The sequence below is a fragment of the Myotis myotis genome, unplaced genomic scaffold (genome assembly GCF_014108235.1).
Source record: "Myotis myotis isolate mMyoMyo1 unplaced genomic scaffold, mMyoMyo1.p scaffold_m19_p_4, whole genome shotgun sequence".
NCBI lineage: Eukaryota > Metazoa > Chordata > Mammalia > Chiroptera > Vespertilionidae > Myotis > Myotis myotis.
The window spans coordinates 77,005,567-77,073,812 of record NW_023416346.1 but is presented as its reverse complement, the minus strand read 5'-3'; the positions used below and the strand labels follow the sequence as shown (position 1 = coordinate 77,073,812).

Sequence of the window (68,246 nt, the reverse complement as noted above, 5' to 3'; positions counted from 1 at the left end):
AGTTGATCTCTTACCCCCCCCCCGCCCCTTCTGCCCCCTACCCTCCCCGCCTTACCGCTGCAGTTTGACAGTCTGTTTGAGGCAGCTCTGCCTCTGTATCTATTTTTGTTCATAAGTTTATAATGGTCGTTATTATCCATGAATGAGTGAGATCATGTGGTATTTTCCTTCATTGACTGGCTTATTTCACCTAGCATAATGCTCTCCAGTTCCATCCATGTTGTTGCAAATGGTAAGAGTTCCCTCTTTTTTACAGCAGCATAGTATTCCATCGTGTAGATGTACCACAGTTTCTAATCCATTCATCTACTGATGGGCACCTAGGCTGTTTCCAGATCTTAGCTATGGTGAATTGTGCTGCTATGAACATACGGAGCATATATCCTTTCTGATTGGTTGTTTCTGGTTTCTTGGGATATATTCCTAGAAGTGGGATCACTGGGTCAATGGGAGTTCCATTTTAACTTTTTGAGGAAGCTCCATACTGTCTTCCATAGTGGGTGCATCCAGTCTGCATTCCCACCAGCAGTGCAAGAGTGTTCCTTTTTCTCCACATCCACTCCAGCACTTGTCCTTTGTGGATATTTGTTGATGATAGCCAGTCTGACAGGTGTGAGATGGTACCCTCATTGTTGTTTGATTTGCATTTCTCGGATGATTAGTGACTTTGAGCATGTTTTCATATGTCTCTTGCTTTCTGAATGTCCTCTTTTGAAAGGTGTCTATTTAGGTCCTTTGCCATTTTTTGATTGGATTGTTTATCTTCCTTTTGTTAAGTTGTATGAGTTCCCTATAAATTTTGGAGATTAGGCCCTTATCAGATATGACATTGGCAAATATGTTTTTCCCACACAGTGGGCTTTCTTGTTGTTTTGTTGATGGTTTCTTTTGCTGTGCAGAAGCTTTTTATTTTTATGTAGTCCCATTTGTTCATTTTCTCTTTAGTTTCAAGTGCCGTAGGAGCTGTATCAGTGAAGAAATTGCTTCGACATATGTCTGAGATTTATTGCCTTCGGGTTCTTCTAGAATTTTTATGGTTTCCCGCCATACATTTAAGTCCTTTATCAATTTTGAGTTTATTTTTGTGTATGGTGTAAGTTGGTGCTCTAGTTTCATTTTCTTGCATATATCTGTCCAATTTTCCCAGCACCATTTATTGAAGAGACTGTCTTAACTCCATTGTATGTTCTTGCCTCCTTTGTCAAATATTAATTGAGCATATTGGTTCAGGCTAATTTCTGGGCTCTCTATTCTATTCCATTGATCTAAATATCTGTTTTTGTGCCAGTACCAGGCAGTTTTGAGAACAGTGGCTTTGTAATACAGCTTGATATCTGGTATTGAGATCCCACGTATTTTGTTATTTCTCAGGATTGCTGCAGCTATTCAGGGTCTTTTTTTTATTCCAGATGAATTTTTGGAGAGTTCGTTTTAGATCTATGAAGTATGCCGTTGGTATTTAATGGGAAGTGCGTTGAATTTATAGATTGCTTTGGTAGTATGGACATTTTAATGATGTTGATTCTACCAATCCATGAGCACAGTATGTTCTTCCATCTGTCTATGTCTTCCTCTATCTCTTTTTTCAACGTCCTGTAGTTTTATGAGTAGAGGTCTTTTCCCTCTTTAGTTAAGTTTATTCCTAGGTAGCTTAATTTTTTTGGTGCGATGGTAAATGGGAATGTTTTTTTAGTCTCTCTTTCTGCAAGTTCACTATTGGTGTATAGAAATGCCTCAGATTTCTTGGGGTTAATTTTGTATCCACCCACATTGCCAAATTCGTGTAATAAGTCTAGTAGTTTTTTGATGGTTTCTCTAGGGTTTTATATGTATAATATATCATTTCATCTGCAAATAAGGACAGTTTTACTTTCTCTTTTCCAATTTTGGTGCCTTTTATTTCTTCTTCTTGTCTAATTGCAATGGCTAATACTTCCAGTACTATGTTGAACAGAAGTGGTGAGAGTGGGCATCCCTGTCTTGTTCCTGTTCTTAGGGAAATGATGTTAGTTTTTGTCCATTGAGTATGATGTTGGCTGTGGACCTGTCATATATGGCTTTTATTATGTTGAGGTATGATCCTTCTACTCCCACCTTGCTGAGAATTTTTATCAGAAATGGGTGTTGGATTTTGTCAAATGCTTTTTCTGCATCAATTGATATGAACATGTGGTTTTTTTTTCTTTCAATTTGTTTATGTGATGTATCACGTTTATTGATTTGCGGATATTGTACCATCCTTGCATTCCTGGGATAAATCCTACTTGATCATGGTGTATGATCTTTCTGATGTAGGGCAGGATCTGATTTGCTAAGATTTTGTTGAGGATTTTGGCATCTATGTTCCTGAAGGATATTGTCCTGTAATTCTCTTTCATTCTGTTGTCTTTACCTGGTTTTGGTATCAGGGTGATGCTGGCATCATAGAATGAGCTTGGAAGTGTTCCTTCCTCTTGAATTTTTTGTAGTAGTCTGAGGAGGATAGGTTTTAGTTCTTCCTTGAATGTTTGGTAAAACTCCCCTGTGAAGCCCTCTGGTCCTGGGCTTTTTGTTTGCTGGGAGCTTTTTGATGACTGCTTCAATTTCTTCCATATTTATTGGCCTGTTGAGATATTTAGATTCTTCCTGATTGAGTTTTGGAATGTTGTATTTTTCTAGGAATTTGTCCATTTCCTCCAGCTTGTCTAGTTTGTTGGAGTAGATCTGTCCAGAGTATTTTTTAACAATCATTTTTTTTCTGTGGGATCTGTTGTTATTTTGCCTCTATCATTTCTTATTTTGTTTATTTGGGTCCTCTCTCTTTGCTTCTTAGTGAGCCTGGCTAGAGGTTTGTCAATCTTGTTTATCCTTTCAAAGAACCAGCTCTTGGTTTCATTGGTTTTCTGTATTGTTTTTTTTGGTCTCTATGTCATTTATTTCTGCTCTAATCTTTTTTTTTTTTTTTTTTTTTTTTTTTTTTTTCAGTTGATCAGCAGCCTAGCCAGGTTCTCTAGTCAGGTTCTCCAGCCAGGTTCTGTCTTTATTTCCTGTTACATCTGTATTTATACCAGTTGATTTTTTTTTTAATTAAATCTTTATTGTTCAGATTATTACATTTGTTCCTCTTTCCCCCCCCCCCATAACTCCCCTCCTCCCAGTTCCCGCCCCACCCTCCGCCCTCACTCCCCACCCACTGTCCTCATCTATAGGTGCACGATTTTTGTCCAGTCTCTTCCCGCATCTCCCACACCCCTTTCCCCCCCAGGAATAGTCAGTCCATTCCCTTTCTATGTCCCTGATTCTATTATAATCAACAGTTCATTCTGTTCATCAGAATATTTATTCACTTGATTCTTAGATTCACTTGTTGATAGATGAATATTTGTTGTTCATAATTTGTATCTTTACCTTTTTCTTCCTCTTCCTCTTCTTAAAGGATACCTTTCAGCATTTCATATAATCCTGGTTTGGTGGTGATGAACTCCTTTAGCTTTTCCTTATCTGTGAAGCTCTTTATCTGACCTTCAATTCTGAATGATAGCTTTGCTGGATAAAGTAATCTTGGTTGTAGGTTCTTGGTATTCATCACTTTGAATATTTCTTGCCACTCCCTTCTGGCCTGCAAAGTTTCTGTTGAGAAATCAGCTGACAGTCGTATGGGTATTCCCTTGTAGGTAACTGAGTTTCTTTCTCTTGCTGCTTTTAAGATTCTCTCTTTATCTTTTGCTCTTGGAATTTTAATTATGATGTGTCTTGGTGTGGTCCTCTTTGGATTCCTTTTGTTTGGGGTTCTCCGCGCTTCTTGGACCTGTAAGTCCATTTCTTTGACCAGGTGGGGGAAGTTTTCTGTCATTATTTCTTCAAATAGGTTTTCAATATCTTGCTCTCTCTCATCTTCTGGCACCCCTATAATTCTGATGTTGGTACGCTTGAAGCTGTCCCAGAGGCTCCTTACACTATCCTCGCATTTTTGGATTCTTTTTTCATTTTGCTTTTCCGGTTGGGTGTTTTTTGCTTCCTCGCATTTCAAATCATTGACTTGATTCCTGCGCTCCTCTGGTCTGCTGTCGGGAGTCTGTATAATATTCGTTATTTCAGTCCGTGTATGCTTAATTTCTAGTTGGTTCCCCAATATAAGATCAAGGGTCTCATTAGTTTTCTTGTAGATCTCATTAAGTTTATCGGCGGCTTCTAAACAGTTCTTGAGAGACCTTAAAAGTGTGGTTCTGAACTCTATATCTTCCATTGAAAATTTTGTCCTGTTTCTTTGTCTCCGCATTTTGTTATGCTTCCTTGGTGCACCCCCTAGTGGTCTTTGTGCGCAGACTTATAGTTAAATCTTGATTGTTGTAGCTAATTCCAGGGAGGGTTTGACCTCCAGGCCAAGTGGCTATGAGAATCAGCTGTGTCAGCAGTGAGAGAACTTCTGTCCTCTAGGGAGGTGCAAATCTAGCCTTTGCCTGAGGCTATCCGGCAAATGCCTGTGTGCAGGGCTTGGGCGGGGCGGGTTGCACAGGATCAACAGGGTGGGCCGGAGAGACCAGTTATGGCGGCTCTCAGTCCTGTTCCCAGGGGCTCTGCCTCTCTGAGTCCCAGCACCCGCTGCAAAGCTCAGAGAGAAAGCTGCACTCGCTCTGACCGAAGCCAGACAGTCCTGCTTCTCCCGTTTGAGTCTGGGTCCCTAAAGACTCGCCAGGATCTGGAGCTCAGAGTCTGCGACTCCCTCCCGATTGAAAACACCAACCGCGCCCTCCGCCGCCAGCCCGCTCCACGCACTCCGCACCTCAGAATTTGACTTCAGCACTGCGCCTCCTCTGAGTGTCCGTATGAGTTTCTCTTTCCTCCTAGTTGTAGGACTTCCACTCAGCCAGTGTTCCTGTGGTTCTGGGTGATGTCCCTTCCGTTTTTTGCTTTCACTTTTTTTTTTTTTTACCTTTTTTTTTTTTATTGCTTAAAGTATTACAAAGGGTATTACATATGTGTCCATTTTATTCCCCCGCCCTAGACAGTCCCCTAGCCTCCCCTATCCCCCAATGTCTTATGTCCACTGGTTATGCTTCTATGCATGCATACAAGTCCTTTAGTTGATCTCTTACCCCCCTACCTCCTGCCCCGCAACCCTCCCCGGCCTTCCTGCTGCAGTTTGACAATCTGTTTGAGGCAGCTCTGCCTCTGTATCTATTATTGTTCAAAAGTTTATAATGGTCTCTATTATCCATGAATGAGTGAGATCATGTGGTATTTTTCCTTCATTGACTGGCTTATTTCACTTAGCATAATGCTCTCCAGTTCCATCCATGACGTTGCAAATGGTAAGAGTTCCTTCCTTTTTAGAGCAGCATAGTATTCCATCGTGTAGATGTACCACAGTTTTCTAATCCATTCATCTACTGATGGGCACTTAGGCTGTTTCCAGATCTTAGCTATGGTGAATTGTGCTGCTATGAACATAGGGGTGCATATATCCTTTCTGATTGGTGTTTCTGGTTTCTTGGGATATATTCCTAGAAGTGGGATCACAGGGTCAAATGGGAGTTCCATTTTCAGTTTTTTAAGGAAACTCCATACTGTCTTCCATAGTGGCTGCACCAGTCTGCATTCCCACCAGCAGTGCACAAGTGTTCCTTTTTCTCCACATCCTCACCAGCACTTGTCGTTTGTTGATTTGTTGATGATAGCCAGTCTGACAGGTGTGAGATGGTACCTCATTGTTGTTTTGATTTGCATCTCTCGGATGATTAGTGACTTTGAGCATGTTTTCATATGTCTCTTGGCTTTCTGAATGTCCTCTTTTGAAAGGTGTCTATTTAGGTCCTTTGCCCATTTTTTGATTGGATTGTTTATCTTCCTTTTGTTAAGTTGTATGAGTTCCCTATAAATTTTGGAGATTAGGCCCTTATCAGATATGACATTGGCAAATATGTTTTCCCACACAGTGGGTTTTCTCCTTGTTTTGTTGATGGTTTCTTTTGCTGTGCAGAAGCTTTTTATTTTGATGTAGTCCCATTTGTTCATTTTCTCTTTAGTTTCAAGTGCCCTAGGAGCTGTATCAGTGAAGAAATTGCTTCGGCATATGTCTGAGATTTTGTTGCCTTTGGATTCTTCTAGAATTTTTATAGTTTCCTGTCGTACATTTAAGTCCTTTATCCATTTTGAGTTTATTTTTGTGTATGGTGTAAGTTGGTGGTCTAGTTTCATTTTCTTGCATATATCTGTCCAATTTTCCCAGCACCATTTATTGAAGAGACTATCTTGGCTCCATTGTATGTTCTTGCCTCCTTTGTCAAATATTAATTGAGCATATTGGTTCGGGCCGATTTCTGGGCTCTCTATTCTATTCCATTGATCTATATGCCTATTCTTGTGCCAGTACCAGGCAGTTTTGAGAACAGTGGCTTTGTAATACATCTTGATATCTGGTATTGAGATCCCACCTACTTTGGTCTTTTTCAGGATTGCTGCAGCTATTCGAGGTCTTTTTTTATTCCAGATGAATTTTTGGAGAGTTCGTTCTAGATCTCTGAAGTATGCCGTTGGTATTTTAATGGGAAGTGCGTTGAATTTATAGATTGCTTTGGGTAGTATGGACATTTTAATGATGTTGATTCTACCAATCCATGAACACGGTATGTTCTTCCATCTGTTTATGTCTTCCTCTATATCTTTTTTCAACGTCCTGTAGTTTTCTGAGTAGAGGTCTTTTACCTCTTTAGTTAAGTTTATTCCTAGGTAGCTTAATTTTTTTGGTGCGATGGTAAACAGGATTGTTTTTATAATCTCTCTTTCTGAAAGTTCACTATTGGTGTATAGAAATGCCTCGGATTTCTTGGGGTTAATTTTGTATCCTGCTACATTGCCAAATTCATGTATTAAGTCCAGTAGCTTTTTGATGGAGTCTCTAGGGTTTTGTATGTATAATATCATGTCGTCTGCAAATAAGGACAGTTTTACTTCCTCTTTTCCAATTTGGATGCCTTTTATTTCTTCTTCTTGCCGAATTGCAATGGCTAACACTTCCAGTACTATGTTGAACAGGAGTGGTGAGAGGGGGCATCCCTGTCTTGTTCCTGTTCTTAGGGGAAATGGTGTTAGTTTTTGTCCATTGAGTATGATGTTGGCTGTGGGCCTGTCATATATGGCTTTTATTATGTTGAGGTATGATCCTTCTACTCCCACCTTGCTGAGAGCTTTTATCAAAAATGGGTGTTGAATTTTGTCAAATGCTTTTTCTGCATCAATTGATATGACCATGTGGTTTTTTTCTTTCAATTTGTTTATGTGATGTATCACGTTTATTGATTTGCGGATATTGTACCATCCTTGCATCCCTGGGATAAATCCTACTTGGTCATGGTGTATGACCTTTCTGATGTACTGCTGGATCCGATTTGCTAAGATTTTGTTGAGGATTTTGGCATCTATGTTCATGAGGGATATTGGCCTGTAATTCTCTTTCATTGTGTTGTCTTTACCTGGTTTTGGTATTAGGGTGATGCTGGCTTCATAGAGTGAGCTTGGAAGTGTTCCTTCCTCTTGAATTTTTTGTAGTAGTCTGAGGAGGATAGGTTTTAGTTCTTCCTTGAATGTTTGGTAAAACTCCCCTGTGAAGCCGTCTGGTCCTGGGCTTTTGTTTGCTGGAAGCTTTTTGATGACTGCTTCAATTTCTTCCATAGTTATTGGCCTGTTGAGATTTTTAGATTCTTCCTGATTGAGTTTTGGAATGTTGTATTTTTCTAGGAATTTGTCCATTTCCTCCAGGTTGTTTAGTTTGTTGGAGTAGAGCTGTCCATAGTATTTTTTAACAATCATTTGTATTTCTGTGGGGTCTGTTGTTATTTCGCCTCTATCGTTTCTGATTTTGTTTATTTGGGTCCTCTCTCTTTGCTTCTTGGTGAGCCTGGCTAGAGGTTTGTCAATCTTGTTTATCCTTTCAAAGAACCAGCTCTTGGTTTCATTGATTTTCTGTATTGTTTTTTTGGTCTCTATGTCATTTATTTCTGCTCTAATCTTTATTATCTCCTTCCTTCTGCTCACTCTAGGGTTTTCTTGTTGCTCTCTTTCTAATTCTTTGAGTTGTAGAGTTAGATGATTTACTACCATTTTTTCTTGTTTTTTGAGATAGGCCTGTAGAGCTATAAACTTCCCTCTCAGGACTGCTTTCATTGTGTCCCATAGGTTTTGGATTGTTGTGTTTTCATTGTCATTAGTTTCCAGGATGTTTCGAATTTCTTCTTTGATTTCATTGGTAACCCAATCAATATTTAATAGCATGCTATTCAGCTTCCAGGTGTTTGAGTATTTTGGGTTGTTTTTATTGTAGTTTATTTCTAATATTATGCCATCGTGGTCTGCGAAGACGCTTTTTATGATTTCAATTTTCTTGAATTTGGGGATACTTTGCTTGTGACCCAATATATGGTCTATTTTTGAATATGTCCTATGAGCATTTGAGTAGAATGTATATTCCCTGGCTTTCGGGTGAAGTGTTCTGAAGATGTCTATTAAGTCCATCTGATCTAGTGAGTCATTTAGGATTGCTGTATCTTTGCTGATTATTTGTCTAGAGGACTTATCCAGTGCTGTCAGTGGTGTATTAAAGTCCCCTACTATGATTGTATTGTTGTCGATGTCTCCTTTGATATCTTCCAGGAGTTTTTTTATGAATTTGGGTGCTCCTGCATTGGGTGCATATATGTTTACCAGGATTATATCTTCTTGTTGTATTGATCCCTTTAGTATTATGAAGTGGCCTTCTTTATCTCTTGTTATGGCCTTCACTTTGAGGTCTATTTTGTCCGATATAAGTATTGCTACCCCAGCTTTCTTTTCCTTTCCATTTGCCTGAAAGATATTTTTCCATCCTTTCACTTTCAGTCTGTGTGAGTCCCTTCTAATGAGGTGGGTTTCTTGTAGACAGCAGATGTATGGGTCATGTTTTTTTATCCATTCAGCCACTCGATGTCTTTTGTTTGGAGCATTTAGTCCGTTTACGTTTAAAGTTATTATTGAAAGGTAGTTGTTTGTAGGCATTTCTGTTTTTGTGTGGCTGTTTTCTTTCTGAGCTTTTTATTTCTTATTTTTATACCAGTCCCTTTAGCATTCCTTGCATTGCTGGCTTGGTGGTGATAAACTCCCTTAGCCTTTTTTTGTCTGTGAAGCTTCTTATTTCCCCTTCAAGTTTGAATGATAGCCTTGCTGGATAGAGTATTCTTGGATTCAGTCCTTTGCTTTGCTTCACTTTGTAAATTTCCGTCCATTCTTTTCTGGCCTGATGTGTTTCTGTTGAGAAATCATTTGACAATCTAATGGGAGATCCCTTGTATGTAACTTTCCGTCTCTCTCTTGCAGCCTGTAAGATTCTCTCTTTGTCCTGAACATTTGCCATGGTAATTATGATGTGTCTTGGTGTGGGTCTTTTTGGGTTCACCTTGTTTGGGACTCTCTGGGCTTGTGTGACTTTTTTCTTCCCCACCTCAGGGAAGTTTTCTGATATTATTTCTTCTAATAGGTTTTCTAATCCTTGTTCATCCTTCTGTTGTTCTGGTACCCCTATTATTCGTATGTTGTTTCGTTTCATGTTGTCCCAAAGCTCCCTTAGGCTCTCCTCCTGTCTTTTCATTTTTTTCTCCAATTGCAGTACATTTTGGGTGTGTTTTGCTTCCTTGTCTTCTAAATCACTAATTCGGTCCTCCGCTTCTCCTAGTCTACTGTTGATACTTTCAATGGAGTTTTTCATTGCAGCTATATCGCTCTTCATATCTTCTTGGGTCTTACTTAAGTTGTTGATTTTTTCATCTGTTCCTTCTAGCTTCTTCCATATGTTATCGATTTTTTCATCTGTTTCTTCTAGCTTCTTCCATATGTTATCGATTTTTTCATCTGTTTCTTCTTGCTTCTTGCTGAGGTTGTCGATTTTTTCCTCCATCCGGTTTATGCACTCTAGGACCCTTATTCTGAATTCTTTTTCTGTCATGTTGCATGCCTCTGTATTACTTAGCTGCTTTTCTGGAGAGTCCTCCTTCTCTTTCCTTTGGGGGTTTCTTTGTCTACCCATGTTTGATCTCACTGACATATCTAGACGTTGAGTCGTTCAGTGGCTGCTCCCTTGGTGGCAGTGACTCCTTGGTCTGCGGTTCCTCTTCGGGCGGTTGCGGTAGCAGCTGCTCTTCAGTTGGCAGCAACTCCTCTGGTGGGTGCTGTTCACAGCTGTGGTGGCTCTTCTGGCTGGTGGGGCGAGGTTTCACGTACAGCTGCTGTTCCTCAGCAGAGGATGTGGTGCTCAGGAGGTTGCTGTTGCTTGGATCTGCTGTGTTGATTTAAAGGCACAAAATACAACACAACAAGGCACCACGTACCAGGCACTATACACAAATATATTCACGATATTAATAACCCCAAATAAAGGTGACCACCTGAATTAAGAGAATTAGGGGATAAGGAAGAAGGAAGAGAAAAAGAGAAAAGAGAAAAAAGAAAAGAAAATTAGGGACCAAAAAAAGGAGTGCAAAAATGAAAGTGGGAAAAAGAAGGGGGGAAAGTAAAAGCGAGAAAAGAAAGGAAAAGAAAAAAAAAGAGCGAAAAGAGAGAATGAAGTGGAAGAGGGGAAGAGACTTTTTATATGAGGAGAATGCTCCTATAGAACAGCCATTAATCCCAACAAATTCCAGCAACAGCTCCCTGGATATAAATGCAAACTAGAAACAACCAATAATATAACGATGAAAATAGAATGGAGAACACTAATCCCAAAATAAAATAAAGAGAAAATAAAATGGCACTTTAAAAAAAATGGTAAAATGGTAGCAGTAATAATACTGGTTAAAAATAAGAAGGTAGTAATTAAAAGGGTAAAATCAGGTGATGGAAAAAAGAAGAAAAAGAAAAAAAAAAGAAGAAGAGGAAAAGAAGAAAAAAAAAAGAAAAAAAAAGAAAAAAAAATTGGTTTCTTAGTTAAAAGGTGAAAAAAGAAAAAAAAAAATATTGCAGTAGTGAAGGTCCTTCGGTTCTTCTATTCTTCAGTGTGGCTCGCCTTAGACCTGCCCGGTATTCAGGAGAGTGTTGAGTTTCCCTGTGATACACTGTTCCTCTGTGTTGTAAACCACAGTCCTTATTTTAAAGCAAGCCGCATTTGTTTCCCAGACTGCCTTATTTTGTGTTTAGCAAAGAGTCAGTTTGTGGGTCAGCCTCTGGGTGGCATTGTTCTGGGGTTGGCCTCTGAGGCTACAGGGCCTCTCTGTCCAGTGGAAGTTCACTGCCCAGAGCTGGCTGCATAAGAGTTACCAGTGCTGTGTTGTTGCTGGGATTGAAAATCCCTCTATAGGCCAGACCCTGTTAACTCCCAGGGACTGATCAGGTTATTTTAATCCTTGATCTCCTACAGGGTGGAATCTGGGTGTGGCTGTGCTCCTTGCCTGGGGGCTGGGGGGAGGAGTCTCACTCTCCGGAGAGAATGGCTGCCTCAGACGTGGGCTCAGGGGTGTCTCAGCACTCAATTTGCTGCCACCTCTCCCGGCCCCCCTTCTCTCCTCAGTCTCTCCCCAGATTCCACTCCTCCGCACACTCTCCCTCTCTTCAGCACAGGTGAGTGTCTGTATCCGAAATGTCCCATGAACAGGGTTCAGTGAAAACAAACAAACAAACGCCGGCCGTGGAAACGGGGAAGGCTTGGTTTCTGTAAGCTTCTTCTCTTACCGGGACTGCATGGTCTGATCAGCTCTTCAGGCTGCCCCCTTTAGGCTCAGTCCTCTGTGATCACAGACCGAGCTCTCAATTCCCCCGGCAGCGCCAGGAATCCCGCGGTTCTCCTTTCCCCCGTCAGGGGCTGTGCCTGTCCCAAGGGACGCGGCTGTCTGCCACGCGGTCTCCCTCCGACTCTCTGGGCTCAGAGGTCTGGCAAACTTTCCTGCCCAAATCCCTGTTTTTTTTTACCTTTCCAGGGGAGTTCTGCTCTTCCCGGCTGTAAACTGTCTCGCCAGCTGAGGAATTTCGCCAATTCGGGGTGGATGTTACTAGTTTCAGCTGCTCACTCCATTTGCTCAGGGACACGACCTGGGACGCGTCTGCCTATACCGCCGCCATCTTCCATCTCCTCTGCTCTAATCTTTATTATCTCCTTCTTTCTGCTCACTCTGGGGTTTTCTTGTTGCTCTCTTTCTAATTCTTTGAGTTGTAGAGTTAGATGATTTACTACCATTTTTTCTTGGTTTTTTGAGATAGGCATGTAGAGCTATAAACTTCCCTCTCAGGACTGCTTTCATTGGGTCCCATAGGTTTTGGATTGTTGTGTTTTCATTGTCATTAGTTTCCAGGATGTTTTTAATTTCTTCTTTGATCTCATTGGTAACCCAATCAACATTTAATAACATAGATAGGAGGAGAACCAAGATGGCGGCATAGGTTAACGCTGGAGCTTGCTGCTTTGAACAACTACTTCAAAAGTGAAACTAAAAGACGGAAGGGACATCACCCAGAACCACAGGACCGCTGGCTGAGTGGAAGTCCTACAACTAGGAGGAAAGAGAAACGCATACGGACACTCAGCGGAGGCGTAGTGCTGAAGTCAAATTCTGAGGTGCGGAGTGCGCGAGCGGGCTGGCGGCGGAGGGAGCGGTTGGCGTTTTCAATCGGGAGGGAGTCGCAGACTCTGAGCTCCAGATCCGGGCGAGTCTTTAGCGACCCAGACTCAAACGGGAGAAGCGGGACTGTCTGGCTTTGGTCAGAGCGAGTGCAGCTTTCTCTCCGAGCTTTGCAGTGGGTGCTGGGACTCAGAGAGGCAGAGCCCCTGGGGACAGGACTGAGAGCCGCCATAACTGCTCTCTCCAGCCCACTCTGTTGATCCTGTGCGACCCGCCCCGCCCAAGACCTGCACACAGGCATTTGCCGGATAGCCTCAGGCAAAGGCTAGATTAGCAACTCCCTAGAGGACAGAAGTTCTCTCACTGCTGACACAGCTGATTCTCATAGCCACCTGGCCTGGAGGTCAAACCCTCCCTGGTATTAGCTACAACAATCAAGGTTTAATTATAAGACTGCGAACAAAGACCACTAGGGGGTGCACCAAGGAAGCATAAAAAATGCGGAGACAAAGAAACAGGACAAAATTGTCAATGGAAGATATAGAGTTCAGAACCACACTTTTAAGGTCTCTCAAGAACTGTTTAGAAGCCGCCGATAAACTTAATGAGATCTACAAGAAAACTAATGAGACCCTCGATGCTATATTGGGGAACCAACTAGAAATTAAGCATACACGGACTGAAATAAAGAATATTATACAGACTCCCGACAGCAGACCAGAGGAGCGGAAGAATCAAGTCAATGATTTGAAATGCGAGGAAGCAAAAAACACCCAACCAGAAAAGCAAAATGAAAAAAGAATCCAAAAATGCGAGGATAGTGTAAGGAGCCTCTGGGACAGCTTCAAGCGTACCAACATCAGAATTATAGGGGTGCCAGAAGATGAGAGAGAGCAAGATATTGAAAACCTATTTGAAGAAATAATGACAGAAAACTTCCCCCACCTGGTGAAAGAAATGGACTTACAGGTCCAAGAAGCGTGGAGAACCCCAAACAAAAGGAATCCAAAGAGGACCACACCAAGACACATCATAATTAAAATGCCAAGAGCAAAAGATAAAGAGAGAATCTTAAAAGCAGCAAGAGAAAGAAACTCAGTTACCTACAAGGGAATACCCATACGACTGTCAGCTGATTTCTCAACAGAAACTTTGCAGGCCAGAAGGGAGTGGCAAGAAATATTCAAAGTGATGAATACCAAGAACCTACAACCAAGATTACTTTATCCAGCAAAGCTATCATTCAGAATTGAAGGTCAGATAAAGAGCTTCACAGATAAGGAAAAGCTAAAGGAGTTCATCACCACCAAACCAGGATTATATGAAATGCTGAAAGGTATCCTTTAAGAAGAGGAAGAGGAAGAAAAAGGTAAAGATACAAATTATGAACAACAAATATGCATCTATCAACAAGTGAATCTAAGAATCAAGTGAATAAATAATCTGATGAGCAGAATGAACTGTTGATTATAATAGAATCAGGGACAAGGAAAGGGAATGGACTGACTATTCTTGGGGGGGAAAGGGGTGTGGGAGATGCGGGAAGAGACTGGAAAAAAATCGTGCACCTATGGATGAGGACAGTGGGTGGGGAGTGAGGGCGGAGGGTGGGGCGGGAACTGGGAGGAGGGGAGTTATGGGGGGGAAAAAGAGGAACAAATGTAATAATCTGAACAATAAAGATTTAATTTAAAAAAAAAGAAAAAAAAATAACATGCTATTCAGCTTCCAAATGTTTGAGTATTTTGTGTTGTTTTTATTGTAGTTTATTTCTTATATTATGCTATCGCGGTCTGAGATGATGCTTGGTATGATTTCAATCTTCTTTAATTTGGGGAGACTTTGTTTGTGACCCAATATGTGGTCTATTTTTGAAGATGGCCCATGAGCACTTGTGAACAATGTATATTCCATGGCTTTGGGGTGAAATGTTCTGAAGATGTCAATTAAGTCATCTGATTTAGTGAGTCATTTAGAATTGCTGTTTCTTTGCTGAGTGTTTGTCTAGACTCTAGAGGATTTATCCAGTGATGTCAGTGGTATATTAAAGTCTCCTACTATAATTGTATTGTTGTCGATCTCTCCTTTGATATCTTCCAGGAGTTTTTTATGTATTTGGGTGCTCCTGCATTGGGTACATATATGTTTACCAGGGTTATATCTTCTTGTTGTATTGATCCATTTAGTATTATGAAGTGGCCTTCCTTATCTCTTTTTATGGCCTTCATTTTGAGGTCTATTTTGTCCAGTATAAGTATTGCTACCCCAGCTTTCTTTTCCTTTCCATTTGCCTGAAAGTTATTTTTCCATCCCTTCACTTTCAGTCTCGTGAGTCCCTTCTAATGAGGTGGGTCTCTTGTAGACAGCAAATGTATGGGTCATGTTGTTTTATCCATCCAGCCACTCGATGTCTTTTGGTTGGAGCATTTAGCCCGTTTACATTTAAAGTTATTATTGAAAGGTACTTGTTTGTAGCCATTTCTTCTTTTGTGTGTGGCTGTTTTCTTTCTGAGCTTTTTAGTTCTTCTTTGTACACCAGTCCCTTTAGCATTTCTTGCATTGCTGGCTTGGTGGTGATAAACTCCCTTATCCTTTTTTTGTCTGTGAAGCTTCTTATTTCCCCCTTCAATTTTGAATGATAGCCTTGCTGGATAGAGTATTCTTGGATTCAGTTCTTTGCTTTGCATCACTTTGTAAATTTTTGTCCATTCTTTTCTGGCCTGATGTGTTTCTGTTGAAAATCATTTGACAATCTAATGGGAGATCCCTTGTATGTAACTTTCCGTCTCTCTCTTGCAGCCTGTAAGATTCTCTCTTGGTCTTGAACATTTGCCATGGTAATTATGATGTGTCTTGGTGTGGGTCTTTTTGGGTTCACTTTGTTTGGGACTCTCTGGGCTTGTGTGATTTTTTTCTTCCCCACCTCACGGAAGTTTTCTGATATTATTTCTTCGAATACGTTTTCTAATCCTTGTTCCTGTTTCTGTTGTTCTGGCACCCCTATTATTCGTATGTTGTTTCATTTCATGTTGTCCCAAAGCTCCCTTAGGTTCTCCTCCTGTCTTTTAATTTTTTTTCTCCAATTGCAGTACAGGTTGGGTGTGTTTTGCTTCCTTGTCTTCTAATTCACTAATTCGGTCCTCTGCTTCTCCTAGTCTACTGTTGATACTTTCAATGGTGTTTTTTATTGCAGCTATATCGCTCTTCATTTCTTCTTGGGTCTTACTTAAGTAGTTGATTTTTTCATCTGTTTCTTCTTGCTTCTTGTATATGTTGTTGATTTTTTCCTCCATCCGGTTTATGCACTCCAGGACCCTTATTCTGAATTCTTTTTCTGTCCTGTTGCATGCCTCTGTATCACTTAGCTGCTTTTTGGGCGAGTCCTCCTTTTCTTTCCTTTGGGGGTTTCTTTGTCTACCCAGGTTTGATCTCAATGACATATCTAGACATTGAGTCATTCATTGGCTGCTCCCTGGGTGGCTGTGGCTCCTTGGGCTGTGTTTGCACCTCGGGCAGTTGTGGTAGCAGGTGCTCCTCAGTTGGCAGCAGTTCCTCTGATGGGTGCTGTTCACAGGTTTGGTGGCTCTTCTGGCTGGTGGGGGAAGGCTTCACGTACAGCTGCTGATTCTCAGAGGGTGTGGTGATCAGGAGGCTGCTGTTGCTTGGATCTGCTGCATTGATTTAAGGGCACATAATACAACACAACAAGGCACAATGTACCTGGCACTGAACACAAATATATTCAAGATATTAATAACCCCAAATAAAGTTGACTGCCTGAATTAAGAGTATTAGGGGATAAGGAAGAAAGAAGAGAAAAAGATAAAAGAGAAAAAATAAAAAAAAAGAAGAAAGAAAAAAAAAGGAGTGTAAAAATGAAATTGGGAAAAAGGAGGGGAAAGAATAGAAAAAAGAAAGAGCGAAAAGAGAGAATGAAGTAGAAGAGGGGATGAGACTATTTATATGAGGAGAAAACTCCAATAGAACCGCCACTAATCCCAACAAATTCCAGCAACAGATCCCTGGAGATGAATGCAACTACAAACAACCAATAATATCAAGTGAGGCAAGGGAAAACAGAAGCACAAAAATACTGGGGGGTGGGGAGGAGGGAGGGGAAAAACTAGCAGAAAAAATTTAAAAGAAAAATAAAAAAAACCTCACAACCAATCCTAAAAAAAAACACAAAAAAACCCCAATATACTCAACAATCAAGCAAACAGCAACAACACAGTAGAAAGATAAAAGAAGAAAAACAATTTGGATAGTGAAGAAAGATAAGGGAGAGGCGTATAAGGATTTAGAGCAGTGGATTGGAAATAGGTTATATAAGTAGGGTGAAATTTTGACAGGGGGTAAAAAGAAGCAATAGGGAAAATCTAAAGCAGGAATATGGTAAGAGAAAAAGGACAACAAAAGGGGAAAAGTGAGGAAGAGGGTTTTAGCATAGAGGTAAAATTGAGGTAGAGAAAAATGATGCTAAAGGAATGATGAAAATAGAATGGAGAACAGTAATCCCAAAATAAAATAAATAGAAAATAAAATGGCACTTTAAAAAATGGTAAAATGGTAGCAGTAATAATACTGGTTAAAAATAAAAATGTAGTAATTAAAAGGGTGAAATCAGGTGATGGAAAAAGAAAAATAAATTGCTTTCTTAGTTAAAAGGTGAAAAAAGAATTAAAAAAAATTTTTCAGTAGTGAAGGTCCTTCAGTTCTTCTACTCTTCAGTCTGGCTCGCCTTAATCCTGCCAGGTATTCAGGAGAGTGTTGAATTTCCCTGTGATACACTGATCCTCCGTGTTGTAAACCACAGTCCTGATTTTAAAGCAGGCCGTATTTGTTTCCCAGACTGCCTTAATTTGTATTTACATCAGAGTCAGTTTGTGGGTCAGCCTCTGGGTAGCAGTGTTTCTGGATTGACCTCTACGGCTATATGACCTCTCTATCCTAAAGATGGGGTTTATTTTCTCTATTGCACTTAAAACTGGTTTGAGGAAGTCCACTGCCCAGAGCTGGTTCTTTAATTGTTCCCCCGCTCTGTTTCCCAGATTCCACAAAGACAACTTTCCCCTGCAGTCTCTGTGAGTGTCCCCAACTGGAAATCCCATGCACTGGTTTTAATTATCAAATGCAAAGATTTAAGGAGAAGAGAAAGAAGAAAAAAAGAAAAAACATAAACCAAAAAAAAAGCAAGAGCCTGCGGAGTTGCACAAATTTGCAACCCTGCACCTTCCAGCCCATGCAGTCTCTTGCGCGCGCCCTCTCTCTCCTTACATTGAGTAGCCTGTACACTGGCAAAATCTGAGGTTGCCTTTTTGCATCCAGTACAGCTATGGGCTAATTTTAAGCGTGCCCTTCTGCCAGCAGCCCTGTGGGAGCTATTCCACACTCGCGGATCACACTGGCCACAAAGGCCATGGTCTTTGTGGGGCGCAGACCTTCCCGTGCACACTCCTCTCCCCAACCTGAATTGCCAACTGCAACTTCAGGCAAGACCTGACCTTTCTGTGAGAAGCAGGACTCCACATAGTCGTGCTGTCCCAGATCCAGTGTCTCCGGCTTAGCAGCCAACCTCTGGATGCTGGGTCTTTGGGTGTACAGTATACGTTTCCAAAAAACAGCCACTCAAGATGGCGCGGTCTCCGCAGCTGAGCCAGCACTCAGAGAGAGATTTCAGCCTCAGTCTCCAACTTTCAGTCTGCTTTCTCCAGGATTCCTCTGCCATTCCCAGCTGCAAACTGTCTCTCAGCTGAATATCCTCTACTTATCTGGACTGTATGTTACCCGCTTCAGCTGCTTACCCTAACAGCTCCGGGACAAGGCATGGGACACGTCCGTCTATACCTCCGCCATTTTTTCTCCCCTCTAACATAGCAGAATTTTTACCGATACATCTCCTAGGGGCAAAGGAAATAAAGAAAACAATAAATAAATGGGACTACATCAAAATAAAAAGCTTTTGCACAGCAAAAGAAACCACCATCACAATGGGAGAACATAAATGTGATTCATCCGAATGTTCAACTGAGAAACAAATAAGCCAGTTTTCAATTATTGTCACAGGAGTCAAATAGGAAGAATGATAAGGGGTTAATATCCAAAATATATAAAAACTCATACAACTCAACAAAAGGAAGACAAACAATCCAATTACAAAATGATCAGAATACCTGAATAAACATTTCTCCAAAAAGGTCATACAAATGGCCAAGAGACATATGAAAAAAAATTTTAAGTCCCTAATCATCAGAAAAATGCAAATTAAAACCACAATGGGATATCACCTCATACCTGTCAGAATAGCTATCATGAAAAAAATCAACAAATGTGCTGGTGAGGTTGGGGTCAGGGAGAACACTAGTTCATTGCTGGTGGGAATGAAGATTGGTGCAGCCACTGTGAAAAACAGTATGAAATTTTCTCAAAAAATTAAAAATGACAGTTCCATTTGACCTGCTCCTGGGAATATATCCTAAAAAAAACCCCAAAACCAAAACACTAATCAGAAATAATATATGCACCCCTATCTTCATAGCAATGTTGTTTACAATAGCTAAGATCTAGAAATAGCCCAAGTTCCCATTAGTAGATAAATGGATTAAAATGCTGTGTGACATTTACACAATGGAATACTATGCAGCTGTAAAAAGAGAGACCTCTTACCCCTTGGGACACCATGGATGGTCCTGGAAAATATTATGCTAAGTGAAATAAGCCAATCTGAGAAAGACAAATATCCCATGATTTCACTTATTTGTGGAATCTAATGATCAAAATGAATTGAGCAATAAAATAAGACCTGAAGTATGGAGACATGGAACAGACTGACATATCTTGATGTGGGGTTGGGGAACAAGAAGAGATAAACCAAAGAACTTATATACTTACTAGAGGTCCAGTGCATGAAATTCGTATATGGGGGGGGGGGGTGTCCCTCAGCCTGGCCTGCACCCTCTCCAATCTGGGACCCCTCAGGGGATGTCCAGCAGTTGGACATCCCTCTTACAATCTGGGACTTCTGGCTCCTAACCACTCACCTGCCTGCCTGCCTGATTGCCCCCTAACTGCTCCCCTGCCGGCCTGGTCACCCTAACTGCCCTCCCCTGCTGGCCCAATCACCCCCAACTGCCCTTCCCTGCTGCTCTGATCACCCACTCCTCTGCTGGCCATCTTGTGGCAGCCATCTTGTGATGATGTGGGGGTGGCCATCTTGTGATGATGTGAGGGTATTGCACGAGAGTGCAAGGGCCACCTAGGCTTTTATTAGTATAGATATGCATAGCCCATGGACACAAGCAATATAGTGTGGTAAGGAGCTGAGAGGGGATGGGGACTGGGAGGGTGGAGTAAAGGGGGGTAAATGGGAGACATTTCTAATACTATAAACAATAAAAATATATATTAAATTTTTTATTTAAAGAACCAAATCCATCTAAGATATCAACACATGCACAGGCCTTAAGTGCTCCACATTCAGGAAAGGGGATTTGGGTTTGTTTTGAGAAAGGCTTATGAGCAGGGAGCCCCTCTCTGCCATCCCCAGTCACTTTTTCCCCACTGGCATTCACACTTCCTCATTCCCAGCGCCTCAGATTGTTTCAAACACACAGAGGCCATCTTCTTGGAGATAAACTGTGTGTGCTCACGCATGATTCTATATGCTGGGAGCAGGGAATGGAGGAGTGTCTGGCAAAGCAGACAAATGAGAGAACAAGAGCAGGCCCCTCCCCTCTCATTTCATCTCCTTTCTTTTTTATTGTTTTCTTGTTTGGGAGAGTAGAGCACTCTCTTCCTCAATGTTCCCCTCACACACATTTAATGAGCACTATTTTCACTCTTTTTATTTACTGACCAGTAACCCCAAGGGTAGGCCTTGTCTGTTCTCAGAGATAAAGTTTTATCATGCTGAACAAGCACCATTCTCTTTGTTTTTCACAGTGTTTCAGAGAGATAAGAGGAAACCACCCAGTAATGATGCATGATTGGGGAGGTTTTGAAATATAAACTCATTCTCTATTCTGAGCTGTGGATTAGGAATGGGAAGAACAGGAGACTGTACCACATATAATGTAAGTCAATTTTGTTTTCTGAGTTGAAAACAAGCAGGTGAACACACAGAGAGAGAAAGATGAATAAATGTTCAACTGAGAAACGAATAAGCCAGTTTTCAATTATTGGCACAGGAGTCAAATGGGGAGAATTTTAGTAATTCAAATGAGAACATACCCCAAAAATTCAGTGACCTTTTCCTATCACAAAAACTCCCTCTTTCACATGGTTTTAAGACTAATATTGGCAGATAGGACCAAAGTTCAGTTGAACAGCCAGATATATTCCCAGGAAAATATGGGATATGACCAGGTTAGACTCCTATTAAGTTTATGTCCTTCAGGGTTTAGCAGGTTTCTGTGAGTGAGCCAAGATGGAGAGGTTGATATGAGACTGGTGATGCCAGATATTGAGTAAGACTAAACCTAAGATCAATTGGTACTGATAAAGGCCTAAAGAGTAAGATGTTTTTAATAGCAAATGGAAAATTTTAGTAGTAAATTGAAAAGATGCAGAGTAGGAAATAATTTAGGAGAAATTTTGTTTTTCAGCTAAGAAAAGATCTGAGATTGAACCCTGAAATGATACTAGGAATGCATGGGAAGGTAGGGTGTTTGGGAATTTTTGGCAGAAAGGAGGAGTAAAGCCAAGAGACAAAATTTGTAGCTAATAAAAGGAAAATTTAAGTAAAGAAAACCACAACAAAATTGTTTCTGAGCAGCCAGTTGGAAACCAAGCAGACAGTAAAATTCTAGTCAAGCTGAGTAGTGTTTCATTGTCTGCATGCTATACTCTGCATTACTGTTTCTCTCCATCCCTAGGGTCATGAACTTTAATTGCTCTATTTTTTCTCTCCAGTGCTGATTAGTATGTTCCCTGTAAGGAAAAATATGTCCTAGGCTTTCTAGAATTTCCCCCACAATACCTAGCATGAGGCCTTACTGGAATAGTAGCTCAGTAAATGTTAATTGGCAGAATTAATGAACAGCTTTCACTTTATGTAATTACTTTTCCAAATTAAATACTAGATTTTAGTATGCCCAAACCTAGATTATATTTTACCCTTCTAATGTTGGGTAAATCAGAGGAGAAAGTTATGAATTAAGAAGTCATTAATATTTCATTTCAAAAGGAATTAGTGAGTCAAATGGCAGAAAGCAGGTAGGAAAATAAAATTTGATGTCTTAGGAGAGAGGTAAAAAATCCAAGACACTTTTTTTCCTTGATCCCAGATTCAATCAATCAGGCCAAGGCCAAACTTTAAAATTTAGGTAGTGTGTGTGTGTGTGTGTGTGTGTGTGTGTGTGTGTGTGTGTGTTTACTCTGACTGGTACTTTTCTTATGCAGGTCTGCCTTTTGGAAAGATTGACTTTATGAAAGCTGAGGTCTTGTCTATTTTGTTCACTGTTGTATCTCCAGCATCTAGAGTAGGCTTTCCTGCCATATAGTACTGATTTAAGAAATAATTGTGGAAGGAAAGGAAAGAGGGATGGACTAGTGAGGTTATAGAGGGAATAAAGGAAAGAGGGGAAGGAGGGTTCTGCATTTCATGCCACTAAACAGGGCACTTACTCATCAGTCACCAAAGACCCTTCTCAGTTTCTGTGTTAGGAAACAAGGATACCAAAATGATGAGATGCCATAATCTTTGCCCTCAAATAACTGATTGTTTAGTAGAGAGATATAATACACCAGGTGGTAAGTGCTACACCAAAGAGTTTTGGTGATACAGGATTGTGCTAAAGGGAGCATCTGACGTGCCCAGAGGAAGAGTGGGAGACAGAAAACATTGCAAACCTGAGTATCTATAATTATAAAAGCATAATATGCAAATCAACCAAATGGCCAAATAGCAGAACGACGTTCCAGATGACCACATTATGACACACACTGGCGCCAGGTCAGCCAAGGCGGGTACGATGCAATTGGTGGGGGGGAGGCGCCATTGCCCCATGATCACCCCACAGAGGAAGGCCCAAGCCACCAGCCAGCAGGGCGATCAATTGGGGGGCTACGATTGCCTCAAAGAGGGAGGCCCAGGCCACACTCTACAGGGCAATCAATTGGGGGGGGGGGGCTCCATGGAATCACAGAACCAGTGGTGTGTGGTGGTGGATGCGGGCAGCACCAGGCCAAAGTGGGTGTGAGCGAGGGACAGGGCCACGAAGCTGTGAAGCCGGCAGCAGGGAAGGAAGGCCTACCCTTGCATGAATTTCATGCATTGGGCCTCTAGTAATCCTAATAAACTCACTGGTGCTTTGTAGGCTTAAGAACATTTTAATCTCTATAGTCTTAAAAATGTGGTTAGATTGAATAAAATAATAACAACTGCAAATCATTGCATTTTAGCTATAATCAATTCAGAATCATTTTGATATTAAAAGTTATTTTGCTTTGGTACTTATTGGACTTTGGTTTTATTCAGGAATGCCAAAGGCCACAAGTGAGTCTGTCATACAGCAGCTTATCATAGAATTGTGGCTTTATGAGCACTGTCTAAATGACACAAATTGAAGGCCCATTGTCTGGACCAGACCTGCACCATGCACCAGGAGTAAAATCACAATTGATTAGGACCAGTCTTTGTTCTTTTCTGAGCAAATTTTCTGAAGAGGGTAGAAAAATGACAAGGAGAGAATCAGTGGTTAAAAAAAAAAAGTTATGATTGGCAAAGCTTATATACACCTAGGAAAAGATATTTGGGGGATATGTTCATTGATTTTTAAGCAAGAGAATCCAGTGTCTAAGGAAAAAAGATCCTGATTTGACTTTTGCTTCTTGATTTCCTTACACAGGTGCTGACTCCAGCACAGATCAAATCAATTTGCCAAGCAATTCTTGACTCCGGAAAGCAACATGCCATGAAAAAGAGGAAACCATTCCCTCTGATGTATTCTTACTATGGATCTGAATACTTGGGTGAGTCAAGGTGCTGGCAAAAGATGGAGTCTCTAATATCAGCATTGACTAAATACTGGAAAATCTGTTTTTGAGATAGCTCATCATTACTCATTTAAGTAGAAATATATTAAAATGTCATTAAAAACAAATAGTGATCAATTTAATATTTGTTTCCATAGTCTACCTGATGCAAACATAGCTATTTTAACAATTACTTTCCTTATTCTAAATTGTGAGTTCATTGGCCTAAGTTTGCTGAGTTTGTGAATAGTTCACACACCTATTGCAAATAGTGCCTCTGCACAGGGAAATAGGATTCAGCCATTAACATTCTCAAGTTTTAATATTAGTTGAGTAATAAAAGACTGCTGAATAACAATGGTGACTTTTGAGGTATGGGGCATGTAACTGAAAATTAGTTACTCTCCTTACCCCTGAGCATGACTTGGAAGGCTCTTTGTAGATCACCTGTCTCCTTCTCCAAACTCAGACTTTATCTCTCCCCCTTGCTGGTTCTGTCCAGCATAATCTACTATAAGCAAAATGTTCTCATGTCTTAACCTTTGTGCCTGCTTCTTTTGCCTAGAATGTCTGACTTCCTCTAACCCCTTCATCTATCTGTAATACTTATACCCAGACTTCAAGACTCTATTCAAACATCATTAGATCTGTTGAGAAACTTTGTGCTTTGGGGAAATGGATTTATTGAACCCTCTCTAGAGAAATGTTCACCAGTTCAGGTTTTGCTCTGAAACAAAATTGGCTCATATCACATTACCCTGCCACATTTCTATTGGAGCCCTTATCACATTAGACTGTATAATTAGTGGCTTACCTGTCCGACTGCCTTAATGGGCTCTGTGCACCTACAGGATAAGGCCTTTCGCTTATCTTTTGATCTCTGGACCTTTACCAAGAGCTTGTACAAAATGAGGGTACCCAAATGAATGAATAAATGACTGATAAACAATGAGCTTATAGATCAGCAGTTCTCTGAGAGTTTTCTAAAAGAATCTTTAAGTTCCTGTCTAACTTTCCTTAGAATCAGACCTTGAGACAAGATGTAAATGGTTTAATTGGGAAGTGATCAGAGAAAGTGTTGGTAGAAGAATGAGACAGTAAGACAGGGTAGACAAATAAGTGAATATGTAGTAATGAGAAATTGTGGCTAACTGAGGCTCAATGCCACTGGGGATTCTTAGAGATTTTATAGAACATGCATCAGAATTGTCCCAGCCAAAGCTGGGGTATTCATCCACCAACTCCCTACTTTGATCAATAAAGAAGGGATTTAGTCTGTTTTGTTCACTGATCTATATTCATTCAGCCGCTAAACAATATCTGGCACATAGTAGCAATTCAGATAATAATGAGTATGAGACCTGGGCTGCCATGGCAATTAATTATTATGTTTTTAATGAATAATAAATGAGTAATGAATGAATGTTTAGGATACCAAGAACAAATTATTTTCAAGCACTTTAAGAGCATTTTCATAAAAGCTATCAATATGATAATTACAATTTAAAAAATATTTTCTCTAAAATGGGTTGATTACTAAACTTTTGTTTTATTTATTTATTTATTTATTATTTTGTTAATATTCATCTAAGGATATTTTACCATTGATTTTTAGAGAGAGTGGAAAGGAGGGAGAGAGACAGAGAGAGAAATATGTATGTGAGAGAGACACATCAATTGGTTGCAGGGCCAGAGATCAAGCCTACAACCAAGGAAAGTGTCCTGGACTGGAATCAGACCCAGGAATCCTCAGTCCTCGGGCAACACTCTATCCACAGTCCAAACCAGGTAGGGCTGAGCTGTTTTTTTAAAGAATAAATAATACATATTTTAGGCTTTTTGGGCCCTATGGTCTCTTTCACAAATACAACTCCACCATTGCAGCACAAAAGCTGCCATAGACAATAGATCAATGAATGAGCATGGTGTGTTTCAATAAAACTTTACTTGAGCAATGAAAACTAAAGAGAAAATAAACAAATGGGACTACATCAAAATAATAAGCTATGAACAGCAAAAGAAACCATCAACAAAACAACAAGAGAGACCACTGCATGGGAGAACATATTTGCCAATGTTATCACTAATAAAGGTTTAATCTCCAACATTTACAGGGAACTCATACAACTAAACAAAAGGAAGATAAATAACCCAATCAAAAATGGGCAGTGGACCTAAATAGAAACTTTTCAAAAGAAGACAGAAGGAAGGCCAAGAGACATATGAAAACATGCTCAAAGTCACTAATCATCCTAGAGATGCAAATCAAAACAACAATGCGGTACCATCTCACACCTATCAGAATGGCTATCATCAACAAATCAACAAACAACAAGTGCTGGCGAGGATGTGGAGAAAAAGGAACCCTTCTGCACTGCTGATGGGAATGCAGACTGGTTCAGCCACTGTGGAGAACAGTATGGAGTTTCCTCAAAAAACTAAAAATGGAGCTCCCATTTGACCCAGTGATTTCACTTCTAGGAATATACCCTGAGAAACTTGAAACACCAATTAGAAAGGATATATGCACCCCTATGTTCATAGCAGCACAATTCACCATAGCTAAGATTGTGCCCATCAGTAGATGAATGGATTAGAAAACTGTGGTACATCTACACAATGGAATACTACACTGCAGTGAAAAAGGAGTTCTTACCATATGCAACAGCATGGATGGAACTGGAGAGCATTATGCTAAGTGAAATAAGCCAGTCAGAGAAGGATAAATACAACATGATCTCACTCATTTGTGGAATATAATGAACAACATAAACTGATGAACAAGAACAGATCCAGAGATGGAGGGGCATCGATCGGACTGTTGGCCCTCGGAAGGAAGGTAAGGGAGGGTGGGAGTAAGGGGGAGAGATCAACCAAAGGACTTATATACAAGCATATAGGCCTAAGCAATGGGCATGGACAACAGGGGGGTGAGGGCATGAGTGGGGGGAATAGAGGGTAACATGGGGATAAGGACACATATGTAATAACTTAATCAATAAAAAAGTACAAAAATTAAAAAATAAAACTTTATTTACAGCTCTAGTCAGTTTGCTCAGTGGTTAGAGCATTGGCCCTTGGACTGAAGAAGGGTCATGGGTTTGATTCTGGTCATGGGCCATACCTTTGTTGCAGACTCGATCCCTGACCCCAGTCCAGGCATGAGTGGAAGGCAGCCAATCAATGTGTCTCTCTCACATCGATGTTTCTCTCTGTCTCTACCCTTCCCTTCTACTCTCTCTAAAATGAAATGGAAAAAATATCTTTGGGTGAATATTAATTTTTAAAAAGTTAAAAAATAACTTTATTTACAAAAACAGGCAGTGAGCCAGATTTGGCCTACAAGCTATAGTTTGCTGACTCCTGCTTTAACCCATGTTTTATCAGAAGCCTAATTTTTTGACAACTCAACTATTATATCACTATGTGTGCTTGGAAGTAATTTGCCATTCCTTTTATTTTTACTACTAGAGGCCTGGTGCACGAATTCGTGCACCGGTGGGGTCCCTCAGCCTGGCCTGTGCCCTCTCACAATCAGGAACCCCTCGGGGGATGTCAGAGAGCAGGTTTAGGCCCAATCCCTGCAGATCAGGCCAAGGGACCCCACCAGTGCATGGCACCGGGCCTCTAGTATGCATATAAGATCTTTTTTTTAAAATTTTTTTAAAATATATTTTTTATTGATTTTTTTTACAGAGAAGAAGGGAGAGGGATAGAGAGTTAGGAACATCAATGAGAGAGAAACATCAATCAGCTGCCTCCTGCACACTCCTTACTGGGGATGTGCCCTCAACCAAGGTACATGCCCTTGACCGGAATCGAACCTGGGACCCTTGAGTCTGCAGGCCGACGCTGTACCCACTGAACCAAACTGGGTAGGGCTGCTTATAAGATCTTTGGTTAATATCTTTCTGCCTTCTCCCCTCCTCCCTTCCCTCTGAGATTCATCCCTCTGTTACATGTTTCCAAGGCTGTAGTTTCTGCTCCTGTGTTGAGCATCTGACCCCTGGTGGTCAGTGCACATCATAGCTACTGGCCATTGGCCAGTTGACCAGTTGGCTGGTTGCTTATGCTTTTATATATTATAGATGATTGTCTTAACAGTAAATTAAACTGTGTGTATTAATTATGCTTTGTTTGTCAATATAGGAGCAACTCATGGCCTATCATCCATTCTCCAGATGCTTCTTTCTTACTATGAGCACATCAAGCCCTCAGATCAGGAGCTTGTATGGCAGAGTGTGGACTTCCTCATGGAGCAGGAGCAGAACTGCAACTGGCCACCTGAGCTTGGCGAGGCCATTGAGAGAGAGAACGAGCTGGTACACTGGTGCCATGGCGCCCCAGGTCTCACACTCATTATTATCTGAAAACAATGCCTTTCATCAAGCTTAGATAAAGACAGATGTATTTTCTGAAAAGTGAGGTTATTTCTCATCTTATTTCATTACTACATGAGATAAAAAGGTCAATATGAAATTTTTTTAAATGGTATTTATTAAATTGATTGGGCTGACATTGGTCAACATGAACATATAGGTTCCATGTGTCAATTTTTATGTTACAAGATCTGTATATTGCACCATGTACCCACCACCCAAAGTCAAATCTTCTCCTGTAACTTCATATTAGGACTCCCTTCTCCCCCCCACTCCCTTCTCTCTGGCAACCACCACTCTTCTGTTTATGTTCATAAGTTTCAGATTTATGTTGCACATATGAGTGAAATCATATGGTTCTTAGCTTTTTCTGTCTGACTTACTTCACTTAGCATAATGTTCTCAAGGTCCATCCATGTTGTTGCAAATGGTGCTATTTCATCCTTTCTTATGGCTGAGTAGTATTCCATTGTGTGTATGCACCACATCTCCTTTATCCAGTCCTCTATCACAGGACGGTGTGGCGCATACTTTTTCTCACTAAATGCAATAAAGTATAGCAGGCATATTCATATGACTTCGTCATAGCCTTAATGATTCTGGAATAAAGGACAAAAGTCATTTTAAAGCCATTAAAACAAATGCTGTGGCTAAAATAAACTCTATATTGCATTATGTTACATCATCCCTGTGGTAATACTGACAGGGCATTTCCTTTCCTCTGTGTGAAACACAGGTGTGGCTATTTTAAAAAATAATTCCACAAGGACACCTGGGTAGGTAACTTTGAATTGAGAACAAGAAGGGCTTGTGCAGTACAGATGTTGCGGTCACTAAGCTTTGTAATGCAATGCAATACCTGACTGCATGAAATTATTGATCCCAGGATGGACCTGCCTGGTGATCCCCAGTATGTTGAAACTGTATATGCCAAGTCTGGCTGTCACAAGGCTGTGCTAAATTGTATGTTTTCAAATATCTAATCTCTAAAATCATAGTTCTTAACTAATAATTCCCTCCTCTAATTGTCTTTGGCAAAGGCATATATTGTTGCTGACTCAGGATTTTATTTTGTTATCACTGCACCTTAGCATTCCCATGATGAAATGTCACAGTTCCCATAAAAATCAAAGAAATCCAACATTCCTTCCTTTTATACTAATCAGTCTTATTGTGGATTTCATTAGGTCCGGTTAGGAGACAATAGATTTAGAAGAGTTCCAACGTTCTTTCCATGTACCATTCCATGACCCAAACTGCAGGAAGAGGATATTTCTCTCTTGCCAGAACCATAGGATCAATACCTATTATCTGTCTGGGATTAATGGCCTGGTATAGTAATTGGACCATCTCAGCACTTCTTCCTTTCACAGCTCTCATCTTCACTCAGTGTTGGACTGTGTTGGGATGAAAAATGAGACATTACAGGGTCAGTAGACATTTGTGAACCCATTGCCATGTGTTACAAATTAGGGGAGCAAAATTGAACAAGAAAGAGGTCCTGCCCTTGGGAAGTTTGCACTAGGTGAGGCAGATATGCTCACAGAAAATTTTAATATGATACTGTATAAGTGCTAAGGTTTGTATAGGGAGTGATGGGAGCTAAGAGAAGTGATTTCTGGTATTTCTCCAGGTTCAGGGAATGCTTCCTGAAGGAGGTGATGCCTGAGATAAGTTGACCAGGCCAAGAAAGGTGGAAAAATTGTTTTTAAAAAAGTCAGTCAGGGGCATGAGACCATATAGTGAAGGAAGGGTAACTATGAATAGTTTAGTTTTACCAAAGTGGAAAGCGTTAAGTAGGGAATAGAGGAAAAATAGCAGGAGAACAGAGTAGGGAGCTGGGTCACAAAGGGCTTTCTATGTCTCATCTGGAGACTAGCTTCACCTGGATTTTGAGGGGAAGCTAAGAGGCACAGATTACACCACGGAATTGGTTTGTCTTTTGTCTTAAGGCTAAGATTTTGTACCCCTGTGTAAGTCACTGGCTGAAATCTTCTCGGGGGTGGGCACATAGCCTAGCCTCCCATTTGGCTGAGGGCAAATCTTCCAAGAAGAGGGAAGCTGTGAACTTTGTTAGCAGCCAGCTCATAGCAACTGGGAGATGGGTGCACCTGCTGTCAAGGTCAAGGAGATCCAGCAGAGCACCAAGGGCCTTCAATTCACCTGGCTAATTTCTCCTCAACCTTTGGTACTCAGGATAGATGGTGCCACTCCCCCTCATGGGCCTTTCATACCTGCAGGTGTGGGTTCAGAGCCTTCCTGTGTGCTTCAACATAGTCTAATTTTCCCCTTCACATAGCCTAATTAATGCCTCTAGTTAGGTGGTATACACTATGAAGGCAGAGGCTTTTTAAAACCTTGGCATCTACTACTGTGCCTGGCATATAGTAGGTATTCAATGAATATCTAAACAGCTACCAAATCCTGTGAGCTGTCTCTTTCATTAGCCTCTTTGCCATCTTTCTGCCAACATGATTAGTTCATAGCTATCCCATTGCCCTTCTTTAGGTATCTCCTGACACCAGTGTGGGCCATTTGGTCTATAATACTAATCACATCATTAAAAATAAAAAGCATCCAATCCCCAACCAAAAAACTTCCACTGGTTGGTTTCCTGTTGCCCACAGAATACAGTCCAAATGACTAATTTGATTTGTAAAACCATTCTTAATGTGAACCCAGTCTATCCTTCCAACCCTCTGTCCTGTTGGTTAGAATACTGCTCAACTGGTCTTCATGTAGCTTGTTTGTCCAGGCTCTGAATCTTTGCCCTTGCTGATCTTGATACCTAAAAAGCTCTCTCTCCCTAACCTTGAGCCTGGAATTTCCTATGCATCCTACAAAGTCCTGAAGAAAAACCTACTTCACTTGACTGTCTCCTTCAGGGAACTTGCACTTTTCCAGTCCCTCTAGTATAATTGACAGTATCATTCATTTTATTCTCCAAAACCATAATGAACTACATTTCCTATTATGTGTTAGTCACATGTATATAATTTTCCCTCCCTTTCTAGACATTGCCTTCCTGAAGGGCAAGAGTCATGTTTAGCACTTATTTTGTAACACTCAGGGCCAGGACTTGCTACATAATTTGAAAATGATTTTAAAAACTATTAAGAATTTCAAGATGGCAACAGCAGAGCATTAAACACAGCATCAGATCCTTGTGAGACTGTACAGGTTACATGCCCATGAAGCCAGCCATGCTATGCATACAGTAGATAATCAATGAACACTTTCAAATGAACAGATACAGTGAATGAATATATAGGACGTTCCCCAAAATGTGTACACACACACTTTGAATAATTGTAAGGGCAGTTTTTATTAAAATACATTTCATTTTCAAGATTGAGCTATCGGCTGTTGAAGTGTGTATATATATTCTGGGACACCCTGTATATATAACTAAATAAGTTCATTTCTTTTAAAATCATCCTTTAGTTGGTGGGAGACACTTTGTTCCTAAAACTGAAGAACAATTCTATAGATGACCATTTTCAGTGGTTGATTGGAAAGCATTAGCTGAAGAGAGCCTGTTATGTAAGTGTTAATCAAAGAAAGTGTTAAAGGATAGTTTTAAAAGAGAATAAATTCATGAGTCTCAGACAAATATAAATACATGAATGATTTTATTTGCTCGTTAATATAAGGCAACTAGAAAGGTGTTACAGCTGGTTCAAAGGAAAATCCAAAAAGCAAATATATTTATAGACCATTAGGAATGCTGACATGAATTTGCTTAGTAGATGCAAAACTTGCTGCTTCCACAAAGGCTGAGGAAAGTCAACCCAACCTCTATCAGGCAGAATTTGAGTTTCTAGAGACAGGAATTCTTTATATATTGCTACCAGTTTTCTACACAGTAATCCTATTTCTGCAGAATTGTAAAGAGCCCAGTGAAAGAAAATGAAAGGGAGAAAGAATCTTGATGAGTTAGTTAAATACTTCCAGCCTTTTCTACTTTATATAAGAATAAGGTAGGCCATGCAGGAGAGAGAGAGTGATCTTGGGTTACTAATCTCCTCTATGAATATGAGCACCAAAAACTTAAGGGAAATGTTTCTATTAATAGTTGTCACTTCTCTTGTTTCTGTTCCTGCCTGTGTAATTGAGATTGCCTCTGTTGAGAAGTCTTGCCTTGGAACAATCAAGTTAGTAAGAACTAATTTCATAGCTGCAGTAGAAGTCTTGGCTAAGTCATTTGGGATCATTATTATTTTTGGCAGGACTCCCAGTTTTGCTCTTAAAAGGTGTATAGTTATAAGTATTTTAACATTACAGATTCTGAACCTTGGGGGAGGAGAAGAATGGGCAAACTATAAACATTTAGCCATTCCAAATAGCCAAATATGCATAATACTTACCAGAGTATGCATTATTAAATATTTATAAATTATGAATTTTTATCAACCTATGTAATTGTTGTTGTTTCTTCAGGGATTAATACCACAATACAATTCAAATAACTTAAAATAAATTTCACAGGTAAAATAAGACTCCCTTATAGGAAATTCTATAGCCTTGCTATTCAAAATGTGGTCTCCAGCAGTACACTTGTTAGAAATGCAGTACCTCAGGCCCCATCTCAGACCTACAAGAATAGAATGGATATTTTACCAATACACTGGTGATTTGTGAGCCTTTTACAGTTGAGAAGTTTTGCTCTATAGTATTAAAACCTGAAAGTAACCTCTAATGTCTTGGATGTTTTCACAGGAATTGCCTATCTGTTTGCCAAAGTTTATCTGGTTTCCAAGAAACCACAGTACCTGGACACATGTATCTGGTGTGGGGAACTCACATAGCAGAAGGGCCTGCTAAAGAAGGTGCCAGGAATTTGCCACGGTGTAGCTGGCAGTGCCTATGTCTTCCTGTTGCTTTATTGGCTCACAGGAAACTCTAAATACATCTACCAAGCCCAAAGGTCAGCCATTCTTCACATGTATTTTTTGCAGATGTTAATCTAACTAACATTCTGAGTAGGTAGTCCTATCTAATAATAGACAAACATGGTAATTGACCATACCTTCGCTACGCCTCCCATTGGTTAATCAGCATGATATGCAAATTAACCACCAACAAAGATGGCAGCTAATTTGAATACTGCAAGCAGGGCAGGACAGCACCATCCCACCTGCCCTGCCCCCATCCGGGCCTGCTATCTGTGACCCGGGGAGGCGGGCATCCATGTGCGACCTGACCTGGGGTGGCTGGACGGTGCAGCAGCGATCAGCCAGCCTGCCCGGCTGCCATCCAGGTGTCCCATGTGCGACCCGACCAGTGGCGGCTAGGCAGGACAGCAGCGATCCCCCGGCCCACCCAGCTGTCCCATGTGTGACCCGACCCGGGGCAGCGCCCCAACCTCCGGATCGGCCCTGCCGTGTGCGCAACCCAGGGTGGCGCCCCAACCACCCGGATGGGCCCTGCCATGTGCGCAACCGGGGGAGGTGGGTTAGGCACCGGGGGATCGGGCCTGCCATCTGCCACCCGGGGAGCGGGCCTAAGCCAGCAGGTGGTTATCTCCCGAGGGGTTCCAGACTGTGAGAGGGCACAAGTGGGACTGAGGGACACCCGCCCACCCCCCTCCCCTGCCAGTGCACAAATTTTTGTGCACTGGGCCTCTAGTAGTTATAAAGTTTAAAAAATGTAAAAATAATATTTCAACTATGCACTCTTAATAAATGTATAACAGTATTTTTTATACTGTTTGCAATCTATGTTTTAAATAAACAATTTTAAGGGATACCTTTTCAGTTTGTATAGATCTATCTCATAATTTTAATGACTAATTACTAACTATGGATGTACCATGATTAATTTAAACAACCTTTAAGTAGTGGACATTTGTGCATGTTCAGTCTTCACTAATACAAACTAAATTGTCCCAAATATCCAGTACATACATTTCTATGCACTTGTGCAAGCATTTAATTTTCTTTTTCTTTATTTCTTTTTTTTTTTTGCAAGCATTACTTGCACGAGAAATTTTAGAAGTGAAGTCATTAGACCCATTTTATTTCTAGCCCATCTTTGCCCATTTTTCCTATTATGATGTTTATATTGAAGATTGTAACTCTTTGTCAATATACTCTGTCAATACTTTCCTACTTTGTATTTATCTTTCAATTTAGTTCATGGTCTTTCACCAAACCAAAATTTTAAGTATTTTTCTTGTCATAGTTGTCGAAGTTACAAGATTTTTGGATTTTAGATTTTTCTTAAAAAGACCATTCCCAATCTAAAATTACAAAAAGGGGGAAAATATTAATTTACATTGATATATGGGTTTGTTTCTGGACTTTCTATATTTTATCATTTATTTATTTCTAATTTTTCTTAGCTAGTCTCTAATTCTTCCAATTGTATTTTAGAATCAATTTTTCTAGTTAAAATAAATCCTATGACAATTTAATTGGAATTTCAATTAATTAATAGGTTACTTTAGTGAGAATTAACATTAGAATACTGACTTTTTCCATCCAGGAATCTGGTATATTGTCTGTTTATTTCAATTTTTAAAAATGTCATTTGGTAAAGTTTTGATCTTATGACGATCGTGTCTATTTCTTGTTAATTTTTTTAAATTCTTTATTAGTTAAGGTATTACAAATGTGTCCTCATTCCCCCCCCCCCCATTAAACCCCCATCCTTGCCTCCTCCTGTTGTCCATTTCCATTGGTTTGGCTTATATGCATGTCTTGTTAATTTTATTCCTAGTGTTTTATTTCCAGGTTTGTGATGGGAATCTTTTCCTCTACTATATTTTCATGTCATTTATTACTGGTATTTATGAAAGCTTTTAAAAACATACATATTATTGCAGTTTAGCAATCTAAAAGGCATTTCTTTCATATAAATCTGCATTTCATAACTACCTTAGTTTTGATAAATATCATAATGATATATCTGCCCACCTTACTGAAGTACATTTTCTATAAGATTTACATCATATTTCACTGGGTTTTCTAAATAGACACTCATATTATCTGCAAATAATTAAAATTTTGTTACTTCCTTTCTCATTTATATACTCTTTTTATAAAAATTTCTTATTGCTTGGGTCAGAGTCTCCTAAACAGTGTTCAGTAATAAGAGGGATAGTAAACAGCCTTACCTTTATACTGATTTAATTAGGAGTGCTTTTCTGTTTCACCATGATCTTTTAAATTCGCTTCTTATAATGTATATTTATGTCAGATTATGACATGCCTCTATTCATAATAACTCAGTGGCTTCCCGTTTGACTCAGAGTAAAAGCCAAAGTCTATCCTTTGAGCAAAATGCCCTAAAGGATTTGCCTCCCTGATATCCCCTATTTACTCTTCTTCTTGGTTGTTTCCACCATAGTAGCTTCCTTGTGATTTTGTTAGGATGCCAGGTACAATCTACCTCAAGGCCTTTGAAATTTGGTTCATTCTACCTGTAATGCTCACTTTTTACATATATCTTCCAGCACCCTCACTTCATTCAGAACTTCACTCAAAAGTAATTTTCTCCGAGAGGCCTTCCTAAGCCAACTTATATAATAGTCAGTGTTAAACATAAAATACCCTTTATGATATTCTTGTATATGCACTGAAGAAAAAATACTAACCTATGTAAGTCCTCTGTTTGAAGCTCCATTGTTTAGGAATTCTGTTAACATACTTTTACTCATGGCTCCCTAATCTGTTCAGGTTGCAGCCTTACCCTTAATTTCCCAAATGTAGAAAAAGAAAGTCATTTTGGATCTTATCTAGGTTAATGCTATATGACCTTTGGGATAAATTTCATCAGAGGTTGTCAAGCCCTAAAAAGCCTATTTAAAAAGTCAGAACAACCCTTTATTTTTCTGGCAGACCAGTTCTAGCTTACTGAGTCTTAGTTATAAAGTTCTGGAGTCTAGGCGCCTTTAGACAACTTAAATTTCTCACAGTCATAGAATGAAAATTTTCAGGTAATACCTGAATATTATGTGGACATTGCATTTAATTGCACAGAATACTAAAATTTCCACTTTATTATAATTCAAAGTTAAATATGGTGTGGCCCAAAATGGGGAGACTTCTTTCATTTTGGCAGTTCCTGAGACAATAATGTCAAACAATATGTACCTCTCTGGAATAATTATTACTTGGTCATCACCTATTACTCTTAACCTACAGTTGGAATTGATGGTCACAGAAAAATAGTTAACAACCTTTACTGTCTCTTCTATGAATATTTATTTTTTCAGGTTTACTATCTCTTCTTAAATTAATTTTTGGAAGTAAATATATTACTATAGAAACATCTAGTTTATATAGATTTTCAAATGTTTGAGGTAAGGCTCTAACAGTATAGTTCTATGATATTTTAAATCTTCCATATCATTGCTTATATGCCCCCTTTGAATTCCTAATCCTTTTCCTTTTTGGTCAGACACACCAGCATTTTGTCTATGTTGTTCATGCTTTCAAAGAACTGGCTTTGGTTTTGTTTATTAATTATTTTTGTTTTTCTCTTTTGCTTTCCAATTCATTATTTCCTGCCTATGTTTTGACTTTCTAGTGTTCCTTTCCTTTAATTTGTTATTTCCAATAGTTCAAAAAATATTAACTAGAATTCCATATTTTCCATCTTTCTAATTAAAAATTCAGATCAATGAATTTTCCTCTGAGTTTAGTTTTAGTCATAATCATCAGATTGTGATATATCATGATCTCAGTGTCTGTATTTTTTTAGTTTTATATTACCATTCTGACTTCTGTTTTGACAGAATTTTTTAGTAAAAGGAGTTTGCTAGCCTTAACTGGTTTGGCTCAGTGGATAGAGCATCAGCCTGCAGACTGAAGGGTCCCAGGTTCAATTCCAGTCAAGGGCATGTACCTTGGTTGCAGGCACATCCCCAGTGGGGGAGTGTGCAGGAGGCAGCTGATCGACGTTTCTCTCTCATTGATGTTTCTAACTCTCTATCCCTCTACCTTCCTCTCTGTAAAAAAATCAATAAAATATATATATTTTTTTTTTAAAAAAAGGAATTTGCTATTTTGAATTCTGCACCATTGTGTAGATTGTGTGGAAACAATCATTTTTACTTTAATATGATAACACACTATATACAATTAAACTGCTACTCTCATACATTGCTAGTACACTTGTAAATTGCTGTATATAATTTAGAAACTATTTTGAAAAGCACAAAAAGTTTATCAGATTATTATTAAGTAAAACAACATATGATACCAAATATTACCTTATACACACTAATATCAATGTCATAACTCAATTAAACTAAGGGGGGAAAGGTTGGAAGAAGAGAAAGCAAAATTAACTATGGGTTTCTTCTAAAGTATGGTGGAATGTTTATCTCTGTTTTACAAATGCTCTGCTATAATGTGTTTATGTGAAAAAATGAAATTTATCATGTATTGAATGCTTGCTATATGCTCAGAGCCTAACAGATAGTATCTTTAATCTTTACAGGTAATTATATGCAATTCTGTAACTTCATAATTTTAAAGTCAGATTTTAAAATTTTCCAAAGGTCATATAACATGAAATTACCAGAGTTGAGTATTGCAACTTCAAAGTTCTTCTTTCTACTACAGCAGGGCTTCTTAATCTGGGGTTTGTGAATTTACTTGAGAAAAGTATTACATCTCAAACTGAAATGTAGCATTTCTTTCAATTCTGAATGTAGGTAATAAGCCATAGGAAAATAGCAGTAGCTGTGACTCTGTCACCAGTAGAAGTCACAGATATTCACATGTCATCATATTACTCTTGTTACTGATATTGTGAGATTTATTTTACTCCCATCACTACTTAGCAATGTCCACAATTATTAACTCTACTACTGTTTAATGTGTTAATAAAGAAAACATATATTATTATATTACAAGTTTGATTTTTAAAAATTTTGCTGTTCTTTTTAATATAATTAATTCCCCTTGGAGTCCTATGTGTCTTATTTTATGTATTGGAAGACTTTTTTTGAGTCTTATCCAATGATCCCCTGCTAAGATTCCTTGAAGCTATACCATATGAATCTCTACTTTTTATCAATATCCTGGGCACATATCATAAAAAGGCTAAGATTCCTTGAAACTATACCATGAAGCTTCATTGTACAATTACAAATTTTAATTAAACAGAATTGCAATAAGTGTCCTGCTGATTTATTTTAATCTGCCATCAATAATTCCAAGAACCTTAAAAACATCCAATAAGTAATTACTCTTCATAAGATTCCCTATGCAGTAGCAATTATCTACATTTTATGGCAATATCAGCTGTCAAGCCTTACCACCCCATGAGCTCCAGCTTCTGAATTGGTGGTTACTTTTGTTGTTGATGGGAATAAGGAGAACAAGTCAGTAAAAAGATGGCATAGGTAACAGCACTTTAAATGCTGTTAACTACTAAAAATGTTACTCATTCTAAATAATTTCAATAGGATTTGTGATAAATACCAGTAAATAGATAAAGCTTTTTCATAGAGAATTTAGATGCCAGTGATTTATTTTTAAAGCATATGTCCTAAAAGCAATCTGTCTTATAGCTGAGTTTGCTATTTGATGTCTGTCGAGTAAGACTCCCTCCACGTTCTGCGTGGAGTAGGGTTCGGTGTCTGAAAGAGGAGCCTCACAACAAATGAGAGAAAAAGACATGAGATAATTTTGCAACATTGGGGGACCAGGGGGCCAAGTCCCGAAGGACTTCCTCAGTGCTCAGGCCTCACCAAGCTTTTATTGATCTGGGATGCACCCATAGCATAGCCCTTAGGCAGGTGACCCCCTAGTAACAAGCAGACTAGCCCATCAGCAAGGATTTACATAATAATAAATGGGGGAGTAGTTTCAGCTATCACTGTCTGAACAAACAGAGGTGGCGCCTAGCTCTGACCTTTGCTAGGGCTTCAAAGGCACCCAGCCTTAGGGAGGTTTCGGGGAGTTCTCTGTCTATGCTTATCAGATAGTGAAGGCAATAAACAGTTTCCCACAACTCCCCCTTATTTTTTCTTTTTTTTTTTTTATTTAAATCTTTATTGTTCAGATTATTACATTTGTTCCTCTTTTTTTTTCCCCCCATAACTCCCCTCATCCCAGTTCCCGCCCCACCCTCCGCCCTCACTCCCCACCCACTGTCCTCATCCATAGGTGCACGATTTTTGTCCAGTCTCTTCCCGCATCTCCCACACCCCTTTCCCCCCCAGGAATAGTCAGTCCATTCCCTTTCTATGTCCCTGATTCTATTATAATCAACAGTTCATTCTGCTCATCAGATTATTTATTCACTTGATTCTTAGATTCACTTGTTGATAGATGCATATTTGTTGTTCATAATTTGTATCTTTACCTTTTTCTTCCTCTTCCTCTTCCTCTTCTTAAAGGATACCTTTCAGCATTTCATATAATCCTGGTTTGGTGGTGATGAACTCCTTTAGCTTTTCCTTATCTGTGAAGCTCTTTATCTGACCTTCAGTTCTGAATGATAGCTTTGCTGGATAAAGTAATCTTGGTTGTAGGTTCTTGGTATTCATCACTTTGAATATTTCTTGCCACTCCCTTCTGGCCTGCAAAGTTTCTGTTGAGAAATCAGCTGACAGTCGTATGGGTATTCCCTTGTAGGTAACTGAGTTTCTTTCTCTTGCTGTTTTTAAGATTCTCTCTTTATCTTTTGCTCTTGGAATTTTAATTATGATGTGTCTTGGTGTGGTCCTCTTTGGATTCCTTTTGTTTGGGGTTCTCCACGCTTCTTGGACCTGTAAGTCCATTTCTTTCACCAGGTGGGGGAAGTTTTCTGTCATTATTTCTTCAAATAGGTTTTCAATATCTTGCTCTCTCTCATCTTCTGGCACCCCTATAATTCTGATGTTGGTACGCTTGAAGCTGTCCCAGAGGCTCCTTACACTATCCTTGCATTTTTGGATTCTTTTTTCATTTTGCTTTTCCGGTTGGGTGTTTTTTGCTTCCTCGCATTTCAAATCATTGACTTGATTCTTGCGCTCCTCTGGTCTGCTGTTGGGAGTCTGTATAATATTCGTTATTTCAGTCCGTGTATGCTTAATTTCTAGTTGGTTCCCCAATATAACATCGAGGGTCTCATTAGTTTTCTTGTAGATCTCATTAAGTTTATCGGCGGCTTCTAAACAGTTCTTGAGAGACCTTAAAAGTGTGGTTCTGAACTCTATATCTTCCATTGACAATTTTGTCCTGTTTCTTTGTCTCCGCATTTTGTTATGCTTCCTTGGTGCACCCCCTCGTGGTCTTTGTTCGCAGTCTTATAGTTAAACCTTGTTGTAGCTAATACCAGGGAGGGTTTGACCTCCAGGCCAAGTGGCTATGAGAATGAGCTGTGTCAGCAGTGAGAGAACTTCTGTCCTCTAGGGAGGTGCTAATCTAGCCTTTGCCTGAGGCTATCCGGCAAATGCCTGTGTGCAGGGCTTGGGCGGGGCGGGTCGCACAGGATCAACAGGGAGAGCAGTTATGGCGGCTCTCAGTCCTGTCCCCAGGGACTCTGCCTCTCTGAGTCCCAGCACCCACTGCAAAGCTCAGAGAGAAAGCTGCACTCGCTCTGACTGAAGCCAGACAGTCCCGCTTCTCCCGTTTGAGTCTGGGTCCCTAGAGACTCGCCCGGATCTGGAGCTCAGAGTCTGCGACTCCCTCCTGATTGAAAACGCCAACCGCGCCCTCTGCCGCCAGCCCGCTCTGCGCACTCCACACCTCAGAATTTGACTTCAGCACTGCGCCTCCTCTGAGTGTCCGTATGCGTTTCTCTTTCCTCCTAGTTGTAGGACTTCCACTCAGCCAGCGGTCCTGTGGTTCTGGGTGATGTCCCTTTCGTTTTTTGGTTTCACTTTTGAAGTAGTTGTTCAAAGCAGCAAACTCCAGCGTTAACCTATGCCGCCATCTTGGTTCTCCCTCCTTATTTTTTCTTTAAAAAATAATCAAGTCCCAATTTCAATGTCCAAAAGTTCTGAGTCCATGTTTCAATGTCCAAAAGTTCATGTGTACATGCCAGCAATGAAATGTTGGTTCTGGATGGTGAAAAATGCAGGTCCGGTCCTTTCTGGTCTGGTCCTGGGCACCCTGCAGCAATGCACAGCTGACTGCTAGCATGGCAAGGCATCTTCACCATCTGCATCTTCTGTCTTTGTGGCTGGCTTTCTGGGATCCGTTGTTACAGGAATCCACATGGTCTTGTAGCTGTTCTCTGAAAGTATACAAACATATTCTCAACCAAAGGTTAAAGGAAAAAAAACCTTACTTGGGGTCTTTTCTTTAACATGATCTTTCCCTGGCTTACCTGGCATAATGTGTGGTTTTTCTGGGTGTCTCACTATTAGCATTATAAACGAAAAAAATTTTTCTCTAAATGTAATTTAGTTACAGGATCTATTTCCTTAGATGGTATTCTTCCACTATATTTTTCCACTATCGCCCTTTTTTTATTTAATTAGGAGACTTCTTGGAAATTTTATAATGCAGTCTAGATAGCTTTAAATATTAATTTTTTGCACGCAAAAAAAATGAACCTGAACATGCTTTAGGTTCATAGCATGTTTACCATGAAATGAAAATTTTTGTTAATACTTTTTGAATAATTACTTATTTCAAATAGCCAAATTTAATTAATTTGAAAACTTGAATTTAATTAATTTGAAAACTATTTTGCTGTCAAATTTAATATTTTAACAATAATCTTAATTTACACTGTAAATATTAATGAAAAGGATCACTTTACATCCTTGTGAAGGCTCTGAGCATTCCTGTTGTTAGGCTAGATTTAGACATAGGGTCTGTTAGCCAAGCCTCTGTTTTTCTGGGTACTGATTTCAGCTGGACCAAATCTCTTCTATATGGTTCCTGATCTGGGCTGGGCATGGGAAGCAAGAAGCAGCCATAGGGACAGGAGACCTTTCTCAGAAGGGCCGAGTGTTCAAGCCCGTGCACCATTGGGTGGGGTGAGGATCTGTGCCCCACCTTTGTTGCACCCCAAGTTTTCTCCTACTGGCCCCCAGCTGTGCCTGTCTTAGGTCACCCCACCCTGTGGGGTCTTACCCGTCGTTGACTGCCAGCTATCTCTGGGCCAAGTAGGGTGATGTGAGGTTCAGTTCTGTCTCCTTGATAGCCTATGTCCCTCTGGCCTCCATGCCCAGCAACTGCCTTTGTATCCCCTCACCTGCTGGCGGGGCCCCGGCATTGATCATAGGGAACCCAGGTTTCTTCTTCAGGGAGGGCCCAGCTTACGCCATTGGGCAAGAGACAGATCCATGGTACCAGCTTTTCATGATCCCAGCTTGAACAGAGAGCTCAGGTAACAGCAGTAGGCAATTGGATTCTTCTTGGCAAAAAAAGTCAAGATAGGCCAATACAGAATGCTTAAGTGCCTTCCCGAGGAGGCCCTCCACACAGTGGAAAGGAATAAATCCCTTCATATAAAACATTCAAATTCATTTGTAAATTTGTTTGGTATAAATGCACAATATACTGTTGTAAAGCATCAAAAATTTTTAATAAAACTTGTAGAATAATACCATGTAAGAATATTCTTTGCTCTAGGTCATGACAACTTAATTTTAAACTCAAGGTTTGGAATGAGGAGCCTAGTTTTCAAAAAAAAGAAGAAATTTACAGAAGCAGAGACAGTATGCTATCTAAATTACAGTTCTGGGTCTCCAGGGCACTGAGTTGACACGCTAACTGGATCCTTCTGACTTTGGGATAGCTGTGCTGTCCTTCCCAGGTAAAGGAAAAATATGCTTTCCAAGACATATGAAACTTACAGTTTTTACCTGAATTAATTGTTACCATACTTCACTTTACCATGCCCCAGGTGGTCTCTGGGCTGTTGGTTGTCTGGTTTGTCTTCCTCCTGCTGGATTACACTTGGAGAATTTTAACTTAAAAAAGAAAAACCTTTCTTTTTTACACCAAGTAACCTGAAGGGTTACTTCTTGGGTGTTGACTGATAGTGCCGCAAGGCCATGTATTTCAAGTCAAAGTCATAAAACATTTATGGTGACTGTACTTATTTTCTGATTTGGTATTTTAACAGCAAATCATTAGATTATCCTGTAAATATTAGTGAAAGATATTTCAAAATATTAAACTTTCTCCTTTTTATTAAATTTAAAATAATATTTTTAAACAGCATTCCCTTTCAGCTTATTTGCATATACAGAGGGATCATGGGAAGCCTTCAGTAACTTTTTCAGAAGAATTTACTTTACTAGGATTCAATTGCTTACAAAGATTAGTAAATTTAGTAAAGTTTTATGTCTGATACACAAGGTGCAAATGCTGCTTCACCTCCAGCCTAATCTAAAATGCAGTGGCATGGTGCTTTTAAATAAAAGACATTGCTAGTTTAAATAAAGACTTTGATACTAATAAATCAATTCTTTCTTTTATTTGGCAGAAATTCCTTATGGAACCAAGCATGTTATATTTTGAAATATTGCACTCGGGAAAAACTTCCAAATACATATCTAATTAAAACATTTTCAACACTTTTTAAACAGTTCTCAACATAATAGGATCTAGTCTTGACCCTGGAATCAATTACTCTTAATTTGTTTATGATATATGTATAACTGTGGTTCTACTGAGAATTTAAGATATCTTTTAAAAATGTATCTACAAGCCTTTTAAGAAATATGAGCTCTATTGTCTGCCCTTATAAAGCCAACTGCTTAAAACATTGGTCTATCATACCACTGAAATTATATTAAGACCATGATTGCTAATTTATTAAGCATTAAAAATATCTTCTTAAAAATAGTATTAAATAAATCTGAGAGGCAAGCACACTTTCTGCCCCATCGGCATTTCTGTAGTAAAACTCCGCCTTAAAACTCCACCCCTGAAATTCCATCCTGCCTCAGTGAGCAGACATTCCTTTTGTGATTGGCTAAGTCAGAGGGAGGAGCCTTTGCTGTTCCAAGATGGCGGCCCCCAGGGGGAGCGGTAAGCCATGCGGCCAACATGGCGGCTGCCAAGTCAGGCAGCTCAACATTGTGGCTGTCTAAACTGTTCTCTGACAGAAAAGATGATTTCCTTATTCTCACAATAAACAAGGGAAGAGCAAACCAAAATCCCTAAAAGATAGATGGCCAACATTATATTGTAGACAAACAGAAATCTCATTATCTGTTTATAGCCTTTATAATTATCTTAAAGAATATTAATCAAATTTAAACTGGTTTTTGTATTAAAAATTTCAGTTGAAATCACAAAATTAATCCTCTTTTTTAAATCAGACCAAGAAGTAACATATTTTGAATTCCTAATCATTTAAGAGAAACCACATTTTATTTTTTCAAAAACAAGTTATACATTAGATATTTAATTAATTTCTCCTGATTCAATTTGCACCTTAAACTTTCAGAGCTTTAAATCTTAGGTAGCAAATTAAATAGGTAGCATTTTTTAAATCAATACTTTTGCATTTAAGGATACATTTCAAATAAAATATAAGGCATTTTCAATTAATAGATTAACTTTTATCTTCTAGACTTCATACTAGGCACACTCAGATCAACATTTCAGTATTATAAATCTCAATACTTTTAGATAATTTGAACTTAAAAGTTTTATGTTTCCAGCCAATAAGCCTGGCATAGCTATTAAATTTCAAAATGGTCACAATTTTCCTGCTGGGGAAGTCAAGAAGCAAAACCATAGCTATTCACATGTAAACTTGACTATCAACTTCCTGGTGGTACTTGCCTCAGGGCGGGAAATTTCAAAAGAGCTACTTTAAATGGCCTTGGGAAACCTGTCTGCGTTTCTTTCTCAGGTTCATCTCCGCCATTTTTAAGGCCAAAACAGTCTTGGGTTTTTATTCTGTACACAGCAAAAAGTCAAGTTCAGCTCAAAACTATGAGCACTCGTTTTTAAGCTGGCCTTTTCCCTTTACATGTGCACAGAAATCCCGGATGCATTTATAAATTTGTAAAAGCTTTTCAATTACTAGAAGGACTTTAATTTTAGAATACTTGGGGAGGGGGCGTCCACACTGGATCGCCACGTGCTCCTTCTTCCCTTTCCCCACATCCTGCTTTTGGGGGAAGTTTCAGCAAATGACTCAGATGGCGTATTTTTCCCAAAGTCATGCTTAATAGAAAACATTTTAAATTTTTCCCTATTTCCCTTTCTAAAGTCATGGCTAGCACCCAAGGTTATCTTAGCCAAAGTTTGGTGTTCCAAACATGTTCTCTGGTTTTTTTAAAATAAAACATTAAGTAATCTCATTGTGGGAGAGCTTATAACTCTGCCTTTTCCTGCCACCTTCGAATCTCTCCACACCAGGGGCAGACTCGGCAGCAGGGTTTCATTTCTTATTACAGATTTTAGGTTCCAAATACAAATTAAGATTTTAATTTGGACAAGAAACCACATTAAGATGACCATGGCACTCTTTTTTCAGCCTGATTTTAAAAAGTACCTTTTAATATTCCAATGTCTTTATAAGTTGGCCTTTTTGCATAGGTGATTCTATTAACGGAGAATTAAATGTATCAGGATTAGGACATGGAGGTGGAGGGAGCCATGAAGGCCATTCCTCCCATTTTTTCTTTTCTTTCTGTTCCTCTTAAGGAGCGGAGGGTGCAAGGGGAGGAGATTTATCCTCCTTGACCTCTCCTAAAACCTCTAGGAAATGAAATGCCGTGTTCCACAAGGGGAAATGATTTTGGGCAAGTTCTGATTAACTTTTTGGCAAACTTTTAAGATCTAATGTACCTTTTTCAAGAAACCAAGGGTTATGTTCTATAATAACATGCAAAAACTGTAAAAGATTACCTTCTAAAATTTTAGTACTTTAAACATGCAAATCAAAAGTCTATAATAAAGTTTCTTATTTTTTTAAAAGCCAAATATACCTTTTTAAAGCTGAATCTACTTTTTTAAAGCCAAATCCTGCCCCGTTTGTTAGCCTGGTTAAGAAAACGTTCCCAGTGTACTTACAGACCTGGGCTTCTGTAGTTGATCCTGGGCATTGCGTGCGGTAGACTTCCCCTCACCTTTTTTCAGTGAGTTTTCCGCACCTTTTCGGTGAAAACTTCCTTTTCTAGCTCCAGCTAGACCTGCATTTCCAGATTACCCGTTGGGCGCCAGATGTTGAGTAAGACTCCCTCCACGTTCTGCATGGAGTAGGGTTCGGTGTCTGAAAGAGGAGCCGCACAACAAATGAGAGAAAAAGTCATGAGATAATTTTGCAATATTGGGGGACCAGGCGGCCAAGTCCCGAAGGACTTCCTCAGTGCTCAGGTTTCACCAAGCTTTTATTGATCTGGGATGCACCCATAGCATAGCCCTTAGGCAGGTGACCCCCTAGTAACAAGCAGACTAGCCCATCAGCAAGGATTTACATAATAATAAATGGGGGAGTAGTTTCAGCTATCACTGTCTGGACAAACAGAGGTGGCCCCTAGCTCTGACCTTTGCTAGGGCTTCAAAGGCACCCAGCCTTGGGGGGGGGGGGTTTCGGGGAGTTCTCTGTCTATGCTTATCAGATAGTGAAGGCAATAAACAGTTTCCCACAATGTCATGACTATAAAATGTGGTTTGCTTATTCTCATTCATCTTATCCCTTTGTTTACCCAAAGCACAGATTGTATAAAATCTTGCGCATATAGTTTCACAGTCTCTGCTCTCTGTCACATATAAATGAAACCTAGCTCAGAAATAATATGCCTGCAGAAAAACAGCATATTCATTTTTTAAAGGAACAGTCATTCTTAAAATATTATATAATTCTGGAAATAAAATGATGCTAACATTTTAACTTAGCAGAGAGGAGGAAGAAGCAACCCAAAGCCAATTATGTGGAAACACTACTGTTAAAACTCTTCATATTTTCTTCTTTTAGGTTTGCTGAGTTTGTATTTACTGAGAAATTGAAGGCCGGTTCTCACGTCCTTGAAAGTATATACAGCTCGTATGAAGGCTTCTCTGGGACGGTGTGCTTTCTGATTGATCTGCTGCAACACAGTCAGGCTGAATTCCCTCTCGTCAGCATCTTTGTTTAGAAGGATCCATCTCCCACTGTGGCCCTGTAGAAGGTTCCTGAGATTTTTGAGCTACTCAAGGCAGTTTCCACACAAGCCACATTCAATGGTATCACAACCATGAGCCTTAACATTGCCACAGGAAGAAGGGAAGAAAGAAAAGAAGGCAGGCAGGTGAAGGCAACATGATACCAGACTTAAGGGAGAACTGTCTGAGAACCTGCAAAATGAGGACACTACAACTCTTCTAAACCATAGAAATTCAATATTTCAGAGACTAGGAATGAAATTAGTGATCAGAGGAGAAAGGAAAAAATAAATTATTCATTTTTTAGTTAGGACATAAAAAAAAACTGAAACGTGGACAAAGGCAATAAAATGTCAATATCTTTGCAATTGGAGAGAGAAGTTGACTATTTGTGGGTGCTCTCCACACATAAATTTAGAAATAAAATTGGGAGGAGTTGGGGAATAATCTAAAACTAAAGTAATTGCCCAGCTGAAAGCTTCTAGGAGGGATGCAGTGTCAGGTTGCTGAAGGACAAAAAAGGAAACTTCATTTTCCTATGCCTTTACTTATTGAAATGTATTCTTTTTACTGAATAGAGAGATTTTCATATGAATCTCTACTTTTTATCAATATCCTGAGCACATATCATAACTTTGCTTAAACCCTGAAATCTGAAGTTTCTTTAACCATCTTTTCCTGGTTCCCTCTTCCCCCAAAGTTCAATTAGAATAGTAAAATTCATAGACTAGCAAATACTGTAGCAACTGTTACTGTCAACTATTTTTCTCAGTTTGAAGTGTGAGCTGTTAATGTCTATTATAATTTTTAAATGTAATTCTTATGAAGCTATTAGCTGAACTGTAAAATATACTCAGGATAAAAATCACTCATTCAGGGTAACCACTACAAAAGTGTAATTTCTGCCTTTGATGGAATACCGTGTTCCCTAGAACAGGCAGGCACTGGCAGAGAAAGGGACTAGTGATGTGGAAAGAATGTTGCTCAACTTTATACTGTTAGATTAAGAGATGAGTGAACTCCCTGGCTGATTACCTTATCTCCCAAGACATAATTTCCATAGGAAATTGTCTACAATACCCACCAATCCAAGTTGTCATATTGAATTCAACCCTGCTGTAAAGACATACAAGTTTTAAAATGACTTCAAATAAATAGTTGTTTTCAGAACACTATAGGAGCATTTGTCACTTCAATACTCAGAACACTGGTTTATCACTTTCCATAGAACTTGGTCACTGACAATTTCATATCTAAGTGGAGGAGGAAGTTTTATACCATATAAGATTTTACAATTATTAAATGGTCACTAAATATTTACATATGTAAAATATGTACATACTAGAGGCCCGGTGCATGAAATTTGTGCATGGAGGGGGTGGTCCCTCAGCTCAGCTTGCACCCTCTCCAATTGGGGACCCCTTGGGGGATGTCTGACTGCCGCAATCTGGGACCACTGGCTCCTAAATATTCACCTGCCTGCCTGCCTGGTTGATCCTAACTGCCTCTGTCTGCCTTCCTGATCACCCCTAAATGCCCTCCCTCTCTGGCCTGGTTGCGCCCAACTGCCCTCCCCTGGTGGCCTGATCTTCCCCACAATGGCCTTTCCCTGCCGGTGTGATCTCGCCCCCAACTGCCCTCTTCTGCTTGCAATTTGGTTCTGATTGGTCGGTTTCTATGCCACTCAGCATCAAAAGCTCCACCTCCTAGGCAGCCACTGGCTCCCCACAGCACCAAGACTTGGTTCTGATTGGTCAGTTTCTATGCCAGTCAGTGTCAGAAGCTCTGCCTCCTAGGCAGCCATTTGTCTTTCACAGCACCCACATTTGGTTCTGATTGGTCAGTTTCTATGCCAGTCAGCGTCTCTGGGCCTATCAACAGGGCCTGATAAGAAAGGTGGGGCTGGCCAAAACCGGTTTGGCTCAGTGGATAGAGCGTCGGCCTGCGGACTGGAGGGTCCCAGGTTCGATTCCGGTTAAGGGCATGTGCCTGGGTTGCGGGCACATCCCCGGTGGGAGATGTGCAGGAGGCAGCTGATCGATGTTTCTCTCTCATCGATGTTTCTGGCTCTCTGTCTCTCTCCCTTCCTCTCTGTAAAAAATCAATAAAATATATTAAAAAAAAAAAAAAAGAAAGGTGGGGCTGATCAGCAGCCCCTGTGGAGGCCCAGCTGCTGGCCAGACTGGCAGAGTAATAGAGAGGCAAGTGCTGATCAAAAGCTGCCACAAAGGCAACAGATCAGTCCCTGCTTCTCTCTTTAGGCCTCTCTCGGGCCCTGATTCACATCCCCCTCAGCAGTCAGTGCTGGGGCACCACTCCTGCAGCCAGGCAACCCAGCACTGACTGCAGAACTGACTTCTGTTTGGTCCAGCCTCTGTCCTTACTGGTCGTTAAGACCCAGGGTTTTTATATATTAGGATATCCTCATGTACACTCAAACATTTACTTAATTCAGTAGTTTTCAAATTCTTGATTCATAAATGAACTTTGGGAGGAGTTGGGGAATGCTTTGTTGCCTAAAAATATCTGTGTGTGTATGTGTGTGTGCGCATGCTCATTTTTGGGGGGAAAAGGATCTCTAGCATTCATAAGATTCTCAAAGAATTCTGTGGATGACAAAAATGTAAGAACCACCTTTGTATATTTTATGACTGTTTATGTTTTCATTCATCAGAACAAGGTAGGACAAAATGGTTTTGAAAGCATGCACCTTTTTAGCTTGTTGTTTCATTTTCACATCCTTAGATATGAATATATAAAATTTGCCTCAATTTTTCATCTTGGAACATAATCAGGTTGGGGCAATACTCCCAAAGTTGGGTTCTTGAAGTTCTTTCAAATACAGTGAAGGACCTCTCTGAAATCTTTTTTTTATTGTCTGAAGTTTTACATATGTCTCCTTTTTCCCCAGTTGATGCCCCCCCGCAGCCATTCCCACCCTGGGAAAGCCCCCACCACCTCAGTGTCTGTGTCCATTGGTTATGCTAATATGCATTCATACAAGTCCTTTGGTTGCTCTCTAACCTCCCTCCTCTGCCATTTGTCTCTGGATCTATTCTTATTCATCAAATTATGTTGATCATTATATCCCACATATGAGTGAGATCATGTGATATTTATCTTTTCCAAGTGGCTTATTTCACTTAGCATAATGCTCTCCAGTTCCATCCATGCTGTTGCAAATGGTAAAAGTTCCTTCTTTTATATAGCTGCCTAGTATTCCATTGTGTAGATGTGCCACAGTTTTTTAATCCACTCATCTGCTGATGGGCACTTAGGCTGTTTCCAAATCTTAGCTATTACAAATTGTGCTCCTATGAACCAGATACCCTTTCTTATTGGTGTTTCTGGTTTCTTGGGATATAGTCCTAGAAGTAGGAGTTCCATTTTTAACTTTTTGAGGGAAACTCCATACTGTCTTCCACAGTGGCTGCACCAGTCTGAAATCTTTAAGGCAAAAATGCCTTCTACAAAATAGTTTCTTTTGGGGACAATAGTGATACCAGCTTTTCAAACCCAGGGTTTCACTTCCCAAGTGTATTTATTCAGTAATATAGACTAGATGCTAGGAATACAGCAATGAACAAAACATCCCTATAAGTTACCTTCTGTTTCTGTTTGCTGATCCTTCCACCATTCATCCTTGAGACCTAAAACCTAAAGCACTAAGAAATGAAAATATATCTCAACATATCAGTTCCATTTCTAGGAACATTCAGAAAAACATGACTCTTTCTTGACCATCTGTGCTTTCAAGATCCAGTAAAGTGACTGATGTTGTTATGCTGACCATTGTGAAAAGGTAACCCTTTTGCATGTCAAATTCGGCAAAGGCCGTGTTTGAGTGTGTCTTTATAAATTGACACGTCAGTAAATTAGAAATAAGGGTAAGCTTCTTTAGTGTGTAAACCTGTTGTAAGTTTTCATTTTCCTGAAAGAATTATAGGTTTGGGAAGGTCTTCTTCTATCTTTTCATTTTCCCAAGAGTTGGGAAAATACACCTAAGTGTTGCTATAGAAAAGTGTAGCATGTCACTTCTTTTTTTAAAAAATATATTTTATTGATTTTTTACAGAGAGGAAGGGAGAGGGATAGAGAGTTAGAAACATCAATGAGAGAGAAACATCGATCAGCTGCCTCCTGCACGCCCCCTGCTGGGGATGTGCCCACAACCAAGGTACATGCCCTTGACCGGAATCGAACCAGGGACCTTTCAGTACACAGGCCGACGCTCTATCCACTGAGCCAAACTGGTTAGGGCTGTCACTTCTTATTTAATTAACCAATTTGTTCCCTTCTATGTACTAACATTATTGCTTGAATAGTGATTAATTAAGCATTTTGCCTGTTGAAGTCTATGGGCCAGTTTTACCACTAGTATAACTATAATATTATTTAGTATATGGGACATTAACAATTATAAACCCTGAAGGTAACACTGAAAATATGTGAGGATAGATTGAAAGAATCTCTCAACAATGTGGAGACTGCATTATTCTTTAAGAACAGAAAGTTTTTTTCTTATTATTTTTAATATATTTTTTATTGTTGATAGTATTACATGTATCACATTTCCCCCTCATTCCCCCCCTACTCTCAGCCCCTCTCCTCCCCAAGACTTGAATAGCCTATTGTATGTGTCCATGGGCTATGAATATAAGTATATATGTTCTTTGGTTTATCTCTTCTCATCTGTCCAACCCCACATCAAGGTATGTTAGTCTGTTCCATGCCTCCATGCTTTGGATCTTGTTTTTTTATTTTTCCATTATTGATTAAGCTATTACATATGTGTCCTTATCTATCCCCCAATTGTCACCCCCCATGCCCTCCCCCCTGTTGTCTGTGTCCATTGGTTAGGCTTACATGCATGCATACAAGTCACTTGGTTGATCTCTCCCCCTTCCCCCCATCCTCCCCTACCTTCCCTCTGAAGATTGATGGTCTGATCGATGCATGCTTCCTTGTCTCTGGATTTGTTTTTGTTCATCAGTTTATGTTTTGTTGGTTAATTCCTTTTGTTCATTAGATTCCATAAATAAGTGAAATTATATGATATTTGTCCTTCTAAGTTTGGCTTATTTAACTTAGCATAATATTTTCCAGGTCAATCCATGCTGTCCCAAAGGATAAGGGATCCCTCTTTTTTAAGAGCTGCATAGTATTCCATAGAGTAAATGTTCCACAGCTTTTTTGTGTGTGTTTGTGGGTTTTTTTAAAAATTTTTCTTTATTGATTAGGTATTACATATGTGTCCTTATAGCCCATTTCCCACCATTTCCCCCACTCATGCCCTCACCCCCCTGGTGTCTGTGTCCATTAGAAAGTCTTATATGCATGTATATAAGTCCATTGGTTGATCTCTCCCCCTTACGCTCACCTTCCCTCACCTTCCCTCTGAGGTTTGACAGTCTGATTGATGCTTCTCTGTCTCTGGATATGTTTTTGTTCATCAGTTTATGTTGTTCATTATATTTCATAAATGAGTGAGATCATGTGATATTTATCTTTCTCCAACTGGCTTATTTCACTTAGCATAATGCTCTCCAGTTCCATCAATGTTGTTGGTATGAATCCCTTATTTTTTACCACAGCATAGAATTCCATTGTGTAGATGTACTACAGTTTTTTAATCCACTCATCTGCTGATGGGCACTTAGGCTGCTTCCAAATCTTAGCTATGGTAAATTGTGCCGCTATGAACATAGGGTTACCTATATCCTTTCAGATTGGTGTTTCTGATTTCTTGGGATATATTCTTAGAATTGGGATCACTGAGTCAAATGGGAGTTCCATTTTTAGTTTTTTGAGGAAACTCCATAATGTTCTCCACAATGGCTGCACCAGTCTGCATTCCCACCAGCAGTGCTCAAAGGTTCATTTTTCTCCACATCCTCGTCAGCACTTGTCGTTTGTTGATTTGTTGATGATAGCCATTCTGACAGGTGTGAGATGGCACCTCATTGTCCTTTTGATTTGCATTTCTTGGATAATTAGCGACTTTGAGCACGTTTTCATATGTCTCTTGGCTTTCCTTATGTCTTCTTTCCAAAAGTATAGTATCTATTTAGGTCCGTTGCCCGTTTTTGATTGGATTGTTTATATTCCTTTTGTTAAGTTGTATGAGTTCCCTGTAAATGTTGGAGATTAAATTCTTATCCATGATAACATTGGCAAATATGTTCTCCCATGCAGTGGTCTCTCTTGTTATTTTGTTGATGGTTTCTTTTGCTATGCAAAAGCTTTTTACCTTGATGTAGTCCTATTTGCTTATTTTCTTTTTAGTTTCCATTTCGCTAGGAGCTGTATCAGGGAAGAAATTGCTTCAGCATATGTCTGAGATTTTGCTGCCTGTGGATTCCTCTAGTATTTTTATGGTTTCCCATCTTATGTTTCAGTCCTTTATCCATTTTGAGTTTATTTTTGTGTTTGGTGTAAGTTGCTAGCCTAGTTTCATTTTTTTTTTTTTTGCATGTATCTGTCCAATTATCCCAACACCATTTATTGAAGACACTATCTTGACTCCATTGTATGTTCTTGCCTCCTTTGTCAAATATTAATTGAGCATAATGGCTTGGATCGATTTCTGGGTTCTCTATTCTATTCCATTGATCTATATGTCTGTTCTTGTGCCTGTACCAGGCAGTTTTGAGAACAGTGGCTTTGTAATACAGCTTGATATCTGGTATTGAGATCCCTCCTACTTTTTTCTTCTTTCTCAGGATTGCTGCAGCTATTCCGGGTCTTTTTTTTACTCAGGATGATTTTTTGGAGAGTTTGCTCTAGGTCTGTGAAATATGCAGTTGGTATTTTAATGGGAAGTGCATTGAATGTATAGATCAGCGGTTCTCAACCTGTGGGTCGTGACCCCTTTGGGGGTCGAATGACCCTTTCACAGGAGTTACCTAAGACCATCAGAAAACACATATATAATAACATATTGTTTACAGTAGCAAAATTACAGTTATGAAGTAGCAACGAAAATAATTTTATGGTTGGGGGTCACCACAACATGAGGAACTCTATTAAAAGGCTGCGGCATTAGAAAGGTTGAGAGCCACTGGTATAGATTGCTTTGGGTAGTATGGACATTTTAATGATGTTGATTCTACCAATCCGTGAACACAGTATGTTCTTCCATCTGTTTATGTCTTCCTCTATCTCTTTTTTTCAGTGTCCTGTAGTTTTCCGTATACAGGTCTTTTACCTCCTTAGTTTATTCCTAGGTATCTTAATTTTTATTGGTGTGGTGATAAATGGAATTGTTTGTTTAATTTCTCTTTCTGTAAGTTCACTATTGGTGTATAAAAATGCCATATATTTCATGGCATTAATTTTGCATCCTGATACATTGCCAAATTCATTTATTAAGTTTAATAATTTTTTCATGGAGTTTTTAGGGCTTTCTATGTACAGTAGTATCATGTCACCTGTGAATAAGGACAATTTTACTTCTTCTTTTCCAATTTGGATGCCTTTTATTTCTTCTTCTTGTCTGATTGCTATGGCTAGCACTGCCAGTACTATGTCAAATGGGAGTGGTGAGAGTGGGCATCCCTGTCTCATTCCTGTTCTTAGGTGAAATGGCTTGAGTTTTTGCCCATTGAGTATGATGTTGGCTATAGGTTTGTTGTATAAGGTTTTTTTATGTTGAGGTATGACCCCTATATTCCCATTTTGCTGAGGGTTTTTATCAAGAAAGGGTGTTGGATTTTGTCAAATGTTTTTTCTGCATCAATTGATATGACTATGTGATTTTTATCTCTCAATTTGTTTATGTGATGTATCACGTTTATTGATCTGTGGATATTGTACCATCCTTGCATCCCCGGGATAAATCGTACTTGATCATGTTGTATGACCTTTCTGATGTAATGCTGGATCTGATTTGCTAGAATTTTGTTGACGATTTTGGCATCTATGTTCATGAGGGATATTGGCCTGTAATTCTCTTTCAGTGTGTTGGTTTTAACGTGGTTTTGGTATTAGGGTAATGCTGCCTTCATAGAATGAGCTTGGAAGTGTTCCATCCTCTTGAATTTCTTGGAATCGTCTAAAGAGGATAGGTTTTAGTTGTTCTTTGAATGTTTGGTAAAATCCCCCTATGAAGCTGTCTGGTCCCAGGTGTTTGTTTGCTGAAAGCTTTCTAATGACTGCTTCAATTTACTCCATAGTTATTGACCTATTGAGATTTTCATATTCTTCCTGATTGAGTTCTGGAAGGTTGTATTTTTCTAGGAATATGTCCAATTCCTCCTGGTTTTCCAGTTAGTTGGACTAGAGTTGTTCACAGTATTTTTAAACAATCCTTTGTATTTCTGAGGTGTCTGTTGTTATTTCAACTCTTTTATTTCTGATTTTGTTTATTTGGGTCCTCTCTCTTTGCTTCCTGGTGCAACTGGCTAGAGGTTCATCAATCTTCTTTAGCCTTTCAAAGAACTAAGCTCTTGGTTTCACTGATCTTTTGTATCGTTTTTGGGACTCTATGTCATTTATTTCTGCTCTGATATGTATTATCTTCTTCCTTCTGCTCACTCTAGGCCAGTGATGGCGAACCAATGATACACGTGTCAGAGGTGACACGTGAACTCATTTTTTTTTGGTTGATTTTTCTTTGTTAAATGGCATTTCAATATATAAAATAAATATCAAAAATATAAGTCTTTGTTTTACTATGGTTGCAAATATCAAAAAATTTCTATATGTGACACGGCACCAGAGTTAAGTTAGGGTTTTTCAAAATGCTGACACACCAAGGTCAAAAGATTCGCCATCACTGCTCCAGGCTTTCCTTGTTGCTCTCTTTCTAATTCTTTAAGTTGTAGAGTTAGATAATTTATTAACAGTTTTTCTTGTTTTCTGAGGTAGGCCTGTAGAGCTATTAACTTCGCTCTCAGGACTGCTTTCACTGTGTACCATAGATTTTTGAATTGTTTTGTTTTTATTGTCATTCATTTCCATGATGTTTTAAATTTCTTCTTTGATCTCCTTGGTAACCCAATCATAATTTAATAGCATGCTATTCAGTTTCCAAGTGTTTGAATTTTTTTGATTGTTTTTACTGTAGTTTATTTCTAATATTATGCCATTGTGGTCTGAGAAGATGCTTGATATGATTTCAATCTTCTTGAATTTGGAAAGACTTTGTCTGTGACCCAATATATGGTCTATCTTTGAAAATGTCCCATGTGCACTTGAGAAGAATGTATATTTCATGTCTTTAGGGTGAAATATTCTGAAGATGTCAATTAAGTCCATCTGATCAAGTGAGTCATTTAGGATTGTTGTTTCTTTGCTGATTTTTTGTCTAGAGGATTTATCTCGTGATGTCAGTGGGTTATTAAAGTCCCCTCCTATGATTGTATTGTTGTTGATCTCTCCCTTGATATCTTCTAGGAGATTTTTATGTATTTGTGTGCTCCTTTATTGGGTGCATATATGTTTACCAGGGTTATATCCTCTTGTTGTATTGATCCCTTTAGCATTATGAAGTGGCCTTCTTTATCTCTTGTTATGGGCTCCACTTTGAGGTCTATTTTGTCAGATGTAAGTATTGCTACCCCAACTTTTTTTTTCATTTCCATTTGCCTGAAAGATATTTTCCCATCCCTTCACTTTAAGTCTGTGTGAGTCCTTTGTTCTGAGGTGGGTTTCTTATAGACAGCATATATATGGGTCATGATTTTTTATCCATTCAGCTACTCCATGTATTTTGATTGGAGCATTTCGCCTGCTTACATTTAAAGTTATTATTGATAAGTACTTGATTGTAACCATTCTCATTTTTTGTGCCTATGTTTATTCTTGCATTTGTATGTCCTCTTTTTACACCAGTCCCTGTGGCATTTCTTGCATTGCTGGTGTGGTAGTGATAAAATCCCTTAGGTTTTTTTTTGTTTGTTTTTTTTTGCCTGTGAAGCTCCTTATTTCCCCTTCAAATTTGAATGATAGCCTTGTTGGATAGAGTTTTCTTGGATTCAGTCCCTTCCTTTGCATCATTTTGTTAATTTCCTTCCATTCCTCTCTGGCCTGATGTGTTTTTATTGAGAAATCATTTGATAATCTAATGGGAGATCCCTTGTTGGTAACTTTCTGTCTCTCTCTTGCAGCCTTTAAAATTTTCTTTATTTCCTGAACATTTGCCATCGTAATTATGATGTGTCTTGGTGTGGGACGTTCTGTTTTCATCTTGTTTGAGACTCTCGGTGCTTGTGTGACTTTTTTTCCCCATATCAGGGAAGTTTCCTGACATTATTTCTTCAAATAGGTTTTCTAACCCTGGTTCCTCTTCCAGTCGTTCTAACATCCCTATTATTCGTATGTTGCTTTGTTTCATGTTGTCCCAAAGCTCCCTTAGGCTCTCCTCCTGTCTTTTAATTTTTTTCTCCAATTGCAGTTCAGTTTGGGTGTGTTTTGCTTCCCTGTCTTCTAATTTGCTAATTCAGCCCTCCATTTCTCCTAGTCTGCTAGGAACTTTCCACAGTGTTTTGTACTGAAGCTATATCACTCTTTATTTCTTCTTGATTCTTACATAAGTTGTTGATTTTTTCATTCATCTCATTTATGAACTGTATGATCCTTATTCTGAATTCTTTTTCTGACATATTGCATGCCTCTGTTTCACTTAGCTGCTTTTCTGGCTATTCTTCCTTATCTTTTCTTTGGGGGTTTCTTAGTCTCCCCATTTTGCACTCACCAAAGGATCTAGGTGGTGTAGGGGCTGCTCCTATAGTTGCACCGGCTTCTTGGGTGGCAGCTGCTCTTTGGGTGGTCGCAGCAGTGACTGCTCCTCTGTTGGCGGTGGTTCCTCTATTGGGCGCTTCTCGCAGCAGTGGTGGCTCCTCTGCCTTGTGGGGGCAGGCTGCTCACGCAGCTTCTGCTCCTTATATGGGGGTGGGCTGCTGCTCCTCAGACAGGGGAGGGCTGCTCACGGGGCTTCTGCTCCTCTGATGGAGTTAGGTTGCTCGTAGGGCTGCTGCTCCTCTGTCTAGTATGGGCTGCTCACAGGGCTGGTACTCATGTGTTTATTGTGCCCTGGGCTAAAGTGTTGGGCTGTCCACAGGTGAGTGCACTTTGGAACACACAGTAGCCCATGCCTTGGGTGGCTGGAGTCTTGGTGACCGTGGGACTGTAGGCGAGGCAGCAGGTCCCTGGGAGGGGTGGTTGTAGAGTCCCAGTTGGTGTCTGAGGGCACCCTGTGTGGAGGTGAGGCTGGGCTTCCAGTCACAGCTGCTCTCTCCTTCAAAAAGGTGTGACCTCTGTGGAAGTTCCGGCTGCTCCGGGACTGATAGCAATGGTAGCCGAGGCTGCCTAGGTAGGTGAGCCCAGTAAGCCTGCCCCCAAAGGTCCTGCGGGATTTAACAGTGCCTCACTCACACAGACACACCCCCCCCACACACACACACATCCACACACTCCTCTTTCACTCCCTCACTCACTGTTGCTCTCTCCCTCACTACTGCCTTCTTCCTGCCTCTTTAATTCGTCTGGAGTGTTATTGACCCATTCGTGGATGGAGTCTCCTCTCTGGGTGTCTGGTTATGTGGCTCGCTCTCTACCACATTGGCCAAACAGGACAAAATGCAACTCTCCAAGGCATGACACAAAGGGAACAAAACATGAATGTACTCATGACACCAATAACCCCAATATAAGTGACCACCAGAGAAAAGAGAATTAAGGGAGAGAAAAGCGAGCACAAATGACATCAAAGAGAGAAAAAATGGTATGGGAGAAAAAGAAAAAAGAAGAAGAAGGAAGAAAAACAGGAAAAAAAGATTATACATATGGAGAAAACACCAGAGAACAAACAGATACACCAAAACATACAAACACCAAATACTGAGTAAAGAGGGTGGGGACAGACTCTGTAGAGGCCAAGCTTATATACAGAAAGTAAGGTTATGGAAGTGGATGAATATGGGGAGGATCTCAGTTCAGTATAAAGGAAGTAGAAAGAGGATGAGTGGATAAGAAGAAAGAGAAAGAAGAGAAAATAATAAAAAAAAGATAAAAATAAAAATATTGAAATGATAAAGAAATAATGCTACAAGAAATAGAAAATAAAGAAACAAACAAAAAGGAAAATAAAGAAAAAAGAGACAAAAAAATAATAAAATAAAAATGAAAAAGTGAAGTGTCATTTCTTTCCACCGAGTTTTAATTCCGCATGGGGCTGGTTTGAGATCTTACTCTTCTGTACTGTCTGCTGCTTCTCAGTTTCCTGTTGCTGGGACTGAAAAGCCTCTTTTAGGCCTGTCCCTGAGCACTCTCAGGGACTATTCAGATTTTTTTTTGTATCCTTTGTATCATTCAGGGTGTAGTCTGGGTGTGGCTGTATTGGTTGCCTGGAGACTGCAGGGAGGGGCTCTCTCTTCAGGAGAAAATGGCTGCCTAGGTCCAGGATGGCAGGTATGACTCAGCTCCAGACTCAAGGCCACCTCTCCCTGACCCTCTCCTCTCCTAAACCTCTCCCCAGACTCCACAAGTCTGCACCTCCACCTGCACCTCAGCCATGTGTGAGTGTTTATATTTGAAAGGTCCTATTAACTGGGTTTAGTGGATAAAAGCAAAGACCAAAAATAGGGGAAAGAACTGCATCACTGTGAGCCCCTCTCCCTGTGGCATCACATGGCTTAGACAGCCACCCAGGCTGACCCCTCTGGGCACAGCCTTTCCTGGCTGTGGGTTTATATCCAGAATCCTCTGCCACCAGCAGCCCTGTGGACCTCCTTTACACAGTCAGATGCTACACCTGTTCCAAGGGACATGGCCTCAGTGCCATGCGGCTTTCTTTTGACCCTCTGGGCTTGGAAGTCTCACAGTTCTCTCCAGCCCAGATCCCTGATTTTACCATTCTCCAGGCATCTTCTGCCCTTCCCGGCTGCGAATTGTCTCACCAGCTATGTCTACTTCGCCAATTTGGGGTGGATGTTATTCGATTTAGTTGCTCGTTCTATCTGCTCTGAAACAAGGCTCAGGGCATGTCTGCCTATTCTTCTGCCATTTTTTTCTCGCTCCCAAAGTGTATATTTTTATATTCTAGAAACAATCCTGACTATAGCATTTGTGCCTTAGAAGGTTCTGATTTACTGGGGCTTAATACATAGGAATAGGCTGGTTTAGCTCTCGAGCTCCTTTTAATGTAAATATTTATTTTGCTGACTGAAACAAATGATTAAGGTGCCATTGATGCAAGAAAAGGAGTTGGCAATCTAGTTCACAGAGCAAAAATGAACTGGTAAATAAAGTATATTTGCTTGAATTTGGTCTGCACTTTAATCCAGGCCTCAAAACTTCATGACATACACTAGTAGTGATAGAAATATACTCTATATTGTATATAAGGCCTTCCTTTGGGGACCTGGGTTATTGATTCAACACTGTCCCAAATTAATAGGTAAATGCGTACACCTCAGATTCACCAAGGGCATGTGACCTTGGCATAAATTTGGCAAGGAAGGCAAATCAGAATACAGGCAAAAGGGTGGGTTGGAGGAGGCTTCCTGCAGCTCAGCATCTCAGTGTGAGTTGTGGATGCACATTTAATGCTGCTAAAAACTACTCATCTTACTCATAGTTTTATTGCTTTCTGGGATCTCTAATTGTGGGCCACTTATCCCCAATTCAGCAATTTCTTGTCCTCTTCTTCTTTAAATAGTTACATTCTGATATTTTTTTTCCTGTGTGCTTAATCATGTGACCTACTTTTGACTGGGCAGGCAGTTTTCTCCTTATCTCCATCCATATCAGTTCATAGCTAAGAGCTACAGGCTCAATAAGGCCAGACTTCACTTGGGACAGAATGGCTGACCTCAAGGTTAATAGAAGAAGAAGCTGGGCCCATTCTGTAGCCAGATCACAGGTCCAGGACAGCCCACCCCAAGTATATGTGCATAAGAGAGTAGAATGGCAGCTTCATTTATCTTGCTTTCTTCCAAAAATAAACCTGGCCATTTTATTTTTACTGTGGTGGAAACAACAACAAAAAGTTCATGATAACAAATATCTGGGACTTCTGTGTTACCCTCTCCTGGTTTCTCTAATTGAAAGTGCTAATAAATTGAGGCCTGATGGATGATGCCTTTAGGGTTTAAAAAATATTTGCTTTTTTTATTTTCTAAAAGTGTTGAATCTTATCATTACCACTCTCTAAGAGTCTGATTCTTTCACAAATGTCAGTCTCTTGTTTGCAGAATTTCCTGGATCTTCTTTGCCTTTGTGCACATGTTACCCCTCTGAACTGAATTTGAAAAAAAATATTTTAAATGAGAACCAAATCACCCATATTTTTGTTCTTTGAGGTGGGGGTTGTTGGTGAGCAGTATGGTTAAAAGAGCAGACTATCTTTTCTTTACCTTGCCTTTCTCCTCCCTTTACAATACGGAGAAAAAAGAGAGAGAAAAGATACAAAAGACTTGATTGAAGACAGTTTGCAAGGGCTTCCTGTTTGTTTCGTTTTTGTATTTTCTTAGCCCATGTGGGCAATTGTGCATGTGTGCCTGTGTGTGTGTGTGTGTGTGTGTGTGTGTGTGTGTGTGTGTGGAGAGAGAGAGAGAGAGAGAGAGAGAGAGAGAGAGAGAGAGAAAGAGAGAGAGAGAGAGAGTTAGGAATAGTCAGTATCACATACGAAATAAAACTCAACATTTATCTATTAGATATATCTGAGTGAATGCGTATATCAAGCACACATTTATTAATGAGCTAGGGTCCCAGTGCATGAATTCATGCACCTTTAAAGAAACTGTGGGCCACAAGGCAGTGGGTACGAGTGGTGGCTGCTGGTCCTGATTGCCCCTCAGGAGCAGAGGGAGGTGGAGAAGCCCTGAGGGGTGATTGTGACTGGCAGCTGCCGCTTGCACATGCTGAAGGTGCTGAGGGATCAGGGCCAGTGCTGGGTGTGGGCAGCGGGTATGAGCATTGGCTCCAGCGCTGGCAGCAGGTGCGAGTGTGGGACTGTGACATGTGGGAGCAAAGAATTTTCAGTAACCATCAGTGGCTCACCATGATGACAGCGACCGGCACCCTGCCTTGGTCTGGTGCCCCCGCTCACCTGCTCCACCATCCCGCTTCAGCCGATGCCTGCCATGTTCCGCATTCTACTGCCTGCTGCTGACACCCGCCGTGTTCTGCACATGAACCTTGGTGGTAACTGCCCATCATAGTGACCGGTTGTTTGGTTGTTCTGTCATTTGGTGTATTTGCATATTAGCCTTTTATAGGATGGGTCTGTATTGTATGTTGAGTGCTCTCTAATAAATTAGAACATAATTAATGAGGGCCCTAGTTACACTTCTAATTGTCTATCTTAATCACTCATTTTCATGAAAACTTATTCTTCAGGTTAAAGCCATTAGCCATCTGTAGAAGATAACAGATGTGAGTTTCACAGAGCCACAAGTGAGCTATATATGTAATTTTTAAATTTTCTAGTAGTCACATTCAAAAAGTGAAGACAAACAGGTGAAATTACTTTTAATAATGTATTTGATTTAACTCAGTATACCTAAAATATTATCATTTCAACATATAATAATATAAAATTATTGAGCTATTTTATTTTACATTTCTTTTGTACTGAGTCTTCAAAATCTGGTATGTACTTTACACTTACTGCTCATCTCTAATTGGACTAGTCACATTTCAAGTGCTCAAGAACCACTTGTGGTGTGGCTACTGTATTGAACAGTGCAGGGCTAGCATTCCACTGCTGTTTCACAGTAATAATAGGGTCTTCATACAGCTTATGTATAATTTTTCTCTTTTTTTAAATTTTGTTTTATTGCTTAAAGTATTACAAACAGTATTATATATGTCTCCTTTTTTCCCCCTTCTTGACATTCCCCCGGCTTCCCCTATCCTCCAGTGTCTTATGTCCATTGGTTATGCTTATATGCATGCATACAAGTCCTTTGGTTGATCTCTTACCCCACTCTTGTCCCCCAACCCTCCCCAGCCTTCCCACTGTAGTTTGATAGTCTGTTCGATGCTGCTCTGCCTCTGTATCTATTTTTGTTCATCAGTTTATAATGGTATTTATTATCCACAAATGAGTGAGATCATGTGGTATTTTTCCTTCATTGACTGGCTTATTTCACTTAGCATAATGCTCTCCAGTTCCATCCATGCTGTTGCAAATGGTAAGAATTCCTTCTTTGTTACAGCAGCGTAGTATTCCATCGTGTAGATGTACCACAGTTTTCTAATCCATTCATCTGCTGATGGGCACTTAGGCAGTTTCCAGATCTTCGCTATGGTAAATTGTGCTGCTATGAACATAGGGATGCATATATCCTTTCTGATTGGTGTTTCTCATTTCTTGGGATATATTCCTAGAAGTGGGATCACTGGGTCAAATGGGAGTTCCATTTTTAACTTTTTGAGGAAACTCCATACTGTCTTCCATACTGGCTGCACCAATCTGCATTCCCACCAGCAGTGCATGAGTGTTCCCTTTTCTCCGCATCCTCTCCAGCACTTGTCCTTTGTTGATTTGTTGATGATAGCCATTCTGACAGTTGTGAGATGGTACCTCATTGTTGTTTTGATTTGCATCTCTCGGATGATTAGTGACTTTGAGCATGTTTTCATATGTGTCTTGGCTTTCTGAATGCCCTCTTTTGAAAAGTGTCTATTTAGGTCCTTTGCCCATTTTTTGATTGGATTGTTTATCTTCCTTTTGTTAAGTTGTATGAGTTCCTTATAAATGTTGGAGATTAAACCCTTATTGGTGATAACATTGGCAAATATGTTCTCCCATGCAGTGGGCTGTCTTGTTATTTTGTTGATGGTTTCTTTTGCTGTGCAGAAGCTTTTTATTTTGATGTAGTCCCACTTCAGCTTATGTATATTTTTGTTGTCACAAAAAAAAAATGTAAACAGAACACTGAATTCTATTTGAGTACCTCAGTGTTTCGCCAAATGCAGAACAGAGTGCTTGTGGAAAAACAGGTTCTATGATTAAATAAGTTAGGAAGGTTATATCCTTTTACTCCGCTTTGGAGATTTATATGGTGTATTAACATAACAAAGACTCAGAAAACTCTACTGGGTAAAAAAACTTGTTTGAAGTTATTGAGTTCTGTGTCTGTAAGGTTCAACCTCCTGATTGTGCTGTTGCCCAGCTACCACCGTAAAAACATGGCTAGTCTGGCCTAGTTCATTTATGGTATGCTTATAATATTTATTTATTTTCTACAGAGGAGTTTTAACCCCTTCTCCTACTTTCCCCTCCAGGCCCATTAAAGATACAACAATTAGTCTGAGCCAGAGTCTTAAACCTACTAAATCTTGCTCTTACAGAAACCTGAGGTTGGGACAAAAAATTTGGAAAATGACGCAAGTATCTCCAAATAATAAAAAATTTGTGTCTTCTCTTTCTCCACTCTTTTTTGAGCCTTCTCTACTTAGTCTTTGTATTCAGAATCACTTTTGGACCAAGATATATATATCTTCTTGTTCTGGAACCTCCTACTAAATTGAAACCAGCAGATGGCTTTAATGTCTTACACATGGGTATTGATCTTCAAAAAGTACCTAAATACACACCTTCCTCTCATTTAAGAAAGCATGAGCACTCTAAAAAGGTAAGGGGAGAAACATCTGGATGTGTGTATACCTGTGTGTAAACACAGAATACAGTTTCTTAACTAGAGTAATATCATTCCTGCTGATGCTTTCTTTTTGTATTTTGTGTGTGGTGTTACTTTACAATGCTTTAATGTGTACTGTTTTTGTAGTGTGTGAAGTAGCTGTAACTTAGCAATTAGTTTGAAGAAGATACAGACCAGTGATGGCGAACCTTTTCAGCTCGGCGTGTCAGCATTTTGAAAAACCCTAACTTAACTCTGGTGCCGTGTCACATATAGAATTTTTTTTGATATTTGCAACCATAGTAAAACAAAGACTTATATTTTTGATATTTATGTTATATACTTAAATGCCATTTAACAAAGAAAAATCAACCAAAAAAAAATGAGTTCACGTGTCACCTCTGACACACGTGTAATAGGTTCGCCATCACTGATATAGACTATACTTGACAACTGTCAATATTCAGCAAACAATCTTTTTGCCTTTGTTTTAATGGGACCTCCAATGCTGCCCCTCCTCCCCCGTTTTGTTTTATGTGGCAATTAACAATTAAAAATTAACTTCTGATACTGAATTTGGTCCAAGATGACTTTAGTAACCTTATATGTGGATGCATTTAAATAAGATTGATTTAAATAATCAGTTTTGTCTGTTTTTTTAGGACTTTAGTATTTAAATATTATAGATGTCTTCTTAAGACTATAGAATCCCTTCGCTCTTGAAAATGCAAAGTATACTATCAGTTTTATATAGACTTTCCAGGAGCAGGAGTGGAACATTCTTAGAACAAAAGTTTGGTTTTAGAATCTGTCTGATAAGTAAGGGCAGTCCATTCTCTAAAAAGTTATCAGCTTTCCCAAATTTGAACATTTGTGATAGCTGTATTTGGAAAGGAAGTCAGATTTTTTAATCTTATCGATTTAATGGTGCTAAATTAACAAACATTTTAAAAATGGATTTTGTAGAATCCAACGATTAGGAGAAACTTTGCAAAGCCATATACAGGAATAGTCAAACGCCACGTGTTAGTTTCATAATGTGCATTTCCCAAGTGAATAGAATTTATTTCACCAAAAAGATTTTTTGCACAATTCACAATACTTACAGAAATATAATTTTATCATTGGAGGGAAAAAACAGCTCACCTTCCCAATGATACATTTCACATTTACTAGTACACTAGTACAATTCCTTAATTATTTTGGGGGATACCAAAGAATAATCTGTCTATAGGATATAATTGCTTATTCTTAATCTAGGAATTAATACATATATTAAAGTTTATTGAACTTTGAAGAACTTCTCAATAAATTAGTATTTTTAATAAAATTGTACTCTTTGCAAGTGGATTTGTCTCAGCACAAAGGCAGAGTTAAAAACATAAAATTATGAAAAAATACCAAAAATAAAGATTAGTTATTATTACCTTAAAAATCGTATTAATTTCCATCAGTATTAAATCCAACACCATTTATCTGTAGTATATAACTAAAATTTTGGAAGTTTTGCACACAAATCAAGAGACTTCTTTTGAAATGCCTTGTCTGGCCTGTGTTGCTCAGTAGTTGAGCATCAACCCATGAACTAGAGATCACAGCTCCATCCCCAGTCAGGGCACATGCCCAGATTTCCTACTCGATCTCCAGTAGGGGACATGCAGGAGGCAACTGATAAATGATTCTCTCTCATCATTGATGTTTCCATCCCACTCTCCCTCTTCATTTTTCTCTCTGAAATCAATTTAAAAAAACATTAAAAAATGCCTTTGTGTAAAAATAGGTTCTATGACCTCTTGCTAATTATTACTAGTATTAGAGGCCCGGTATATGCAACTTGTGCATGGGAGGAGGTCCCTCAGCCCGGCCTACACCCTCTCGCAATCCGAGACCCCTTGGGGGATGTTGGCAGTCGGACATCCCTCTCGCAATCCAGGACCGCTGGCTCCTAACCACTCTGCCTGCCTGCCTGATCACCCCTAACCACCTCTGCCTCAGCCCCCGCCACTGTGGCTTTGTCTGGAAGAATGTACGGAATGATGTCTGGAAGGTAGTTTGGCTGTCTGGTCTAATTAGCATATTACGCTTTTATTATTATAGATATTTCTTTAGAGGTCCTGTGAGGTGCTTTCAAAGACATGTGTAGCAATTAGGTCTAAATATAGAGCAGAATTTTCTGTCAGATATTTTACTATATCACAAAAAGTTGTAATACTGTATTTTATAAGAAAACCAAATCCTCAAATATTCTGGTATGTTACATATTATTATACTAAAAAAACTCACTTTCTATAAGTCTATTATTGTGCATATAATATTTTTTAAAATGATGGTATTTCAGTCCTAGCAAGAAAATATAATGCAATATGTGACATTAAATTGATCTTTAGTTTAAATCCATTTGTGTATTTGACAGGGAAACTAGCAATCATAAGCTCAAACATATACATTTTTCTCAAGGATAAAAAGGCAAATGATAATACATAAAGACATGGTCACTGGGGCAAGTTAGCTGGTGTGCAGACTGACAAGGATCAACTTGCAAATGCTCATCAGATTTTAGCTTTTGTTATCAGTTGATCCTAGAGGGGGAAGTGCTGCAGTCAGTTGGTGTTGCCTCCCCTTCATGTCACTGCATGGTGTAATGACATCTCTTTAGAAGCAAGATTGAGTCAGAAGCTTTGAGATGCACCTTACTGTTTTTTAAAACTGCTGTTATAATATTCTAAATACTGTGATCTTTCCAAATGTGTTTTCTGTATTTATTCTGTACTGTAGAAAATAATTTGCTGTAAACTGGACTTTGTTTAAAGTGATGTTGTTTATTGGCTTATTACCACTCCCATTTATGTACAGTCTACTTAATAAAATCTGTGATAATGCTTTTCCTTAAAAGAAACTCTTAATGCTAAATGTTAATTGTACTCTAATAATTCTAAGCTACAAATGAATGTTTCCTTTAAAGCTTAAGACAGCATCAAATAAAATATTATAAAAATACTCTGTGGAGTGTTGCTGCCTATTCTGTATTTGTGACAGTGTGTGTATCTTGATCCAGGACATGGTGGCTGGCTGGATTCTATAAATAGACATTAGTAATCCTTTTAGAGAATGGGCCTGTTACCTCTCAGCTGTTGGCAGAATCCTCCCCTTAACCCTTAAAAATAGGTTTTCCCAGGGCATACAAGAATGAAGAAACACAGCTATTCATGTTTTCTCCCCTTACAACTTTTGTCTTGATTCCTACGGAATGTTCACATTCTATTTGTGTTGACATCATTTTCCAAAGGAGAAAAATGCTAAAGATTACTGCAGATCGATGGAATCATGTAATTTCAGCATGAAAAAGGACCTTGTCACTATTAAAGTCTAGTCCCTTGGAACAGGTTATAGCCGTGGGCAAACTACGGCCGTGGGCCGGATCCGGCCCATTTGAAATGAATAAAACTAAAAAAAAAAAAAAAAGACCGTACCCTTTTATGTAATGATGTTTACTTTGAATTTATATTAGTTCACACAAACACTCCATCCATGCTTTTGTTCCGGCCCTCCGGTCCAGTTTAAGAACCCATTGTGGCCCTCGAGTCAAAAAGTTTGCCCACCCCTGGGTTAGAACCTGAATTTTAGAGAGATTTGGTGGCCTGCTCAAGTTCTGAGGAAAAAGATGGATTGAGCTCATCCTGATGTCCAGAAGGCTGTCACAAATTCAGTGAGTGGAAAGAAATTGTGTTAGTCTTGGGGCTGG

General features: G+C 39.6%; 1 protein-coding gene across 1 annotated transcript; it reads left to right on the top strand.

Annotated features, from left to right (window-relative positions):
* Nucleotides 1–20,831: 20,831 nt before the first annotated feature.
* Nucleotides 20,832–46,907, top strand: LANCL3 (LanC like 3). Its single transcript, XM_036304167.1, is given in 5 exon segments — nucleotides 20,832–20,918; nucleotides 23,402–23,525; nucleotides 27,678–27,875; nucleotides 32,627–32,834; nucleotides 46,748–46,907. Coding segments are annotated over 5 exon segments (777 nt in total).
* Nucleotides 46,908–68,246: the final 21,339 nt, after the last annotated feature.